The following is a 72,089-nucleotide window of genomic DNA, read 5'->3' as shown; positions in this document are numbered from 1 at the left end:
GATAGCCTGTTTCTAATAACTTACTTTTATTCTCACAACCTCTCTTCCAATATTTCTACCTGTTTACTTGTAATGCTACTGTGATTCGTTAATTTCCTTTGGATCAATAAAGTATACTTCCGTCCCTCCCAATCCTTCCAAGGTACTCCAACCCCAGGATAAAGACACATCCCAGCTGTCCTGAATGGCCAATCCCTTTGTGAAGACTAGACACCCTGGGATGGCATCCCAGATACGGGAAACATACTCCATACTCACCGGGATCTGTATTTTACAAGAAAGCTGCAGAGAGCTGGACTATGCACATTGTCCTTAGAGCCATAAAACTTCTCCTCAAAATCCTAATGAAATATAAACGCTGTTGTGCCTTCTTTGGAATTACATCAATGGGATGAGCCTAGAATATATCCACAGAGACGTTGACACCCAGGAACGTAAAATTTCTCGCACCTTCCATTTCCAATTCCTGAATGAGGACTGGTGTGTGTTCCCTTGATTTCCTCTTCCTGAAGTCCACAACCAATCTCTTGGTGTCACTGATGTTGAGTTCAAGGTTGTTGCTGCAACACCACTGCAGTAGAGAGCATGCTAACATGCTGCATCACTGCACAGTAAGGATCTGCACTGTGGCAGACACTAAGACTCCACAATGGGTGGATAAAACTACCCATTGCACCCCCGGCTTCAGTCACCCGCCGTCAAGGACGTATGTTCAGTAAGGTGCAGGGAAATGGCCAGTAACATCAGTGAAGGATCGCACCCACCTTACTCATGAACTGTTTGTCTTGCTTCCATCAGGGAAGAGGCTATGCATCACCATACCAGGACGACTAGACTGAAAAACAGTTACTACCGCCAATGTTATCAGGTTGATCAACACGTCCACCATTAACCCACCCACCACCACTACATCCACATCAGCCACTCCTCTCCAGAACCCCTCAGCACCCCTCCCATGCACTGCCACTTGACAGTTACTTGTACATTGTGCTTGAGAGGATGGGTATATATTGATATATTTTTTTTTGTTTGTTTTTATGCTTATTGTCTCTTTTTAATGCTGCATCAGAACTGGAGAAACGATGATTTCATCATCCTTTAAACTCTGGTACTGACAATTGACAACAAACAATTTCGAATGTTGAATGTGTCCAGTCTTTAACACTGGGCCTTAATTCTCACCCCAATGGCCAACTTCTAAACGGGAGGCATTGACTTTCTCCTTTCCCACTGCAGGAAAAAGCAGGAGCTTCACGGTTACACAAGGCCAGTCCAGTATATTTGTAGCTGAGGGTGAAACGGTCCTCATGGTCTGTAGCCATAATGCCAATCACTCCGGAGACACCGGGTTCTACAGCTGGTACAGGAACACAGCCAAAGTCTCCAACAGGACGACAGAGTATGCAGGGCGTGTCCTTGGGCCGGACCAGGAGGATTTCTTCAAAGCTTCTATTAAGCTGGTGGATGTGAGGGAGAGCGATTCCGGAATGTACTACTGCAAAGTACGGATAGACGGGATTGGCGAGGAAATCGGAGACGGAGTTCGGCTGACCGTGAGTCACACACGTGAGTGGTTCCCCAGACCGAGACAACACCGAGCTTTTCACCACCCACAATCACCCACCCTCCTCCATCAGCTTTCTATTCATAGAGCCCTGTCGGGTTTCCTGCCTTCACTTCCAGTGTCATCACCAACGGGAACGGCTGACCACTGCCGAATGTAGATGGGAGACTACAGATAACAAGAGTTACATTGGTGTGACTGGCCGGAGATCACACGCTTATCAACCCATGAACAATGATTGGCTCAATGTGCAGATTATAGAACAGTGGCAGTGTGTCACACACAGAATACTCCCCTCTGGGAATCGGTGGGGCAATGTGTCAGAAACTGTCCTCTTCCCCTTTGGGAATGGTGGGGCAGCGGGCCACACACAGTATACTCCCCTCTGGGACTCGGTGGGGCAGTGGGTCACACAGTGTCCCTTCACCCTTCAGGATAGGTGGGGCAATGGATGACACACTGTGATAGCAGAGCAGCAATGCCATGGGTGGGAAAAATAAGGAAGGTGCAGGATAGATGTATTCCAAAAAGAAAGAAATACTCGAAAGACAAAATAATATAACCATGGCTGACAAGGGAAGTCAAAGCTAATGTAAAAGTTAAAGAAAGGGCATGCAACAAAGCAAAAATTAGTGGAATACTGATGATTAGGAAGCTTCTAAAATCCAAAAGAAATCAACTAAAAGAGTCATTCAGAGGAAAAAGATAAAATGTGAAAGCAAGCTAGCAAACAATATCACAGTGGATAGTAAAAGCATTTTCAAGTATGTAAAAAATGAAAGAGTGGATATAGGACTGCTAGAAAATGAGGCCAGTGAAATAATAATGGGGGACAAGGAGATGGCAGGAATATATTGCTTCAGTCTTCACTGTGGAAGACACTAGTCATGTGCCAGATGTTGTAGTGTGTGAAGGAAGAGAAGTGGGTGCAGTTACTGTTACAAGAGAGAAGGTGCTCAAAAAGCTGAAAGACCTAAAGGTACACAAGTTACCCGGACCAGATAAACTGCACCCTAGTGTTCTGAAAGAGGTAGCGATAGAGATTGTGGAGGCATTAGAAATGATCTTTTAAAAGTGACTGGACTCTGGCATGGTGACAGAGGATTGGAAAATTGCAGACACCACTCCACTTTTTAAGAAATGAGGAAGGGAGCAGAAAGGAAATTATAGCAACATGTACAACAAGCTGGAGGAACTCAGCAGGTCAGGTAGCATCCATGGAAACAAGCAGTCAATTATAGACCAGTTAGCCTGACCTCAGTGGTAGGAAGATGTTGCAGTTAATTGTTAAGGGTGAGGTGAAGGTGACACAACACGGGATAGCACAGAGTCAGCATGGTTTCCTTAAGGGAAAATGTCATTTGACAAACATTTTAGAATTCTTTGAGGAGATTAAAAGTAGGATAGATAAATGGGATGGAGTGGATGTTGTATGTTTGTACTTTCAAAAGGCCTTTGCCAAAGTTCCACACAAAGCTGCTTACCAAATTAAGATCCCATGGCATTATAGGAAAGTCACTGGTATGGTTCGAGCATTGCCTAATTGGTAGGAGGCAGTGAGTGGATATAAAAAGATTGTTTTCTGGTTTGGCTGCCAGTGTTCCACAGGGTTTAGTGTTGGGTCCACTTCTTTTTATGTTGTGTACCAATGATTTAGATAATGGAATAGATGGCTCTGTTGCCAAGTTTTCAGATGATACGAGGACTGGTGGAGCAGTACGTAGTGTTGAGGAAACAGGTGGGCTGCAGAGGGACTTAGACAGATTAGGAGAATTGTCAAGAAAGTGGCAAATGAAATATAATGTTGGTAAATGCATGGTAATGCAGTTTGGTGGAAGAAATAAATGTGCAGATTATTTTCTGAATGGGGAGAAAATCCAAAAATCTGAGATGCAAAGGGACTTGGGAGGCCTTTTGCATCTTAGAACCCCCTGAAGGTTAATTTGCAGGTAGAGTCGGTGGTGAGGAAGGCAAATGCAAGGTTGGCATTCATTTCAAGAAGTCTGGAATACAGCAGTGAAGGTATGATGCTAAGGCTTTATAAGGCACGGGTGCAGCCTCACCTTGAGTATTGTCTACAGTTTTGGGCCCCTCATTTGAGAAAAGATGTCTGGCATTGGAGAGAGTTCAGAGACAGTTCACAAGGATGATTCCAGGACTGAAAGGGTTATCATGCGAGGAATGTTTGATGGCTGTGGGTCTGTACTCACTGGGATTCAGAAAGATGAAGGGGAGATCGCATTGAAACTTTTCAAATGTTGAAAGGCTTAGACAGAGTAGATGTGGAAAGGATGTTTCCCATGGTGGGGAATCCAGGACAAGAGGGCACAGCCACAGGATAGAAAGGGGTCCATTTAAAACAGAGATGTGGAGAAATTTCTTTAGCCACAGGGTAGTGAACTTGTGGAATTTATTACCACAGGGAGCTGTGGAGACCAGGTCGTTGGGAGTATTTAAGGCAGAGCTTGATAGGTTCTTGACTGGAAACAGCATCAGAGGGTACAGGGAGAAGGCTGGTGAGTGGGCTTGAGGAGGGGGGGGGGAAAGATCAGCCATGACTGAATGATAGAGCAGACTCAATGGCCCAAATGGCCTAATTCTGCTCCTATGTCTGGTGGTCTGTTGTCCTATGGTCTGTCCTCTCCCCCTCTGGAGCTGGTTGGGGCAATGGGTCACACACTGTCCTCTCCCCCTCTAGGACTGGTTGGACCAGTGGGTCACACACTGTCCTCTCCCCCTCTAGAACTGGTTGAATCAGTGGGTCACACACTGTCCTGTCCTATTCTCAGTGGATTCTCCCTGTGACACTGTGGCCAACCCCCACCCCTGGGTGCTCTGGGTTCCACCCACATCCCAAAGACAACTGAGTTTGTTTAACTGATTGCTGAAAATTGTCCCTAGTGTTTTGGGAAGTGGTAGAGATTTGAAGGGAAGGTGGAGAGGATCGGTTATTGATAAAGTTAATGGGTTACTGCCCTGGAATTGAGAGGAGGGTGTGTGGCAGTGCCAGGAATGATTTCACCAGTGGGGTTAAACACTTTCAGGTCAGCTGCTATGTCATTGCGTGCTTCAACAGACTCGAAGGGCCAAATGGCCTATTTGTGCTCATGTGTTCTGTGTTGTTTTCTCCCCCACAGGCAAATCGAAACTTGTCATGATTCTCCTGGTGATCCTGTTAATGGCCTTTGGAATACAGGGGAGCATCCTGCTCGTCAGCATCCTGTTTCATAGAAAAATCTGCAGTGTAGAAAGTAAGGGGACTGAAACATTTATCTCTGTGGCCAGTTTAGGATCATAAGAGATAGAGAGAATAGGCCATTCAGCCCATCGCGTTTCCTCTGCCATTCCATATTGAAAGACTTTTCCCATTCAGAACCCCATTTTCCTGCCTTCCTCCATAACCTTTCACACCAAAACTAATCAAGAACATATCAACCTCTGCTTTAAATATACCCAATGACTTGGCCTCTACAGCCATCTGTGGCAATGAATTCCACAGATTCACCACCCTCTGGCTAAAGAAACTCCTCCACATCTCCTTCTAATCTGAGCTGCGACTCCTAGACTCTCTCAATATTGGAAATATCCTCTCCGTATACACTCTGTTTAGGCCTTTCAATATTTGATAAGTGTCAGTAAGATCCCTTCTCACCATTCTTCTAAACTCCAGCGAGTACAGGCCCAGAGCCAGCAATCGTTCCCCATACATTAACTCTTTCATTCACAGATCAGTTTTGTCATTCTCCTCTGGATCCTCTCCAATGCCAGCACATTATTTCTTAGATATTGAGCACAAAACAGCTCACAACACTGCCAATCTTGTTTGACCAATGCCTTATATCCTTAAAGGTGATGGAACCTACTCTGCCTGGAGGATGGTGAACCGTGGTGCTCTGTAGTGATCTGTTCTGGGACCACTGCTCTTTGTGATTTTTATAAATGATTTGGATGAAGAAGTGGGAGGGTGTGTTAGCAAGCTTGTAGATAACATGAAGGTTGTGGAGTTGTGAATAGTGTGGAATGGTGTCAAGGATTACAACAGGACATTGATCGGATGCAGAGCTGGGCTGAGATGGCACGTGGAATTCTATCCTGAAAAGTGGGAAGTGATTCACTTAGGAAGGCTTAATATGAAGGCAGAATACAGGGTGAATGGCAGATTTCCTAGCAATGTGGAGGAATAGAGCGATCTTGGAGCCCACATCCATGGATCCCTCAAAGTTGCCGTGCAGGTTGATTGAGCTGTGAAAAAGATGTATGGTGTGTTGGCCTTTATTAATTGGGAGATTGAGTTCAAGAACTGTGAAGTAATGTTGCAGCTCTATAAAACCCTGGTGAGGGATATTTTGTGTATTGTGCTGAGTCCTCTTCACATCGTTACTTACCACAGTGCTGCCGGGATTGGAGAGGATAGGCTGAGTGAGCCAGGGCTTTTCTCTTCAGAGCAAAGGAGGATTGAGGTGAATTGATAGAGGAGTACAAAATGATAAGGGGCAGAGATCAAGTGCTGAACTCACTAATGTGTGGGGCCATAACCTTAAGGTGATTGGAGAAAAGTACAGGGGAGATGTCAGAGGTAAGTTCTTTACACAGTGGGTGCATGGAATAAAGCGCCAGAAATATTGCAAGATGGAATTTGTGCAGGCAGGTGTCAGGTGTTGCACTTCTGTAGGACAAACCAGGGTAGAACTTACACAGTGGCATGAAGGTCTGCGACAGGAAAAGGGTATCTGGGAATACCAAACCATAATTCCTTCAAAGTGGATTCAGAGGAAGATAAGGTTGTAAAGAAACCCTTTGGAATATTTCATAAAAACAGCATTAAGTACAGGAGTTGGGATGTTGTGTTGAAGCTGCATGAGGCATTGGTGAGGCTAAATTTGCAGTTTTGGTCACCTGCCTACAGGAAAGATCAATAAGCTTGAAAGAGTGCAGAGAACTTTTTCAAGGATGTTGCTGGGACTTGAGGGCAGTTATAGTGATAGCTTAGGATTTTATTCTCTGGAGTGCAGGAGAATGAGGTATCTTACAGAGATACACAAAAATATGAGGGGTATAGGTAGGTTAAACACATGCAGGTCATTTCCCCTGAATAACACACATAAAATGCTGGAGGAGCACAGCAAGACGGGCAGCAACTACAGAGGGTAGCAATTACAGTCATGTGTGTAAACAAGACGGCAAATGTATCTGTTACTCTGGATTTCCAGCATCTGTGGAATCTCTTGTGAATCTCTTTTGCATTTCTTCCCCAGAGTCTAGGCAAGACTAGAAATGAGGGTCAATAGACAATAGACAATAGACAATAGGTACAGAAGTAGACCATTCGGCCCTTCGAGCCTGCACCACCATTTTGAGATCATGGCTGATCAATTCCTATCAATACCCGGTTCCTGCCTTGTCCCCATATCCTTTGATTCCCAGGAATTAACCTCGTGAATCTACGCTGCACTTCCTCTACAGCCAGGATGTCCTTCCTTAACCCTGGAGACCAAAACTGTACACAATACTCCAGGTGTGGTCTCACCAGGGCTCTGTACAAATGCAAGAGGATTTCTTTGCTCTTGTACTCAATTCCCTTTGTAATAAAGGCCAACATTCCATTAGCCTTCTTCACTGCCTGCTGCACTTGCTCATTCACCTTCAGGGACTGATGAACAAGAATGAACAATGAACAAGGTCATTGGTTTAGGGTGAAAAGTGAAATATTTAAGGAACTTCTTCACTCGGTGGATGATGTGAGTGTGCAAGGAGTTCCCAGTGGGTTCATTTGCAACATTTAAGAGAAATTTGCATCAGTACATGGATGGGAGGGGTATTGAGAGCTAAGGTCCAGGTGCGCGTCAATGGGACTTGGCAAAAAACGGGTCAGCACAAAGGACCTGTTTGTGTGCTGTCATATTCTATGTCAATGGGTCACCTGTGTAAGATGGGAAGGGACTGTAGGTGTTCTAAGAGCAACGTTTGGGCTGTAGGAGAGCCCTACTAGGGGCTCCCATGGACAGAGCTTGCACTAATATTAATTAATTAATTTTACAGCTGATTTAACTTCACCCCAATTGGATGAAGGACCCAGGACGGTAAGTTGTAAAGAAAAATAAAAACCTGCAGAAGCTGGAAGTCTGAAATAAAATCAGAGAATGCTGGGATATTCAGCAGGTCAGGCAGCACCTCCAGAGAATCAAGCAGAGTTAAGGTTCTGGAATAGTGGATTTTCAGTACAACTGGGCAACACTGAAAATATAGCTTAGATTGGATTGCTGTGAGGAGGGGATGGTAAAGGGAAAATTAAAGAGTGGAATGAGAGAGACTGGATGTCATAAGTGGAGATTGCTCGTGATGATGAAGGCTCATTTCGCTTAATAAAGGTTCAAGTGCTCATCTCTGTGCTTTTCGAATTTTGTGAAAGTACAGTTGATGTTTCGGGCTGAAACCCTTCAGCAGGACTGGAGAGAAAAAGCTGAGGAGTAGATTTAAAAGGTGGTGAGAGAAAGACAAGGTGGTAGGTGAAGCCTGAGGAGGGAAGGATGAAGTAAAGAGCTGGGACGTTGATTGGTGAAAGTCACAGAAGTCCATGGAAGAAACAAAAGGGGACAGGAGTACCAGAGAGAGGCAATAGGTGGACAAGGAGATAAGGTGAGAGAGGGAAATGGGAAAGTGAAAGGTGAGTGGATGGAGGATCATTACCAGAAGTTCGAAAAATCAATGTCCATGCCATCAGGTTGGAGGCTACCCAGACAGAATATAAGGTGTTGTTCCTCCAACCTGAGTGTGGCCTCATCGCGACTGTAGAGGAGGCCATGGATTGGCATATCGGAATGGGAATAGGACGTGGTATTAAAATGTGTGGCGCTGAGTGTTCCCGCTTTTTCTGATGGACAGAGTGTAGGAGCTTGGCTGAGGGGCTTAAACAGGAATGGGATTAAATGGGGGCTGTGAGTTAAATGGGAATGGGGGTAAATGGAGACTGGGGGTTAAATGGCAATGGGGTAAATGGAGACTGTGAGTTAAATGGGAATGGGGGTAAATGGGGACTATGAGTTAAATGGGAATGGAGGCAAATGGAGACTGGGGTTAAATGGTAATGGGGTAAAAAGGGGATTAGGGGATTAAACAGGAATGGGATTAAATGGGAACTGGGAGTTAAATGGGAATGGGGGTAAATGAAGACTGGGGGTTAAACAGGAATGGCTTCAGTTTGATCACTGGCATGAACTCGATGGGCCAAAGAACCTTCTCTCTGACCTCACGAGACAAGAGGGGAAGCTTTTCTCACTCAGTGAATGATTGGAACCTGGAATTAGATTCAGTCACAGCGAGCAGAACGGAGCTGGAAGAACATCTGAAGGTCAATGGGCTGAGAGTAGAGCAGTGGGATAAGCTGGATTGTTTTTGCAAGAGCCAGTACAGGCTAGATAGGCCAAATATCCTCCTCCTATAGCTTGCCACTACAGAGAAGTTGGTTCTTTCCTCCCAGCGGTCAGGCAGCACCACTTAACAGAATTAATTTGTCTCCCCTGTGTTTTCATTAGGAAGATGGGACTGTGAACCAACAGATCATGAAGAAGATTGGGGAAGAAGCAGATCCTCAACCGTGCTCTCAGCAGTCGGGTCAGGAATATGACGAGGAATCCAGTTTCTGTTCCACTAATTGAACCTTGAACCCCCGACGGCATCAGATTGTTCACAACTGCTCCGTGTCTTCGAAAGAAATTTGTCAATGGCCCGAGTTTGTGCCTCTGTGCTTACTTCAGCTTCCACCTCGGTTACTCTCCCCGAATTAACAGAGCCTCAGTTCAAACCAAACTGTCTAGTCAAGTGTGGGATTGCTGGTGTAATAAACCTAGAGGGGAATCACACTATTTATCGCCACCGCAGAGACACAAGAGGTTGCTGATTCTGGAATCCGGAGTAGCACACACAATGCTGGAGGAACTCCATGTGTCTGGCGTTATCTGTGGAGGGAAATGGAGAGTCAGCGTCTCTGGTTGAGACCCTTCCTCTGCACTGGAAACTAGAGGGGAGACAGCCAAATGTATAAAGATGGAGAAGTGCTGGCAGGTGAGGGGGGTGATAGGCAGATCGGGGGTGTAACGTGGAAGCAGGTTCACGGGTTTGGTGAGTCAGACACTGACTACAAAAAAGCATATAATCATTTATTTACAAACAGTAAAAGATTCGACCAAACATCTAAGTCCCCAAGTTACGCAAACTACAGAACTAAATATTCAACAAACAGAAACTTATTGCCTGACACTGAACACCGGTGCCATGGCACACAAGGCAGCCAATGGGAAAGAGCTGCTTCATACCTCAAATGGGCCATTCAATGTCCAGCACGATGAAGGCGGCTTTTGACTGACAAGTTAACTACTCCTCACATAACAGGTTGGGGCTGAGAGTGGGAATGGTGTCAGAGACTGAAACATAGCAGGGATCTAGTAACCACATCCCCTCTCCCTTCTACCTTTCAGATCAGATGAATGGTCTTGATCAGAAACATTAATAGTCCATTGTCACCATAGGTGAACCTCGATTCTAGAACCTACAACCTACTAGGACCTGGCACTGTCCTGTAGTCCTCTATGACTCATTGAACCTAAATCACCACGTTGTGCTCATCGGATGAGCTCTTCCAGTGTTTTGTATATTAAAGCTACTTTTCTACTTCCTTCTCTGCATGTCTGCCCTGTCCCAGGTTCTAAGATGTTACTGGTGAGACAACAGTTACTGGCGAGCAGCAAACAAGACTAACTTCCACCAATTCCAACAGGATCCTACCACTATACATATCCACCATCTTCAATGAGATCCCACCACCGAACGTATCTACATCTCCAATGGCATCCTACCAGTAAACATATCCACCATCTCTAACAAGATCCTATCAGTAAACATACCTGCCATCTCCCAACGGGATCCTACCAGTAAACATATCCGCCATCTTCAACAAGATCTGATCTGAACTGAACTGAAGATCCCAGCACTAAACATATCCACCATCTTCAACAGGATCCTATCTCTAAAAAGATTCATCATCTCCAAAGGGATCCTACCTCTAAACAGATTCGCCAACTCCAATGGGATCCGACCACTAAACATATCCTTAACTCCTCAGGAATCACTCCCTCTGCAGTTCCCTTCTCCATTCATCCTTCACCATTGATCTCGCTCCTGGCATTTATCTCTGTTAGCAGCTAAAATGCTACACTTGCCTATTCACCTCCGCCCTCACCTCTATTCAGGGCCCCAAACAGTCCTTCCAGGTGAGGCAAGATTTCCCCTGCAAATCTGTTGTGGTTGTCTATTGTGTCCAGTTCTTCTGAAGTGACCTCCTCTACAGTGGTGAGATATCGTTGTAAATTGGGGGGAGGGGGGGTCACTTTGTTGAGCACTTCTACTCCATCCGCCAAAAGCAGAACTTCCCAGTGGACTAAGATTTTAATTCCAATTCCCATTCCCATTCCAAGATATTGGTCCATGGCCTCCTCTTGTGTCAAGATGAAGTCACTCTCAGGGTAGAGTAGCAACACCATGTATTCCGTTTGGGTAGCCTCCAACCAGCTGGAATGAATATTGATTACTCCTTCCAATAAACACCCCCCCCCCCCCCACCTTCCCGCCTCTTGTATTCCCCACTCTGGCCTTTTACCTCTTCACACCTGCCTGTCACTTCCCCCTTGCTCCCCTCCTCTTGCCTTTCTCCTATGGGCCACCCTCCTCTCCTATCAGATTTCCTCTCTGCCAGCCCTTTATCGTTCCAAAGCACCTGCATTCCCCTATCACCTTCTAGCTAGCTTCACCCCTCCACCCCCCAACTTTTTACTCTGGCATCTTCCCTTTCTTTTCCAATCCTGAAGGAGGATCTCAGCCAAAACATCAACTTCATTTCCATAGGTGTCGCCTGATTTGCTGTGTTCCTCCAGCATTTTGTGTGTGGGGTGCTTTGGACTTCCAGCATCTGCAGACTTTTGCATGTAATCAAAATTATTCTATTAAATATACATTTTCTGGACTATGTTCACTGCCATCAGCAGCCTGAAATTTCCCTTTGGGAGCTGCATCTTTGAATCAGGTGTCATGAAATTTGTTAACAGCAGCAGTAGTTCAATGTAATACATGATAATATAGAAAGAAACAATAAATGAACAAATAACAGTAAATATATCTATGTGTGTGTGTGTGTGTGTGTTGAAAAGATTACAATAGTGCAAAAATGGAAATAATATTTGTTTTTTAAAAGTGAGGTAGTGTCCAAGGGTTCAATGCCCATTTAGGAATCAGATGGCAGAGGGAAGAAGCTGTTCCTGAATTGCTGAGTGCATCTCTTTAGGCTTCGGTACCTCCTTCCTGACAGTAACAATGAGATAGAGGGCATTCCCTGGGTGATGGGGGTCCTGAATAATGGACGTTGCCTTTCTGAGGCACCACGTCTTGAAGGTGTCTTGGCTACTATGGAAGCTTGTGCCCTGGATAGAGCTGACTAATTTTACAACTTTGTGGAGCTTATTTCGGTCCTGTGCAGTAGCCCCCCCCCACCTCCTCCCCCATACCTGACAGTGATGCAGCCTGCCAGGATGCTTTCCACCGTACATCCACAGGAGTTTTCGAGTACATCCACAGAAGTTTTTCAATCTCTTCAAACTCCTAATGAAATATAGCCACTGTCTTGCCTTCTTTATAGCTGCATCGGTATGTCGGGACCAGGTTAGTTCAGCAGAGATCTTGACACCCAGGAGCCTGAAATTGCTCACTCTCTCCACTTCTGATCACTTAACAAGGATTGATTGGTATATCAACACAAAGTACACTGCAGATGCTGCGGTCAAATCAACACGTACAGGCACGCTGGAGGAACTCGACGAAGCGGTCCCCCAATCTGCGTTGGGTCTCGCCAATGTAGAGGAGGCCACACCGGGAACACCGGATGCAATAGATGACCCCAACAGACTCACAAGTGAAGTGTTGCCTCACCTGGAAGAACTGTTTGGGGCCCTGAGTGGTGGTAAGAGAGGAGGTGTAGGGACAGGTGTAGCACTTACGCTTGCAGGGATAAGTACCAGGTGGGAGTTCGGTGGTGAGGGACGTGTGAGCCAGGCAGTTGCAGACGGAGTGATCCCTGCAAAAAACAGAGAGAGGTAGAGAGGGAAAGATGTGCTTAGTGGTGGGGTCCTGTTGAAGGTGACAGAGGATAATATGCTGGATCCGGGGGCAGGTGGGGTGGTAGGTGAGGACAAGGCATCATTGATTGGTATGCGTTCTTACTCTTCCTGAAGTCCACAATCAGCTCTTTGGTTTTACTGATGTTTGAGTGCCCGGTTGTTGCAATGATGCCACACAACTAGCCGCTATATCTCGCTCTTGTACAATGAACCATCTGTGACCTGGCATTTTTGTGGTACCCTGAAGGATTTAGCAAACTGGACTCTTGAGAAATCAGGTACAACTGCAGCAGCCATGGCTGGAGCAGACTTCGGGTTGGATTGAAGCCGCAGACCCCAGGTCCAATAGCAAAAAATGAACCAAATGTTTAGCCGATTTAAGAGCCGAACGGGATTAAAAAGATTAAGGTGCTGAGGCCGAGGGCAAAGGACAAAGAAGTGTTCAGCTCACTACTCTGTGAAGTTTACTTGCCTCAGCACTGAGCTGGCTCTCGGGCCGCGGACTCACTTTCAGGGACTCTGCAGTTCATGTTCTATCTGTTACTTGTTGACTTTTTTACTGTTTGCACAATTTGATCTTTTTTCGCACATTGGAAGTTTGAATGTCTTTGTTGTGTGGGGGTTTTTATCATGGATTCTATAGTGCTTTTTTTTTGTTTTGTGGCTGCCTGCAATAATCTGCATTTCGGGGTTGCATATGGTATATATACTGTGATGATAATAATAATGTACTTTGGACTGTTAAACCTTGAAAAGAGACAAAGTGAGATGTGATTTTCTTCCCTCTGGTCCAGCAGCGTCTGCACTCCCGTCAGTAGAGGACAGAGTTGCAGTGAAAGGGTGCCGGCCAGCAGGGGGCAGTGTTGCGCTATGCTCGGGAAAACCCAACACCACACAAAGGAGCTGAAGGACCTCACTGGGTCAGGTAGAACCTGTGGACGGAAATGGACAGTCAGCGTCTCAGGTGAAGACACTTCCTCTGCTCTGAAGTGCCCATTTGACCATCTGCATAAGAGGAAAGCTGCCCCCTGCATCACCCTTTGCGATGGACTTTGAGTTGAGTTGAGTTGAGTTGAGGCCACCGTCAGACAGAGTTGACCATGGATATTGCATCCTAGCTGTCTAGATAAGCAAGCCAGGGCAATACCATATAGAGAGCAAGCTGATGCCCGTGCAGTAAGCTCCCCCTCTCATAGTTTGGTACCAGAAACATCGCAGGAGTTGCCAGTCAGCATTGAACTCAGTTTGGTACCAAAAATCTGTCAGCTCGATGGAGGACTGTCTTAGGGACTCCAGCTCTAGATTTTTCCCTCTGGTTTTACTCCCAAAGCCTTCTCCATGAGTGGGTATACCTGCAAGGCAGCAGAGATTTGAGATCAGAGTTGTCCTTTTTCCTGGATGAGCTGCCAACCATGGCTGGCGAGCCCCATCTGCCCGAAGCAACAGGTTTACAGGCACCAATAACCTACCTTTGCCCCTTCTCCTGTCAGAAGAAATGGTGCAAATAATATAATATTATTATATATACATATTATTCTTATATGCATTAACAGTATATTTCGATACAATACTGCAGTACATGCAGTGAATTCTGCTTAATTGGACCATTTTGACCCAATTAAGCAGCTGCCCCAATTAGCTAAAGTTTCATGGAAATAGATAAAATGTGAAAAAAAGACAAACTACCATTTTACTGAGGGACTCAGGTTGGAGACCACCCAGGTGGAATATAAGGTGCTGCTCATCTTGAGGGTGGCCCACTCATGAAATGTGGAGGCCATCAACCGACATGTCAGACCGGAAATAGTCAAATGGAATTAAAATGTTTGTCCACCAGGAAGTTCCGCTTCTAGCAGATGGAGCGGAGGTGCTAGTGGAAGTGGTCCCCTAATTTACAATAAGTATTTAAATTAAATAAAAAGCAAATTAAAATATTACTAATATTACTACAGTGCCATAAAACTGTGAAACACACACAAAATGCTGGTGCAACTCAGCAGGTCAGGCAGCATCTATGGAAATACCTTACAACAGTTCCAGCACATCCTCTTTCTTAATGTCTATACACGCAAGCATTTCAGTCGCTGAAAGTCATCCCTACAAATGCCAAGGTCCTTTTCACTGGTGAATACTGGAGCAAAGTACTCATTAAGTTCCTCTGCTACCTCCTCCAACTCCATGCACATGTTTCCACTGTCGCACCTGATCAGTCCTATTCTCACACGGCTCATTCTCTTGCTCTTCACCTACCTGTAGAATGCCTTGGGGTTTTTCTTAATATGCTCATCAAGGCCTTCTCACGACCCCTTAGGCTCTCCTAATTTCATTCTTAAGCTCTTTCCTGGCACCCTTGTAATTTTCTAGAGTTCTAACAGTTCCCAGTTTCTCAAAGCTTTTCTTCTTAACTAGATTTTCTACATCCTTTGTATACTAAGGATCTTTTACATTACCATACTTTCCCTACCTCAATGGAACATACATATGCTGGATACCATGCAAGTGTTCCCTTACTTAACATTTCCACATTTCCCTGAGAACATCTGCTCCCAATTTATGTTCCCAAGTTCCTGCCTAATAGTATCATATTTCCCCCTACACCAATTAAATGTTTTTCCTAATTGTCTGCTCATATCCCTCTCCAGGGCTATGGTAAAGGCAGTGGAGTTGTGATCACTATCTCCAAAATGCTCTCCCAGTGAGACACCTGTCACCTGACCAGGTTCACTTCCCAATACCATATCAACCAGATCAAGTAGAGCCTCTCCTCTGGTTGGCTTATCGTATATATTGCGTCTGGAAACCTTCCTGATCACACCTAAGAAATTCCACCCCATCTAAACCCTTTGCTCTAAGGAGATGACAGTCAATATTAGGAAAGTTAAAATCAATCATCACAACAACCCTATTATTGTTGCACCGTTCCAGAATCTGTCTCCCTATCTTGTCCTCAATGTTTCTGTTACTATTGGGGAGGGGGGTCTATAAAAACACCCAGTAGAGTTATTGCCCCCTTCCTGTTTCTAACTTACACCCACGCTGACTCAGTAGACAATCCCTCCATGACTTCCTCCTTTTCTGAAGTCATTATACTATCCCTGATTAGGAATGCCATGCCCCCACACCTTTTGCCTCCCTCCCTGTCCTTTTTGAAACATCTAACCCCTGGCACAATCAGCAGCCATTCCTGCTCCTGAGTCACCTAAGCCTGTGCAATAGCCACAATGTCATAGTTCCATGTATTGATCCATGCTCTGAGTTCACCCACCTTGTTTATGATACTCTTTGCATTAAAATAGACACATCTCAAACCATCTGGCTGAGTGCATCTATGTTTTATCATCTGCCTGTCCTTTCTCACAAACTCCCTACCAGCTGCCTCTACTTGTGCGCCAACCACCCCATCCTCTGCCTCATCACTTTGCTTCCAATCCCCCTGCAAATCTAGTTTAAACCCTCCCCAGTAGCATTAGCAAACCTTCCTCCCAGAATATTGGTTCCCTCCAGTTCAGGTGTAACCTATCCCACTTGTACAGGTTGCTCCTTCTGTAGAAAAGATTCTAGTGATCCACGAAGTTGAAACCCTGCTCCCTGCACCATCCTCTCAGCCACTCATTCAGCTGCGCTATCTTTCTGTTCTGACCTTCACTAGCTCATGGCACTGGGGGTAATCTGGATATTACCACCTTGGAGGTCCTGCTCTTCAGCCTCCTTCCTAACTCCCTAAACTTACTGCGCAGGTCCTCTACCCCTGTCCTGCTCCTGGGAAGCAACGCACTATCCTGGCATCTCTTTTCCTGCCACAGAATCTCCTATCTGTCCCCATAACTATCGAATCCCCTATGACTATTGCTCTGCCTGACTTCACCCTACACATCTGAGGCTCAGAGCCGACTACAGTGTATCAGTCTGGCTGCTGCTGCCTTGCCCAGATAGGTCAACCCCCCCCCCCCAGCAGTATCCAAAGGGGTATAGCTGTTTCTGAGAGGAACAGCCACAGGGGGACCCTGCACTGACTTCTTCCTCCCTTAACCTCTCTCGGTGTTTGCCCGACTACTCCCTGAATCCTGCATTCTGGGTGTAACCACCTGCTCAAAAGTTGTATCTATCAAACGTTTTGCCTCCTAGATGATGAATAGCTATCATTAAAGAGGTAGTGATGAGCAAACTTGTGGGCCTGAAGATAGATAAATCCCCCGGTCCTGATGGAATGCATCCCAGGGTACAGAAAGAAATGGCAGAGGCGATAGTAGAGGCTTTTTCCACTTCGGAAGACGAACGAGCAGATTATTATTTAAATGGTAAAAAAAAATGCTGTATTCTGCTGTGCAGTGGGACGTGCATAACTCACAAAAGGTTGGTTTGCAGGTGCAACGGGAATTAACAGTTATGGACAAAAGGCAGGTAGGTGGAGATAAGTCTATGGCCAGATCGAGCCGTGATCTATTTGAATAGCGGAGCAGGCTCAACGGGCCAGATGGCCTACTCCTGCTCTGATTTCTTATGCTCTAAGTTCATCCAAATCAAACTCCAGCTCCTTAATACAGTTTTTCATGAGCCGAAGTTGGCTGTGCTTCCCACAGTTGCAGTCATCAGGGAGACTATCAGGCTCCGTGAATTCCCACATCCTACAGGAGGAGCTTTCCACAGCCATATCTGCCATCCTGCCTGGGCAGCCAAGACCTAATCTTCTAACCTGTGCCTTTGGCCTCAGCCTCTTCTCGTCGAAGCCTCAATATCCTGTGTTCCAGAGAATGAAGTCCTAACCCGCCTAACTTTTCCCAATAACTCAGGCCCTTGAGCCCTGGAGCGTCTATGTAAATCTAACCAGTGTAGGATTAGTGTAAAATTAAATTGACGCTAGCTTGTGCGGACTCAGGCGACAAAGGACTCTACTTTCATGTAGTAACCCTGTACCACTCTGTGATAAGAGCTAGGAGCTGGGGTCTTACATCAACCCTGTTACCATTCATCTAGATCATGATTAATCCTCTTCCCCCAGTGCCATTTTCCTGCACTGACCCCCTAACCCATCATTCTTTTCATATCCAGAAATCCAGTCATTCTCTGTGTTGTTTGAAGTCAGTGTCTGAGCTCTCCAAGGTAAAGCATTCCAAAGCTTCGCCACCCCGTCTGAAAATATTTCTGCTCACTTCAGTGCAAAACAATTTGTGACTGTTCGAGATTCCTCAGCCAGAGGAAACCTCCTCCGTGCGTCTGGTCGGTCAAGCCACAGTGATGAACGGTGTAAGTTTTCGTAAAATCTCTCCTTAGCCTTATAAATCTGGGGGGGATGTCTGCACGTGTATCACCGTGTGTGTGTGTGTGTGTGTGTGTGTGTGTGTGTGTGTGTGTGTGTGTGTGTGTGTGTGTGTGTGTGTGTGTGTGTGTGTGTGTGTGTGTGTGTGTGTGTGTGGGGAGGGCACTGGTAGTTTTACCAGCGTGAGTATGTGTGGATATCTTATATCAATGTGCACGTGCCCCGATGTGTTTGTGTGCGTGAGCGCGGGAACGTGTTTCTCAGTACGTGTGTGTGTGTGTGTGTGTGTGTGTGTGTGTGTGTGTGTGTGTGTGTGTGTGTGTGTGTGTGTGTGTGTGTGTGTGTGTGTGTGTGTGTGAGAGAGAGAGAGAGAGAGTGAGAGTGAGAGAGAGAGAGAGTGCGCGCGTGTCCGTGACTATCTCTGTCACCCGGTTCTCTGTGGCTCCACCTGCAAGGCTTTATTTCACGCGAGTGTCTCAGCAGACTCTATAACAAAGCGGCAGGTATTTTTGGCAGCGTGAGTATATCTATATTAATAGCACCACGTATCGTACGTGCGAAGCCTGTCTGTGAACATACTGTAATTATCTTCGGTGGGGGGAGAGGGGAGAGAGAGGGAGAATCATGTGCCTGTCTGTCAGCGCCCCGTCCACAAACACGCACCAAATTACTCCCATCAGGCTAGTCCTGAACCATCTACGAAAGAGTTTTGGACTAATTGTCCACGACAGAACCCAGAAAAATGAGCTCGAAGCAAGTTGCCCGCGCTGTTGGAGGGTATGGTGAGGGCACAGACAGGCAGGGAGACACTCAGCGGTTCAAATTTTCAGGCTCATTGTCCACCACGGAACCTGGCAACCTGAAATGGAAGCAAATCATCCTCGGAGTGAGAGAGTGAGGGAGAGAGGGGGAGAGGGGAGAGAGAGAGAGGGGTGCGGGAGGAGAGGGGCGATGGGGAGAGAGGAGGGGAGAGCAGAGGGAGTGGGAGTAGCCTCTACAAAATGTTGTAGAGTGGGAGAGGGTAAACAGGAGAGGGGGAGGAAGAGGGCAACGGAGGAGAGAGAGAGGGAGATGGAGGGGAAGGGGGAGAGGGAGGGGCTGAGGGGGAGAGGCAGAGGGAGGGGAGGGGAGAGGGAGATGGAGAAAGTGTACATCCTTGGCTTGTCTGGTCTGTCCTCATAACAGAACATAGAACAGTACAGCTCAGAAACTGGCCCTTTAGCCTATCGTGTTGTGCTGAAATATATAAGCTAATGACATGCACTCTCTCCACCTGCACACGGTACGTATCCCTCTGTTCTCTACAAATACATGTGCTTCTTAAGAGCCTGGTAAGTGCCACGATCGTACCTGACCCCATCAAAGCCACTGGCAGTGCTTTCCAGGCACCCGTCACTCTGTAAAACACTTTGCCCTGCTCATCTCATTTGAACTTACCCCTCTCCCTCATATTCAAGTGCATGCCCTCTAGTATTAGATATTTCTACAACTTGAAAAAGAACACCTACTGTCTACTCTATCTACTCCATCTCTCATAAGTTTATAAACTTCTCATAGTCTCCCCTGATGTTAGAATCATGGAATCAGCAAAGTTTAGCAAAGAAACAGGCCCATCACCCTATGTAGTCCTGGCCAAAACATGTAAGCTGCCTGCTTCCACTCACTTGCACCTGGACCATAGCCCTCCATTCCCTACCATCCTTGTACCTATCCAAACTTCTTTTAAGCATTGAAATCAAGCTCATATGGACCACTTGTGCTGACAGCTCATTCCATGTTTCCGTGATGCTCTGAGGGGAAACTTCTTCACTCATGTTTCCCATCAAGTTTTCATCCTCAATCTGTAACCTGTGTTTGTAGTCCCACCCAACCTCAGTGGAAAAACCCTGCTTCCATTTACCCTATCTATATCCCTTAAAATGTTGTCTATCTCTATCAAACCTTCTCTTAATCTTCTAAATTCCAAGGACTAACTTACTTAATTGTTCCTTATTACTCCTTATAAATTTTCTCTGTACTCCTTCAACTTTATTTACATCTTTCCCAATAGGCAGGTGACCAAAACTACACAGAATACTCGAAACTAGGCCTCTATAATGTCAACATGTACTCAATATGTTGATTTATGAAGGCCAATGTACAAAAAACTTTCTTAACAATCCTATCTACCTGTGACATGACTTTCAATGAATGATGGATCTGCATTCCAGTTCCCTTTGTGCTACCACACTACTCAGTGCCCTACTGATAGTTAGGATAGAGGCAGGAAAGTTGTTTCCATTGGTAGGTGAAACTAGAACTAGCCTCAATATTTGGGGGAGTAGATTTGAGACGGAGATGAGGAGGAACTGCTTTTCCTAGAGTGGTCAATCTGTGGAATTTTCTGCCCAATGAAGCAGTGGAGGCTACCTCAGTAAATGTATTTAAGATGTTTGGATAGATTTTTGCATAGTAGGGGAATTAAGGGTTATGGGGGAAAGGCAAGTGTGTGGAGATGAGTCCATGGCCAGATCAGCCATGATATTATTGAATGATGGAGTAGGCTCAACGGGCCAGATAACCTACTCCTGCTGCTATTTCTTATGTTCTTATTTCTTGCTGAGATCCATATAGACAACATCCACTGCCTTGCTTTCATCAACTTTCCTAGTAACTTCCTCACAAACTATATAAGATTTGTTTGACATCACCTACCACACATTAAGCCATACTGACTATCGTATCAGTCCATGTCTATCCAAATACTCATATAATTCCATTAGAATACCTTCCAATAAATTTTCAAACTACTGATGTCAGGGTATCTATGCAGTAATTTCCCAGTTTATTTTTAGAGCCTTTCTAGAGTAGCAGAACAACATTGGCTATCCTTCAGTCCTCTGATAACTCACCTGTTGAAAAGAATGACTTAAATATCTCTGCTAGGGCCCCAGCAATTTCTACATTTGCTCCCAGAGGATCTGGGGGAACACCTTGTCAGGTCCTGGGGATTTATCCACCCTGATTTCAAAGGTTTCAAAGATACATTTAATGTCAGAGAAATGTATACAATATACATCCTGAAATACCTTTTCTTCAAAACCATCCATGAAAAAAGAGGAGTGCCCCCAAAGAATGAATGATAGTTAAGTGTTAGAACCCTAAAGTTCCCCCAGCTCTCCACTCCCACAGGTAAGCAGCAGCAAAGCAACAATCCCCCCACAAGCAAAATAAAGCATCAGCACCCACCGCCAAGCATTCAAGCGTGCAGCAAAGACACAGATGTGCAGTACCCCAAAGACTACACATTCACCCAGTATTCAACAAACCACAAGCTCTCCCTCTCCCTAATAAGGGAGAAAGAAATATCTCCGTTTCACAGAGAGGGGAGGCATAACAGACAACTTGTTGATATACGATGTTAAAAGTCCATTGTTTCGCTTTTTCCAAGCTCAATGCACAAAGATCTCAGACCTCCGGGGCACACAGCCAGCAGCCAGCTCACTGCTTTTGATCTTCCATCTCCCATGACACACCAGATTCCTGCAGAGACACTGACCTTAACATATCAGTAGAATCCCTTAGGATTCTCTTTCACTTTGCCTGCCTGGGCAACTTCATGTCTTCTTTTATCCCTCCTGATTTCATCCTTTAGTATTCTCTTGCATGTTGTGTACTCCATGAGCACCTCATTTCTTCCTCACTGACTACAACTGCTTTGCACCTGCTTTTTCTCTTAATGCAGGCTCTAAATCGCTTGAAAACCAAGGTTCCCTAAATTTGTTTTCTTTACCATTTATCTTGATAGGTACATAGAAGTTTTGTAGTCCCAAAATTTCACTTTTGAAGGACTTCCATTTATCAAGTTCACTTTTGCCAGAAAACAACCTGTCCCCATGCATATTTGCCAATCATTTCTGATACCATCAAAATTGGACTTTCTCCAATTTAGAATCTCAACCTGTGGACCAGACCTATCTTTTTGCACATTTACTTTGAAACTTGTAGCATTGTGATTGGTAAGTGCAAAGTGTCCCCCTACACAAATATATCACACATTCTGTCTGTTACAATGAAGAATCGGGAGTGGTGACTGGAAGCGGGAGGCAGACCCATGTGCAGGACACAGGCATGGAGACTTGACATGGAGTCAGATTTGGACTAGACTTGGAACATGGAGCCTGGACCTGGAACACAGAGCCTGAAACTGGAACATGGAGCCTGCAACCATAACACAGAGATAACAACACCAAAGACAGATGATTCGTATCTTGCTCAGAGGAGCAGCATTCTTGGAGGAGAATTTTATAAGGCTTCTTCTTCATTTCTTATACTTTATTTATGTTCTACCCTTACTGATTCCTTCAAGGTAAGTAGGTTGCCACAGTCTTTTTATGAAGCTTCCATTTTGCATATTCTTTTTTTAAAAAAAATCCCACTGAATGCTCTTCATATAGACCAATCCCTTTCTTCAATGTTGATGCTAAGATCCTATCTAAAGTTTTGTCCTGTAGACTCAAAAATATTATACCTTCTATAGTATCTGATGATCAGACAGGATTTATTAAAAATCAATATTTCCATTTTAATATACAGCGACTGTTAAATGATATGCATTCTCCATCCAAGGAAATATCGGAATGTGTGATTTCTCTGGATGTGGAGAAGTCTTTTGATTGAGTTGAATGGAATTACCTATCTAAAACCTTAGAAAAATTTAATTTTGGGCCCAATTTTATTCCTTGGATTAAATTACTTTACTTATCTCCCTCTGCTCTGGTCCTTACTAATTTTCAAATTTCTAAACCAATTAAACTCCAACGTGAAACCAAACAAGGATGTCCATTGAGTCCTTTGCTTTTTGATTTGGTATTAGAACAATTAGCAATTGCCTTTCAAGAGTCTAAAGATACCACCAGTATCTTAAGGAAAAGTACTAATCATAAAGTCTCACTTTATGCTAATGACCTATTGCTTTTTATATCTAATGTTACAGCATCTTTACCCTCTATGTTTCTTTTACTGACTAATTTTAGTCAGTTTTCAGGATATAAATTGAATTTACATAAGAGTGAATTGTTTCCTTTAAATAATTTGATACCAACTGATATTAACCTTCCTTTTAAAATTGTAAGAATACAATTAACATAATTGGATATAACAATCACAAAGAATTATAAAGGTCTATTCAAAGAAAATTTTCTAACCTTAATGAATTATGTGAAAAAGACACTTTCTAATTGGTCGCCTCTCTCTTTATCATTGATTGGTTGAACTAATTCTATTAAAATGAATATTTTACCTAAACTTATATACATTTTTCAAGCCATACCTGTTTTTATTCCTGTCAATTTTTGATTCTTTAGTTTCAATTCTTTCTTCCCATATATGGAAGAACAGAAAATAAATAAAGCCCACCTTCAAAAAATTAAAAAAAGAATGGAGGCCTTGCTCTACCGAATTTTATGTTGTATTATTGGGCAATTAACATACAAAATCTTACGTTCTGGTTATATTATATTAATCGTGAGGATTGTCCAATATGGGTCTTTTTGAAAGCCAACTTTGTTATGAAATTTTCTATTATTTCTCTTCTTGGATCCTCTCTTCCTTTATCTTTAAATAAACTAACTGACAGTTTGGTGGTTAAACACACTTTGAGGATCTGGCTACAGTTTAGAAAGCATTTCGGTTTATCGAGAGTTTCCCTTTCTAGTCCTATTTTTTCTAATTTCTTTGATAAATGGTCTACAGCCGATCCGTTTTTAGAGAATGGGATAGATTAGGCATTAATAATTTCAGGATCTGTTTGTTGGAGGGAATCTTTCTTCCTTTGAGCAGCTCTCAGTGAAATATAAGCTATCAAATACCCACTTTTTTCAATATCTACAGATTAGAGATTTTTTAAAGATCTAAACTACATATATTTCCTATCAGCCTGGATAAGAACATAATAGATGTAATTTTTCATTTGAAACCTTTTGATAATGGCTCAATATCTTATATTTATGGTCTGTTGTTGGGATTGAGAAGGGCTCCTTTAGACAAAATTTAAAAAAGATTGGGAAAAGGATTTACAGATTTCATTATCTGATGAGACCTAGGGGGCTACTTTCAAAATGGTTAATTCTTCATCATTATGTGCTCGTCATTCCCTCCTACAATTTAAAATAGTACATAGGGTTCATGTGTCTAAAGACAAGCTCTCTCTTTTTTTTTGCAGATATATCTCCTTATTGTGATGGATGTAATAATGGAGAGGCTTCATTAATTCATATGTTTTGGTCATGTTCAAGCCTTGAAAAATATTGGAAAGATGTATTCCAAACTTTTTCTGTATTTTTTAAAGTTAATTTTAAACCCAATCCTTTGACTGCCTTACTTGGTATTGTTAAGGGAAGAGCTATAATTTTGGATCCTTCTCATTCGCGGGTACTGGCTTTTATTTCTCATGACTAGGAGGGTGATCTTGCTTAAATGGAAGGAGATTACCCCCCCCCATACATGCTCAATGGCTATGCGATGTTATGTCATGTTTAAACTTAGAGAAGATTTGTTGTTCAAATTCCATTTCCAACCAAGATTTTCAAACGCAATGGGAAACCTAATTATTTTAAAAATCTTTGAATTGTTATTGTTAATAAATTATAGATCTGGGTTATTATTATAAAACACTATATGGTAAAGTACTCCTTTTTTTCTCTTTTTTTTACCAACCAGCTTTGTCTTGGTAGTGGCTGTAGATTTTTTATAATATAATTAACCATATTATTATATTTCATAATTCAATTTATTTTATTTGATTGATCATGAATATGGGATACCATGATTGTATCGGTGTGATTTATATATAGTGCATTTTGTGCTATCTTATCCTTATGAATTCTGTATTTGTGTATATGAAATTTAATAAAAATATTGGAAAAGAAAGAAGCCAATCCTGCCCTTCCAAGACTCAATGGCTACAATATCATAATTCCAGGTGTTAATCCATGCCCCTGGCTTATCCACCTTTCTCGATTCTTGTTGCAATAAAATATATGCAGCTCAGGACATTGGTCACACCATGCTCAAACTGTTGATTCCAGACTTTGTCCTGATGTCTTAACAATTTCTGTCTCCACAACCCTTCCACTATCTGTTCTGCTACTCTGGTTCCCATCCCCCTACAACTCTAGTTTAAACACCACCATGCAGTATTAACAAACCTTCCCACTAGGATATTAGTCCCCTTCCAGTTCAGGTGCAGACTGTCTGTTCTGTACAGGTCTCACCTTCCATGGAAGATATCCAGACATCCTACGCTCTCCCTGCTACTCCAACTATTTAGCCACGTGTGAAACTGTATGATCTTTCTATTTCTGGCCAGATTAGCAATCACAATCCTCACCATTCGTCCTACCCATGTCATTGGTAGATGACATAGATCATGACCTCTGGCTGTCCACCCTTCAACTTGAGAATGCTGAGGATTCAACCCGAGTTGACTTGGGCCCTGACACCCAGCAGGCAACATACCATATGGAAATCTCTTTCTAGTTCACAGAACCTTTCTGTTTCCCCTGACTAACAAATCCCCTATCACTACAGCTCACCTCTTCACCACCCCCATTCCTTCCGTGTCAGAGTCAAACCCAGTACCAGAGACCTTGCCGGTATGATTTTCCTCTGCTAGGTCACCCACCTCCCTTTCCCCCCCCCCCCCGGCCACAGACCTGTTGATGAGGGGGTAGCCACAAGGGTTCTCTGCATTGGCTCTTTAACCTCCTCCTCCTTCCTCACTGACACTTTCCTGCACTGTAACTACTTACCGATATGTCGTATCGATCCATCCCCTCGGCCTTGATCCGGAAATCATGCGGTTCCAGTTGCAGCTCTTTAACGCGGATTGTTAGAAGCTGCTGCTGGATGCACTTCCCGCTGGTGTAGTCGTGAGTGTCTTCCTACATGCCTCTATCCAGCCTGACATCTCTACTGTTCTAACTGAACAATATAAAAAAGGATGAACAATAAACTGTGTAGCGGAGGCGGGGTGGGGGGCGCAACCTTCTCTGACTGAAGTCTCTCCTCGCCGAAGCCTCGAAGATCTAAAGCCTCAAAACCCCCACCCTGACTCAGTCCACTCCAACCTGCCTGTGCTGACCACCGTCCACGCTGCAGATTCGGACTGCAAGCTGTGTTAATTAAAAGAACCAGTTCATTTGCTGATCTCTGAGCTCTGTGGTGCGGTGAGTCCGATCCGCTTCTCACTGCGCTGAACATGGAGCTGGCGGTTTGCCTGCATCAGTTCTTCAAACCGCTACCGCAGCGGCTGTACGCCGAGCGTCTATTTTTACAAGAGTCCGAAGACCAGACGCTGTGAGACAGGAAGGGGCGGGAAAGGGACAAACATCTAGTGCAAAGTTAGTTGACATCTGCAAGGAAGCCGGATTTGTTGGCAGGGAGCAGTCATCTCGGACTCGTGTGGGATTTTGGATAATTCGCCAGATAAAGATCAAAGGTATAATTAGAATTAGAATAACTATCAGCTGTTCTGGCCGCGATCTAGGCTTCGAAATATTTAAATCTGGACTAGTTGAAATTTCTGCAATCCGTTTCCTTACGGATTGAAGACTGCAACGAATCGGGGAATCTCCTTTAACTGCGGAGAAAAATAGAAAGGACGGGGAAACCATGCAAACAGCATGAACTTTTACAAGCACCAACCCCCCCCCCCCCCAATACCAGAATGCTCTCCGTTGTACTCCTGTAGAAGTTTTCTAGTGTTTTAGGTGACAGACCAAGACTCCTCAAATTCCAAATGAAATACTGTATAGCCATTGTCTTGTCTTCTTTATAGCTGCATCAATACGTTGCGTCCAGGTTAGTTCCTCAGAGATATTGACACCCAGGGAACTGAAATTGCTCACTCTGATCCTTCCATGAGGATTGGTTTGTGTTTCGTTGTCTTACCCTTTTCGAAGTCCACAATCAGCTCTTTGATCTTGCTAATGTTGAGTGCAAGGTTGTTTCTACTGCACAACTCAACGGCTGGTATATTTCACTCCTGGTGCCCTTTCGTCACCATCTGAGATTCAGCCACCAATAGTTCTATCATCAGCTAATTGACAGATGGCATTTGCGCTATGCCTAGCCACACAGTCATGGGTGTAGAGAGAGTAGAGCAGTGGGCTAAGCACACACCCCTGTGTCTCGCGTCTGCCCTAGACCTATTGTGGCGATAGGCAAACTGCAGCGGGTCCAGGTACTTCCTGAGACAGGGGCTGATCCTAGTATTGACCGACTTCTCAAGGCATTTCATTATAAATGTGAGTGAAACTTGCCGATAGTGGTTAAGGCGGCTAAGGCTGCTCTTGGGCACTGGTATAATTGTTGCCCTTTTGAAGCTGGTGGAAACTTCCGTCCGTCACACTGAGAGAATGGAAATGTCTTTGAATGCACCCTCCAGTTGGTTGGCACAGGTCGTCACAGCCTTTCCAGGTACTCCATTGTGGCCTGCCGCTTTGCGATGGTTCACCCTCTTCACGGACAGCCTGACGGCGGCCTCGAGACGGAGGTCACAGGGTCACGGGTGCTGCAGGGATCATTAAAGGTGCTGAGATCATTAAAGGTGCTGAGATCGTCTGGTCGTCAAGCATCGCTGCCATTCATTAGGTTATGCTTTGTAGGAAGTAATGCCCTGCAAACCTTGCCAGAGTTGATGTGCATCCGACGTCACCTCCAACCTCGTTGTGGTGAACTACTTATACCAGAGTGGTTTGCTCCCAACAGACCCCTGCTGACTGCTCCTGTGGCTCCTCCCACAAACCCCTGTATAAAGGCGAATGAGGCCTGAGGCCGGCCCTCATTCTCCAGGATGTTGTGTTGTTCATTCTTCCAGTCAATAAAAGCCCATATCTCACTTCTTACGTCTCAGAGTGAGTTATTGATGGTGCATCACTCGTTCAAATAGCTTTTTTCGCTCTTGAAATTGCCCTCCGCATGTCAATACCTGGTTTTCTTATACAGACCTGGGTCGTCAGACTTAAATGTCACAGCTCCAGCCCTCAGCAGACTACGAACTTTCTGGTTCATTCACAGCTTTTGGTTTAGGTATTAGGTATGTACAGTAAGTTTTCGTAACACACACTGATTCACACGGGTTTTAATGAAGTCGGTGACAGCTGTGGCGTACTAACCCAGGCTCGAAGATGAATCCCTGAATACAGTCCAGTCCACCGATTCAAAGCAGTCCTGTAAGCGCTCGCGTGCCTCCCTTGCCCGTATCCTCTTGGTCCTCACTACTGGAGCTGCCTATACTCGGGGAGCAGAAGTACATCCAGGTGATCAGACTTTCCAAAGTGTGGACTTGTAGACACACTAGATCTTAGTGTAACAGTGGTCCAGTGTGTTATTTCCGCTGGTGTTACAGGTGATTTATTACATAGAACATAGAAATTCACAGCGCACTACAGGCCCTTCGGCCCACACTGTTGCGCCGACCATTTAACCTACTTTAGAGACTGCCTAGAATTTCCCTAGCGGATAGCCTTCTATTTTTGTAAGCTCCATGTACCCATCTAAGAGGCTCTTAAAAGACAAACACGAGGAAATCTGCAGATGCTGGAAATTCAAACAACACACACAAAATGCTGGTGGAACAAAGCAGGCCAGGCAGCATCTATAAGGAGACGTTTATACTGTCGACGGAAACTGTCGACGTTTCGGGTCGAGACCCTTCGTCAGGACTGACTGAAAGGAAAGATAGTAAGAGATTTGAAAGTAGTGGGGGGAGGGGGAAATGTGAAATGATAGGAGAAGACCGAAGGGGTGGGATGAAGCAAAGAGCTGGAAAGGTGATTGGCCAAAGTGATACCGAGCTGGAGAATGGAAAGGATCAGGGAAGGGAGGCCTCGGGAGAAAGGGGGGGAAGCACCAGAGGGAGATGGAGAACAGGCAGAGTGATGGGCAGAGAGAGAAAAAAAAAAGCAACTGAATATGTCAGGGATGGGGTAAGAAGGGGAGGAGGGGCATTAACAGAAGTTAGAGAAGTCAATGTTCATGCCATCAGGTTGGAGGCTATCCAGCCGGTATATAAGGTGTTATTCCTCCAACCTGAGTTTGGATTCATTTTGACAGTAGAGGAGGTCATGGATAGACATATCAGAATGGGAATGGGATGTGGAATTGAAATGTGTGGCCACTGGGAGATCCTGCTTTCTCTGGCGGACCAAGCGTAGGTGATCAGCGAAACCGTCTCCCAGTCTGCGTCGGGTCTCACCAACATATAAAAGGCCACACTGGGAGCACCGGACACAGTATACCACACCAACCGACTCACAGGTGAAGTGTCGCCTCACCTGGAAGGAATGTCTGGGGCCCTGAATGGTGGTAACGGGGGAAGTGTAAGGGCAGGTGTAGCACTTGTTCCTCTTAAAAGACCCGATTTTATCCTCTTCTACCACCACCGCTGGAAGTGTATTCCACGCACCCACCACTCTGTGTGAAAAACTTACCCCTGACCTCCCCTCAGTACCTATTTCCAAGCAACTTAAAACTATGTCCCCTTCCATTAGCAATTTCAGCCCTGGGAAAAAGCCTCTGGCTATCCACGTGATCAATGCCTCTCATCATCTTATACACATCCATCAGGTCACCTCTCATCCTCTGTCGCTCCAAGGAGAAAAGGCCGAGTTCACTCAAACTATTCTCATAAGGTATGCCCTCCAATCTAGGCAACATCTTTGTAAATATCATCTGCACTCTCTCTATAGTATCCACACCATTCCTGTAGTTAGGTGACCAGAACTGACCATAGTAATAGAAATTTGTTGATAATAATTATTTCATGACTTTTTCAACCTGGTTAAAATCCCCCAAAATGATTCATACCTGCATCAGGATGAACGATTTCGTGTCTATTGATTGCATCGCTCAGTTCTGCCAGAGCCTCTTTGACACTGGCCCGAAGTGGAATGTACACCGCTACCAGAATGATCGCTGAAATCTCCCACAACAGGTCAAATGGACGACACTTCACTGCGAGGTATTCCAGGTCTGGTGAACAGGAGAGGGAGAGCACTGCTGTGTGTTACAGCAGGAGGAACGGATCATGAAACATAACCTCCACCTCTGCTTCTGAGGGACTCCACAGACCTCTCTTGTATAGTGAACCCGGCTATTCGAATTGTTGCATCCAGAAAGGAAGGGGTTAACCAAGATTCCGTGAAACAAAGGACGCAAGCGGTCCTAATGTCCGCCTTATACAGTATTCCAGCTCTGAGATCTTCAATTTTATTTACCAGAGACTGTACGTTTGTTGCCTGACCTGTTGAGTTTTTAAAGCACTTCTGTTTTGATTTCAGATTTCCAACATCTACAATTTTTGCTCTCTTAATTGTTTTATCTATTTATCTTTTGATCAAAGTGTGTGAAATGCGCGATTGGTGTTTTGGTTGTTGTCCGGCATACCAACAATGACAGGAGACCTGTGTGGGGTTTTTAACGTGGAAAAGCCCTTGCGCTGGGACAGTTCCACGACTCTTGGCCTCGGACGTCCGGGGGCAGTGATACGAGTAGTCGACACAAACTGGGGTCTTCCCTGGTTACAGTGGATGGCTTCTCCTGTGTCTTGTCATGTCCTTCGCTCTCCACGAAAATCTCCATGACCATGATTCCTTCTCTGTCATCAACGGAGTGATCTGAGGCAGAGCGGTAGGGCTTTGGCTCATCCGGGCTTCAGCGGTAAGGGGTCGAGGCGAGTTAATTTACCTGTGAGGAATAGAAACAGCAAGTATGTCTGTGAGGCCGGTGTTCTGTACTGGGTGTCAGATGTGGGATGTCCGGGACTCCCAGCCTCCCGGACAGCCAATTCTGCATCAGATGCGTCGAGCTGCAGCTCCTTAGGGAACTGGAGACGCAGCTTGATGACCCTCGTCTGGCCAGGGAAATTGAGGAGGTGATAGAGAGGAGCTATAGGCAAGTAATCACACCGGGGCCTGGGGAGACAGATAAGTGGGTAACAGTCAGGAGAGGGAAGGGCAGGCGTCAGATACTAGAGAGTACCTCTGTGACTGTCCCCTGTAACAATAAGTACTACTGTTTGAGTACTGTTGGGGGGTTGGGCTACCTGGGGGAAGCAACAGCGGCTGTGCCTCTGGCACAGAGTCTGGCCCTGTGGCTCAGAATGGTAGGGAAAGGAAGAGGGTGGCAGTAGTGATAGGGGACTCTATAGTCAGGGGATCAGACAGGTGATTCTGTCTGTGGACGTAGGAAAGAAACGCGGATGGTAGTTTGCCTCCCCGGTGCCAGGGTCTGGGATGTTTCTGATAGCGTCCACGATATCCTGAAGTGCGAAGGTGAACAGGCAGAGGTCGTGGTACATATTGGTACCGACGACATGGCTAGGAAAATGGAAGAGGTCCTGAAACAAAATACAGGGAGTTAGGAAGGAAGTTGAGAAGCAGGACAGCAAAGGTAGTAATCTCGGAATTACTGCCTGTACCACAGAACAGTGAGTATAGGAATAGACGGAGGTGGAGGATAAATGTGTGGCTGAAGAATTTGATCAGGGGAGAAGGATTCAGATTTTTGGATCATTGGGACCACTTTTGGGGCAGGCGTGACCTGTGCAAAAAGGACGGGTTGCACTTGAATCCCAGGGGGACTAACATCCTGGCAGGGTGATTTGCTAAGACTATTGAGGAGAGTTTAAACTAGAACTGCTAGGGGATGGGAACCGAACTGAAGAGACTGAGGAAAGGGCGGTTGGCCCACATTTAGAAAAAGCTTAGAGAAAGTGCAAGATGGAGGATATGCAGGTGATAGAGAAGGGATACACTCAGACCGATTGTTTGAGATGTGTTGATTTTAATGCGAGAAGCATCATGAACAAAATGGATGAGCTTAGAGAATTTGGAGCTATGATGTTGTGGCCTTTACAGAGACTTGGATGGCTCAGGGGTAGGAACAGTTACTCAGAGTGCAAGGCTTTAAATGTTTCAGAAAGGACAGGGAGGGAGGCAAAAGCGGTGGGGGCATGACACTGTTGATCAGAGATAGTGTCACGGCTGCAGAAAAGGAGGATGCCATGGAGGGATTGTCTACGGAGTCTCTGTGGGTGGAAGCTAGGAACAGGAAGGGGTCAACAACTCTACTGGGTGTTTTTATACACCACCCAATAGCAACAGGGACATCGAGAAGCAGATCGGGAGACAGATTCAGGAAAGGTGTAACAATAGCAGGGTTGTCGTCATGGGAGATTTTAATTTCCCAAATATTGATTGTCATCTCCTAGAGCACTGGGTTTAGATGCGGTGGAATTTGTTAGGTGTGTTCAGGAAGGTTTCCTGACACAATATGCAGATAAGCCTACAAGAGGAGAGGCTGTACTTGATCTTGCATTGGGAAAATAACCTGGTCAGGTATCAAATCTCTCAGTCGGAGAGCATTTTGGAGACAGGGATCACAATTCTATCTCCTTTACTGTAGCATTGGAGAGGAATAGGAACAGACAAGTTAGGAAAGTGCTTAATTAGAGTAAGGAGAAATATGAAGCTATCAGGCAGGAATTTGAAAGTATAAATTGGGAACAAAAGTTGTCCGGGAAATGTACAGCAGTAATGTGGGAAATCTTCAGGGGATATTTGCATGGCATTCTGCATAGGTACGCTCCAATGAGACAGGGAAAGGATGGTAGGATACAGGAACCGTGGTGTACAAAGGCTCTTCAATATCTAGTCAAGAAGAAAGGAAGAGCTTACGAGAGGTTCAAAAAACTAGGTCATGATAGAGATCTAGAAGATTATAAGGCTAGCAGGAAGGAGTTTAAGAATGAAATTAGGAGAGCCAGAAAGGACCATGAGAAGGCCTTGGTGAGCAGGATTAAAGAAGACCCTAAGGCATTCTACAAGTATGTTAACAGCAAGAAGATAAGATGTGAGAGAATAGGACCAGTCAAGTGTGACTGTGGAAAAGTGTGTATGGAACCGGAGGAGATAGCTGAAGTATTTAATGAATACTTTGCTTCAGTATTCACTATGGAAAAGGATCTTAGCGATTGTAGGGATGACTTGCGGAGGACTGAAAAGCCTGAGCATATAGACATTAAGAAAGAAGATGTGCTGGAGCTTTTCGAAAGCATCAAGTTGGATAAGTCACCGGGACCAGAAGAGATGTACCCCAGAATACGGTGGGAGGCAAGGGAGGAGATTGCTGAGTCTCTGGTGATGATCTTTGCATCATCAATGGGGACGGGGAGAGGTTCTGGAGGATTGGAGAGTTGTGGATGTTGTTCTCTTATTCAGAAAAGGGAGCAGAGTTAGCCCAGGAAACCATAGACCAGTGAGTCCTACTACAAAGGTTAGTAGGTTGATGGAGAAGATCCTGAGAGGCAGGATTTATGAACATTTGGAGAGGCATAATATGATTATGAATAGTCAGCATGTCTTTGTCAAAGGCAAGTCATGCCCTACGAGCCTGATTGAAGTTTTTGAGGATGTGACTGTACACATTGATGAAGGTTAAGAGTAGTAGATGTAGTGTATATGGATTTCAGCAAGGCATTTGATAAGGTTCCCCATGCAAGGCTTATTGAGGACGTAAGGAGGCATGGGATCAAAGGGGACATTATGGATCCAGAATTGGCTTGCCCACAGAAGGCGAAGAATGGTTATAGATGTCTCATATTCTGCATGGAGGTTGATGACCAGTGGTGTGCCTCAGGGATCTTTTCTGGGACCCCTTCTCTTCGTGATTTTTATAAATGACCTGGATGAGGAAGTGGAGGGATAGTTAGTAAATTTGCTGATGGCACTAAGGTTGAGGGTGTTGTGGATAGTGTGGAGAGCTGTCGGAGGTTACAGCGGGACATTGATAGGATATAAAACTGGGCTGAGAAGTGGCAGATCAAGTTCAACCCAGATAAATGTGAGGTGGTTCATTTTGTTAGATCAAATATGATGACAGAATATTGTATTAATGGTAAGACTCATGGCAGTGTGGAGAATCAGAGGGATCTTGGGGTCCGAATCCATAGGACACTCAAAGCTGCTACGCAGGTTCACTCTGTGGTTAGGAAGGTATACAGTGCCTTGGCCTTCATCAACTGTGGGATTGAGTTTAAGAGCCGAGAGGTAATGTCACAGCCATATAGGACGCTGGTCAGACCCCACTTAGAGTACTGTGCTCAGTTCTGGTCATCTCACTACAGGAAAGATGTGGAAACTATAGAAAGGGTACAGAGCTGATTTACAAGGATGTTGCCTGGATTGGGGAGCATGCTTTACGAAAATAGGTTAAGTGAACTTGACCTTTTCACCTTGGAGCAGTGGAAGTTGAGTGGTGACCTGACAGAGGTGTATAAGATGATGAGAGGCATTGATCGTGTGGATAGTCAGAGGCTTTTTCCCCAGGGCTGAAATGGCTATTACGAGAGGGCACAGTTTTAAGGTGCTTGGAAGTAGGTACAGAGGGGATGTCAGGGGTAAGTTTTTACGTAGAGAGTAGAGAGTGCGAGGAATGGGCTGCCGCGACGATGGTGGAGTCAGAAACGATAGGGTCTTTTTAGAGACTCTTGGATAGGTACATGGAGCTTAGAAAAATAGAGGGCTATGGGTAATTCCAGGTAATTTCTAAAGTAAGTTCATGTTCGGCACAGCATTGTGGGACGAACGGCCTGTATTGTGCTGTAGGTTTTCTATGTTTCTATGTTTGTTATGTCCTTCGCTCTCCACGAACAGTCGCAGAACCACCTTCCTGACTGTTGGGTCTCGCTATTGATCTCATCTGCCCCGTCCGGCGGAGTTTCCTTCGCATACTGGGACAGGCACGTGCCTATCTCAGTCGGGTTTGAGGTCAGCCGGCACCTTTCACCCGGTTTAGCCCGCCTGTCCATACGGTGTACCAGAGTGTTGCCGCTGTCCAATGCAATCAAGTGCTTGGAGCCACGGTTGAGAACTGATCGACACGGCAACCCCCTTCAGCAGAGGTGCTACCCCTCCCCTGACATCCCGTTCACCAATTATTACAACTGGTTTGTTATGGGGATTGGAGCCAAATACAAATGACACATTCACTAAAGATAGGGCAGTTTCGTTATCTAATATCAACCACTTCACAAACAAGAGAAAATCTGCAGATGCTGGAAATCAAACTGCACACACAGCAGGCCAGACAGCATCGATTTTTTTAAAAATACAGTCGAAGTTTCGGGCCGAGACATTAACCACTTCAATTTGATCTGTTGAACCCTTGCCGCAACTATTGGCGCTGTTTCCTCGCAGCTCCTGTGACCACGGGATCGACTCCGACCTTTGGTACAGTTTGTTCGGGCGGAGTTTGCACATTCCGCCTGTTTCGCTGCGAGTCTCCAGACATGAGAAGAACGTGTAACCCAATCAACACCGGAGTAGTGTAGGCCTGGTTCCGCGTTGCGCGGTGAGGGGTTTGAACGTGTAACTCCGTGTTCGGAGTCAGTCAGTCCAGAAGGGCGATCTTACCAAGAAGAGGCCGTGGCTCATCGCTGAACGACCCTGATGGCAATGAAACGCTTACTGTCACCGTTCCCCCTGCAGAGCTTAGTCACGGTTCCCCCGCTTCTAATCTCTTTGTGACTCTCCTGGTGGTGTATCCAGCTCGTTCCAATCATTCGGAAATCAATTGGAAAAATCCAGTGGACAGTACTTAATCTCTCCGAATTTTCCAACAGGTGGCACGAGGAGGCTCGGCTGTAGGAAGGGAGAAGGAGGGAACACTGAAGTACCTCCTCTACTTTAGTGGAGAAACGATGGAGGTGGGCGCCATTCTGTGGCTCCTGACCGTCTCCTCCGGTAAGTAACTTTCTGTTCCTTTACGGCTACAGCTTGGGGGAGAAGGCAATGGGCAGCGCGGGAAAAGCGGGATGGTTCGTCCGCTTCATTTGCGTTAACAACCAACACACCTACGGATGCACTGTGGGCAGCCCGCGAGTGTCGCCACACATTCCGGCGCCAACATTAATGTCCACAAAGTCGACAGAACAACACCGAACACAACAAAACAAGCCCCTTCCCTCTCCCACGCGCACACACGGACAGTCCTCCAACTCCAAGAACAAAGTCCGGGCTTCTAGTCTCCAGGCTTTCGACATCGGCCCCCTGACCAGCCGAACGGGGGAAAGGGGGACCCTGAATTCCTGGTCGAACACTGAGCAAGCCGAATTCTCGCTTCTCCCTCCGTCCAGTCCATTCCTGATGAAGGGTCTCAGCCCGAAATATCGACTGTTTATTCCCCTCCTGAGCTCGTCCTGTTACTCTGGATTTCCCGCATGTGCAGAATCTCTTAAGCGTGGGAGTTGGAAAGTTTTGTTACAGATGTACCAGTGACCGTGAGGCCGCACTTGGAATATTGTGTACAATTTCAGCCTCAGTGATTATGGACCCCTAGCAAGGAAACAGGCGCTTCGGCCCGACTCGTCCGTGTTGATCGTGTTATCCAGCGAACTCGTCCCACAGCCCACAGCCGCCTAAACCTCTCCTGCTCATGTACTTATCTAGGAGGCTTCAAAATGTTTGTAATTTACTCGCCGCAACCGCCATTTCTAACAGCTCATTTCAACCACGCAACGCAATTTGTGTGAAGAAGTTGTCTAATATCCCTTTCAAAACTCTCCCCTCTAATCTTGAACCTATGCCCTCTTGTCGTTAACAACCCCCCTCCTCCGTGGAAAAAAATGGTGTTTTCAGAATATCTATACCCTTTATTGTGTTACATCAGGTCACCCACTCGATCTCCTACTTTCCAGAGAATAGGTCCTGGTCTATGAGAAAAACTCCATGTAACTCCGACCCCCAAATTCAGACGACATCCAGGTCAATCATATCTGCCCGCTTTCTGATTAGTAACATCTATAACAGTGCGGCCAACTCTGTGCAGAATATTCCAAGTGCAGCTTCACCAACGACTTGTACTATAGAAACATAATTTCGAGACTCCTGTCCTCAAAGCTCTGACTGAAGGTCAGCGTACTAAACATTGTCTTCACCGCCTGTATGCCGCTCTCAATGAGCTATGCGCGCGTACTCCTTTTCCAGGTCCGATTCGCACTTTCTCTGTAACTAACACTTTATTCCGCATTCTGCTATTGTTTCTCCTTTACACTAACTCATTGAATCGATGTGATGAAATGATCCGTATGGATGACAGACAAAATGTAGCTTTTCTCTGTATCTCAGTACATGTGACCATAATAAACCAGTTTACCCATTTTAAGTTTGCTCCCTGCTTTCAGGCATTGGTGCTGAGAAGTTTGTGGTCATTCAGGACAAGTCCAGCATTGTTGCCACAGAAGGGGAGACGGTGGATATTCCATGCAGACACAATGTCACAAATAGGGTATGGTCGTACCACTGGGTCAAGGGTGCCCGAAATGGAATAAAGGTGACCAGTGAAACAGCAGAGTACAGGGACCGCTTCTTGAGATCACCAGGGGGTGATCTCTCCAATAACAGCACAGACGTTTCTATGCGATTGAAGTACGTGCGGCCAAGTGATTCTGGAATGTACTTCTGCAAGTTGGAGACAATAGAATGGGAAATATATGGAGCAGGGACGAACCTCACAGTGAGAGGTAAGCCAGTGATCAAGTATCTCCTTGTCTACGCAAATCAGACCCACCACCCGAACAGCATTTGGTCAAGGCTGGAAAATGCTGGAGTCACTTAGCAGGTCAGTCAGCTACTGTGGGGAGAGAAGCAGTTAAATGTTCAGATCTGCAAGCAATCCTCAGAGCAGAGAAGGAGGGTAAACAGGAAGAAACAAGAATCTTGTATCTTCAACTTCAAACATTAACTTTGTTTCACTTCCCGCAGATGCTGCCTGACCTGCTGAGCGTTTCCAGCGTATCCAGTTTTTTTTTACCTCAGATTTCCAGCATCCCCTCTCCTCTGCCTTCACCCCATACCTTTTGATGCACTGGCTAATCGATCACTGCCTTAAATACATCCAAAGACTTGGCCTCCACAGCCGCTCGTGGAAACAAATTCCACAGATTTACCACCCTCTGACTAAAGTAATTTCTCCACATCTCTGTTTTAAAAGGACATCCTTCAATCCTGTAGTTGTGCCCTCTTGTCCTAGAATCCCCTACCATGGGAAATAACTTTGCCATATCTAATCTGTTCAGGCTTTTTAACATTCGGAATGTTTCTAATCCCCCCTCATTCTCCTGAACTCCAGGAAATACAGCCCAAGAGCTGCCAGACGTTCCTCACACAGTTACCCTTTCATTCCTGGAATCATTCTTCTGAATCTTCTCTGAACCCTTCCCAATGTCACTATATCCTTTCTAAAATAAGTAGCCCAAAACGACACACAATACTCCAAGTGTGGTCTCACGAGTGCCTTATAGAGCCTCAACATCACATCCCTGCTCTTATATTCTATACCTCTAGAACTGAATGCCAACATTGCATTCGCCTTCTTCACAACCGACTCGACCTGGAGGTAAACCTTTTGGGTATCTTGCACAAGGACTCACAAGTCCCTTTGCATCTCAGCATTTTGAATTCTCTCCCCATCTAAATAATAGCCTGCCTATTTATTTCTTCCACCAAAGTGCATCACCATACATTTTCCAACATTGTATTTCATTTGCCACTTCTTTGCCCATTCCTCGGAACTATCTAAGTCTCTGCAGGCTCTCTGTATTCTCAACACTACCTGCTCCTCCACCTATCTTTGTATCATCAGCAAATCTAGCTACAAATCCATTAATAATGTAGTCCAAATCATTGACGTACATCATGAAAATCAGCGGTCCCAACACCGACCCCTGTGGAACTCCACTGGTAGCCGGCAGCCACCCAGAATTGGATCCCTTTATTCCCACTCTCTGTTTTCTGTTGACCAGCCAATGCTCCATCCAGGCTAGTAACTTCCCTGTAATTCCATGAGTTCTTATCTTACTAAGCAGCCTCATGTGTGGCACCTTGTCAAAGGCCTATGAAAATTCAAGTACACCACATCTACTGCATCTCCTTTGTCTACCCTGCTTGTAATTTCCTCAAGAATTGCAGTAGGTTAGTCAGGCAGGATTTTCCTTTCAGTTAACCATGCTGGCTTTGGCCTGTCTTGCCATGTGTCTTCAGGTACTCCATAATCTCATCCCTAACAACTGATTTCAACAACTTCCCAAACACTGATGTCAGCCTAACAGGTCTATAGTTTCCTTTCTGCTGCCTCCCACCCTTCTTAAATAGCTGAATAACATTTGCAGTTTTCCAGTCATCTGGTACAATGCCAGAATCTATCAATTCTAAAAGATTATTAATGCCTCTGCAATCTCTCCATCTTCTTCCTTCAGAACCCAAGGGTGCATTCCATCAGGTCCAGGAGATTTATCCACCCTCAGACCATTAAGCTTCCTGAGCACCTTCTCAGTCGTAATTTTCACTGCACAAACTTCACTTCCCTGACACTCTTGAATGTCCGGTATACTGTAGATGTCTTCAGTTCCTTTGCCATCTCTACAATATCTCCAGAGTCATTTTGTATTGGTCCTATATCTACCGTTGACTCTCATTTACCCTTTATATTCTTAAAAAAGCTTTCAGTATTTTCTTTGATATTAGTCACCAGCTTCCTCTCATAATTCATCTTTTCCTTCTGAATGACCTTCTGAGTTTCCTTCTGCAAGATTTTAAAAGCTCCCCACTCCTCTATCTTCCCAGTAGCTCTGGCTTCCTTGTGCACCCTCTCTTTTGCTTTTACTTTGGCTGTGACTTCACTTGTCGGCCACGGTAGTGTCCTTCTTCCCCTTGAAAATCTCTTCTTATTTCACAGAAACTCCAGCCATTGCTGCTCTGCTGTCTTTCCCGCAAATGTCCCTTTCCAGTCAAGTTTGGCCTGTTCCTCTCTCATGTCATTGTAATTTCCTTTATTCCACTAAAATACCGAGAAATTGGATTTTACTTTTTCCCTCTCAGATTTCAATGTGAACTCGATCACATTGTGATCCCTGTTCCCTAAGGGCTCCTTAAACTTAAGCTCTCTTATCACCTCCGGATCATTGCACAACATCCAATACAGCACAGCCAAACCCCCAGTGAGCTCAACACAAAGTTGCTCTAAAAAGCCATCCCTTAGACATTCTACAAATTCTCTCTCTTGAAGTCCAGTACTGACCTGGTTTTCCTAATCCACTTTCACGTTAAAATTCCCAACAATTATCAAGACATTGCCCTTCTGACATGTCTTTTGTAACTCCTGCTGTAATTTGTAATCCACATCCTGATTGCTGTTTGGAGGCCTGTATACAACTGCCATTGGGGCACTTTTACCCTTGCCATTTCTTAACTCAACCCATAGAGACTCTGCACCTTGCAATCCTATTTCATCTCTTTCCAATGATTTAATATTATTTCTTATACACACAGCCACACCAACCCCTCTGACTAACCTATCTTTCCAATATACCGTATATCCTTGGACGTTCAGCTTCCAATGGCAGCCATCCTTTAGCCAAGTTTCAGAGATGGCTGCAATGTCATATTGCTAATCTTGAGATGAATTTCAAGATCGTCCATTTTATTCCTTATGCTGTGTGCATTCAAATACAACACAATCTACCTTGCGTGTTATTCTCTGCCTGCACCGCACTTTCTCTGTAACTGTAACACTTTATACCGCATTCTGCTATTGTTCCTCCTTCGCACTAACTCATTGGGTCAATGTGATGAAATGATCCATATGGATGACAGACAAAATGTAGTTTTTCTCTGTATCTCAGTACGTGTAACAATAATAAACCAATTTAGCCATTTTAAAGTTTGCTCACTGCTTTCAGGCATTGGTGCTGAGAAGTTTGTGGTCATTCAGGACAAGTCCAGCATTGTTGCCACAGAAGGGGAGATGGTGGATATTCCATGCAGACACAATGTCACAAACACAGTACGGTCATACCACTGGTTCAAGGGTGCCCGAAATGGAATAGAAGTGACCAATGAAACAGCAGAGTACAGGGACCGTTTCCTGATACCTCAAGGGGGTGATCCCTCCACTAACAGCACAGACGTTTCCCTGCGACTGAAGTATGTGCTGCCGAGTGATTCTGGGATGTACTTCTGCAAGTTGAAGATAATTGAATGGACAATGTATGGGTCGGGGACGTATCTCACAGTGAGAGGTAAGTTGGCCTTCAAGTATCTCCTTGTCAGTGCGAATCAGACCCAACACCCAAACAGAATTTCATCAAAGCTGGAAACTGCTGGAGTCACTCATTTTTGATTAATATCAGTTTTGATTCGGAGCAAGAAGGCTACGAGTGAACGGCTGATTTTGGGAGCGGAGGCAGTTTTTACTACTCAGGGTAAAAGAGAGGCAAGACTGCGCAGGCGCATGATGTCAGCCAGTAAAGCGCAAAAGGTTTATAAAGAGGACTGCCATATCAAGTGGGCAGCAGAGTGACAGGGCTTTGGCTCTACGGGCTTAGGTGGTAACGGGATGAGGCGAGGTGGGTTTACCTGTGTTGACTGCAGAAAGGAGGAAATATGTGTGTGAGGCCAGTTTTTTGTGCTTGGTGTCAGATGTGGGAGGTCCTGGCGTCTCCCGGAGAGCCATATCTGCACCAGGTGTGTCGAGCTGCAGCTCCTAAGGGACCGAGTTAAGGAACTGAAGATGCAGCTCAATGACCTTTGCCTGGTCAGGGAGCGCGAGGAGGTGATAGAGAGGAGTTATAGACAGGTGGTCACACTGGGGCCACGGGAGACGGAGAAGTGGGTCACAGTCAGGAGGGGGAAAGGGAGGAGTCAGGTACTAGAGAGTACCCCTGTGGCTGTACCCCTTGATAATAAGTACTCCTGTTTGAGTACTGTTGGGGGGACAGCCTACCTGGGGGAAGCGACAGTGGCCGTGCCTCTGGCACAGAGTCTGGCCCTGTGGCTCAGAAGGGTAGAGAAAGGAAGAGAAAGGCAGCAGTGATAGGGGGCTCTATAGTTAGGGGGTCAGACAGGCGATTCTGTCTGTAGACATAGTAAAGAAATGTGGATGGTTGTTTGCCTCCCAGGTGCCAGGGTTCAGGATGTTTCTGATCACGTCCACGATATCCTGAAGTGCGAAGGTGAACAGCCAGAGGTCGTGGTACATATTGGTACCAATGACATAGGTAGGAAAAGGGAGGAGGTCCTGGAAACAGACTACAGGGAGTTAGGAAGGAAGTTGAGAAGCAGGACAGCAAAGGTAGTAATCTCGGAATTACTGCCTGTACCACAGAACAGTGAGTATAGGAATAGACGGAGGTGGAGGATAAATGTGTGGCTGAAGAATTTGATCAGGGGAGAAGGATTCAGATTTTTGGATCATTGGGACCTCTTTTGGGGCAGACATGACCTGTGCAAAAAGGACGGGTTGCACTTGAATCCCGGGGGACCAACATCCTGGCAGGGTGATTTGCTAAGACTATTGAGGAGAGTTTAAACTAGAACTACTAGGGGATGGGAACCGAACTGAAGAGACAGAGGAAAGGGCGGTTGGCCCACATTTAGAAAAAGCTTAGAGAAAGTGCAAGATGGAGGATATGCAGGTGATAGAGAAGGGATACACTCAGACCGATTGTTTGAGATGTGTTGATTTTAATGCAAGAAGCATCATGAACAAAGTGGATGAGCTTAGAGAATTTGGAGCTATGATGTTGTGGCCATTACAGAGACTTGGATGGCTCAGGGGCAGGAACAGTTACTTAGAGTGCAAGGCTTTAAATGTTTCAGAAAGGACAGGGATGGAGGAAAAAGAGGTGCGGGCGTGACACTGTTGATCAGAGATAGTGTCACGGCTGCAGAAAAGGAGGATGCCATGGAGGGATTGTCTACGGAGTCTCTGTGGGTGGAAGCTAGGAACAGGAAGGGGTCAACAACTCTACTGGGTGTTTTTATACACCACCCAATAGCAACAGGGACATCGAGAAGCAGATCGGGAGACAGATTCAGGAAAGGTGTAACAATAGCAGGGTTGTCGTCATGGGAGATTTTAATTTCCCAAATATTGATTGGCATCTCCCTAGAGCAAGGGGTTTAGATGGGATGGAGTTTGTTAGGTGTGTTCAGGAAGGTTTCCTGACACAATATGTAGAAAAGCCTACAAGAGGAGAGGCTGTACTTGATATCTGGAAATGAACCTGGTCAGGTGTCAGATCTCTCAGTGGGAAAGCATTTTGGAGACAGGGATCACAATTCTATCTCCTTTACTGTAGCATTGGAGAGGAATAGGAATAGACAAGTTAGGAAAGTGTTTAATTAGAGTAAGGAGAAATATAAAGCTATCAGGCAGGAACTTGGAAGCATAAATAAGGAACAAAAGATCTCCGGGAAATGTATGACAGAAATGTGGCAAATGTTCAGGGGATATTTGCTTGGCGTTCTGCATAGGTACATTCCAATGAGACAGGGAAAGGATGGTAGGATACAGGAACCGTGGTGTACAAAGGCTGTTCAATATCTAGTCAAGAAGAAAGGAAGAGCTTACGAGAGGTTCAAAAAACTAGGTAATGATAGTGATATAGAAGATTATAAGGCTAGCAGAAAGGAGCTTAAGAATGAAATTAGGAGAGCCAGAAGGGGCCATGAGAAGGCCTTGGCGAGCAGGATTAAAGAAAACCCTAAGGCATTCTAGAAGTATGTGAAGAGCAAGAGGATAAGACGTGACAGAATAGGACCAATCAAGTGTGACAGTGGAAGAGTGTGTATGGAACTGGAGGAGATAGCTGAGGTACTTAATGAATACTTTACTTCAGTATTCACTATGGAAATGGAACTTAGTGATTGTAGGGATGACTTACGGTGGATTGAAAAGCTTGAGCATATAGACGTTAAGAAAGAAGATGTACTGGAGCTTTTGGAAAGCATCAAGTTGGATAAGTCACTGGGTCCAGACGACATGTACCCCAGGCTACGGTGGGAGGCAAGGGAGGAGATTGCTGAGCCGCTGGTGATGATCTTTGCATCATCAATGGGGATGGGGGAGGTTCTGGAGGAGTGGAGGGTGGGGGTTGTTGTTCTCTTATTCAGGAAAGGGAGTAGAAATAGCCCAGGAAATTATAGACCAGTGAGTTTTACTTTAATGGTTGATTAGTTGATGGAGAAGATCCTGAGGGGCAGGATTAATGAACATTTGAGAGGCATAATATGATTAGGAATAGTCAGCATGGCTTTGTCAAGGGCAGGTCATGCCTTATGAGCCTGATTGAATTTTCTGAGGATGTGACTGTACACATTGATGAAGGTTAAGAGCAGTAGATGTAGTGTATATGGATTTCAGCAAGGCATTTGATAAGGTACCCCATGCAAGGTTTATTGAGGACGTAAGGTGGCATGGGATCCAAGGGGACATTATGGATCCAGAATTGGCTTGCCCACAGAAGGTGAGGAATGTTTATAGATTGCTCATGTTCTGCATGGAGGTTGGTGACCAGTGGTGTGCCTCAGGGATCTTTTCTGTGACCACTTCTCATCGTGATTTTTATAAATGACCTGAATGAGGAAGTGGAGGGATAGTTAGTAAATTTGCTGATGGCACTAAGGTTGGGGGTGTTGTGGATAGTGTGGAGAGCTGTCAGTGATTACAGTGGGACATCGATAGGAAATAAAATTGGGCTGAGAAGTGGCAGATCAAGTTCAACCCAGATAAGTGTGAGGTTGTTCATTTTGGTAGCTGAAATATGATGGCAGAATATTGTATTAATGGTAAGACACTTGGCAGTGTGGAGAATCAGAGGGATCTTGGGGTCCGAGTCCATAGGACACTCAAAGCTGCTGCACAGGTTGACTCTGTGGTTAGGAAGGCATACGGTGCATTGACCTTCATCAACTGTGGAATTGAGCTTAAGAGCCGAGAGGTAATGTTACAGCTATATAGGACACTGGTCGGACCCCACTTGGAGTACTGTGCTCAGTTCTGGCCACCTCACTACAGGTAGGATGTGGAAACTATAGAAAGGGTACAGAGCTGATTTACCAGGATGTAGCCTGGATTGAGGAGTATGCCTTATATGAATAGGTTAAGTGAACTTGACCTTTTCACCTTGGAGCACCGGAGGAAGAGAGGTGACCTGATAGAGGTGTATAAGATAATGGGAGGATTTGATCATTTGGATAGTCAGAGGCTTTTTCCCAGGGCTGAAATGGTTGCCACAAGAGGACACAGGGCTAAGTTTTTTTACTCAGAGAGTGGTGAGTGCATGGAATGGGCTGCCGGTAATGATGGTGGAGATGAATACGATAGGATCTTTTGAGAGACTTTTGGATAGATACAAGGAGCTTAGAAAAATAGAGAGCTATGAGTAAGCCTAGTAATTTCTAAGGTCGGGACATGTTCGGCACAACATTGTGGGCCGAAGGGCCTGTAATGTGCTGTTGGTTTTTCTATGTTTCTAGGTCAGTCAGCCACTTCAGGGAGAGAAGCAGTTAAATGTTCAGGACTGTGACCGATCCTCAGAGCAGGGGAGGAGGATAAAGAAGAAGGAATAAAATCTTGCAAACAATCTTTGCCCAATTCTGAGGAAAGATCTTCCTCTTCCAGCATCAACTCTGTTTCACTTCCCACAGATGCTGCCTGACCTGCTGAGCATTTCCAGGGTTTAGCTCAGATTTCCATCATCAGCAGGCTTTTAATTTTCTTTGTTAGAATTTTACCAACAGGAGAATAACAAAAGAGATTCCACACAGAAGTTGCTGTCTCAGTAAAGTTGCCAAAAGGGACCACCCACCTGGGACATTTTCCTTTCTCCCCACTCCTGCTGGGCAGGGGAATACAAAAGCCTGAAAGCACGAACCACCAGGCACGAGAACAGCTTCTATCCCACTGTTATAGGACTATTAATTGGTTCCCTGGTATGATCAGATGGGCTCCTGACCTCACAATTTACCTTGTCATTTCACTCTCTACCTACACAGCCCTTTCTATTATCACTGTTACACTTTAATCTGCTATTGATTCGCCGAGTACGACCTCACTGTGCAATGTAATGATCTGATCTGAATGAACAGTATGCAAGACAAGTTTTTCACTGTACCTCAGATTAAGGGACAATAATAAACCAAAGAGGCTGCAGATGTTGGAACCTGGAGCAAAAGAAACGTAATGCTGGAGGAACTCGTAAGAATCTAGGGAGGAAGATTGAGAATTGACCCTTCAATAGGGGACACACAGCCCATTCTGTCTGTACTGAGTCCAGAAATCAGTTCAAGAGTTGGGAGTTGCATTGCAGCTTTATATAATTATTCAGTTTACATCTGGTGTAGTGAATTCAGTTCTGTTCACCTCATTATAGGAAGGATAGTGAGGTTTTGGAAAAGGAGCAGAAGAGGTTTATCAACAGTCTCTCTGGATTAGAGGGCCGGTGCTATAAGAAAAGTTTGGACAAATGTGGGTTGTTTTCTCTGGAGCAGCAGAAGCTGAATGGAGACCTGGTAGAGGTTTATAATTTATAAGAGACAGAGCAGACAGTTGATATCATTTTTACAGGGAAATGTGCCTAATACCAGAGGGAATGCATTTAAAGTGAGAAGGGGTATATTTGAAGGAGATGTGTGGGCAATTGTTTTACACAGAGAATGGCGGGTGACTGAAATGCACTGGTTGGGGTGAGGTAGAGGCAAATACAATAGGGCATTGAACAGGCTCTTAAACAGGCACATGGGTGTGCCCGAAATGAGGGATACGGACACCATGTTGGGAAGGGTTAGTCTAATTGGACATCTGATCACCAATTGGTTTGGCACATCATTGTTTACCAAAGGGCCCATTACTGTACAGTACTGTCTAATGTTTTTAAAATAGTAACTACTGAACCGTCCAGTCCATAGCCCAATTACACTCTTTGTTAAAACATTTCTGCTTTGTAAATATCTAAAACAGTGAGTTTTGGGTAAGCTATATTTACCTGACAATTGCTCAAATGATAAAAGGTTTCCTCCAACAAACAGATTCCAAAAATATTTAATACCCAACCTGTCCCATTCTTTAAAAACAAAATCAGTCATGGAGAGCTTAAAAAATTTAGAATAAATGGGACTAGAAAGGGTAAATCTCAGTAAACCAAAGTATTTTCTAAATTGTATCCAGATCCTCAGAGTATGTTTAACTATTAAATTATCAATTAGTTTACTTACAAATAAAGGAAGTGAGGATCCAAGAAGAGAAATAATAGAAAATTTATTAACAGTTAGCTTCTAAAGAGACCCATACCGGACAGTTTACACAATTAGAATAATATAGCCAAAACGTAAGATATCGTAGATTAACTGCCCAATAATAAAACCTAAAATTAGGTAAGACTAAATCTCCAGACTTTTTAGATCTTCATATAGGCCAATTTCATTACTCAATGTTGATACTAAAATCCTTTCTAAAGTTCTGGCTTGTACCATTGAAAATATTCTACCTTCTATGATTTCTGATGATCAGACTGGATTTATTAAAAACCAACATTCCCATTTTAATTTACACCATGTATTAAATGTTATTTACTCTCCCTCCCAGGAGATATCGGAATGTGTGATATCCTTAGATGCTGAGAAGGCCTTCAATTGGGTTGAATGGAGTTATTTATTTAAAACCTTAGAAAAATTTAATTTTGGACCAGATTTTATTCAATGAATTAAGTTACTTTATTTATCTCCTTCTGCTCGGGTTCTTACTAATTTTCTAATTTTCAAACCATTTAAACATCATCGCAGAACTAGACAAGGCTGTCCGTTGAGTCCTTTGCTCTTTGATCTAGCTTTAGAAACCCTTCCCATTGCTTTTCGACAATCTAATGATATCTGTGGTATTTTAAGGAGAGGTATTACTCACAAAATTTCACTTTACGTTGATGATCTATTGCTGTTTATCTCTAATGTTGAGACCTCGTTACCTTGTGTACTTACTTTACTCTCCCATTTTAGTCAGTTTTCAGGATATAAATTGAACCTACATAAGAGCGAATTATTTCCTTTAAATAATTTAGTATCAATTAATACTAATCTCCCTTTTAAAGTTGTAAGGAATCAATTTACTTATTTGGGTGTAACAGTCACTGAGAATTACAAACACCTGTTTAAAGAAAACTTTCTTACTTTACTGAATCATGTAAGAAGGATATCATTAAATTGGTCACCTCTTTCAATATCGTTGATTGGACGAATTAATTCTATAAAAATGAATATTTTACCTAAATTTATATATCTTTTTCAGGCTTTACCTGTTTTTCTTCCTAAATCCTTTTTTGACCCTCTTGATTCTATTTTATCCTCTTATATATGGAAAAATAAATGTCCTCGTTTAAATAAAGTTCATCTTCAAAAATCTAAAAAGTCATTTAAAAGTTTTTTAGATACTTACAAATCAGAGACTTTTTAAGATCTCAATTATGCACATTCCCTATAAGCTCAGATAAGAACTTACTGGATGTAATTTTTAGTTTGCCACCATTTCATAATAGTTCAATATCTAATATTTATGGTATGTTACTAAAGATGAGGAAGGTTCCTTTAGATGAAATTAAGAATTAATTTAGACATCAATATCTGAGGAAACTTGGAATGAAATTTTTAAACTGGTTAATACTTCATCGCTATGTGCTCATCATTCCCTCATACCATTTAAGGTGGTACGTAAAGCTCATATGACTATGGATAAGTTATCACATTTATATTTGGATATATCTCCCTACTGTGACAGATGTAATAATGGAGAAGCTTCATTAATTCATATGTTTTGGACTTGTCCAAATCTTGAAAAATATTGAAAGGAAGTTTATCAAACTTTTTCCTTACGTTTTAAAGTCAACTTTAAGCTTAACCCTCTGACGGCCCTATTCGATATTGTTGCAGGACAGGATATTAAGCTGAAGGCATCTGATTTACATATTTTGGCCTTTAGTTCTCTTATACCTAGGAGGAAGCTTTTGTTTAAATGGAAAGATGTTTTTCCTCCTGCTCATGCTCAATGGTTATGCGACATTATGTCATGTTTAGATTTAGAGAAGATTCGTCGTTCAATTTCTGAATCCCGTCAAGAATTTCAAACATTGTGGGGACCTTTCCTGAATTATTTTCAAAACTTTCTATTTGTTGTTTAAACTCAGATGTTGGCTATTATTAATTTTTATTATATGAGAAGGTATTTTACCTTCTTTTCTCCTTAATAAACAGCTTCAGACTTGGTAAGGGTTAGATTCTTTTGTTTGCAATAAATTAGTTTATTTCAATATAACTATTGATTAATTTATGTGAATACAGGGTAATGAGATTGTTATTATGAACAGATATAATGTAATTGGTAGTTTTTTCAAAATCTTTTTTGGCCTTTTATATACACTTTCTTGCACTCTGTATTCTTCTATGTAGAAACTAATAAAATATTGAAAAAGAAAACATTTCTGCTCACGATTTACCACCTCATTCTTTCAAAGTTTCTAGCCCCAATGCCAACTCCGACTGATAGCAGGATCAGAACCAGAAACAGGTTATAATATCACCGGCATAGTCGTGAAATTTGTTCACTTAAGCAGCAATACAATGCAATTCATGATAATATAGAAAAAATAATAAATGAGTGGATCAATTACAGTAGTTATAAATGTACATTAAATACTTAAATTAAAAATTGTGCAAGAACAGAAATAATTTTTAAAAAGTGAGGTAGTGTTCATGAGTTCAATATCCATTTAGGAATCGGATGGCAGAGGGGAGGAAGCTGTTCCTGAATCACTGAGTGTGTGCCTTCAAGCTCTGTACCTCCTTCCTGATGGTAACAGTGAGAAAAGGACATGATCTGGGAGGGAGCAGGGTCCTTAATGATTCATGTCATCTTTCTGAGGTTCTTGAAGATATCTTGGATATTATGGAGCTGACTAAATTTATAACTTTCTGTAGCTTCTTTCAATCCTGTTCAGTAGCAAACCACCCACCCCATTACACACAGTGATGCAGCCTGTCAGAATGCTTTCCTTGGTACATCTGTAGAATATTTTGAGTGTTTTAGGTGACAAAATAAATCTCCTCAAACTCCTAATGACATGTAGTTGCTGTCTTGCCATCTTTATAGCTGCACCAATATATTGGGGCCAGGTTAGATCCTCAGACACTGACACCCAGGATCTTGAAGTTGCTCACTCTCTCCACTTCTGATCACTCTATAAGGATTGGTTCATGTTCTCTTATCTTAACCTTTCTAAAGTCTGCCAGATTACCCACCATGTGAAATTCTATCCTCTCCTTGGCCCTTGAACTGGGTAGCTACTTTCAGAGGGGCCTCAAAGTGTTCAGCGCATATTCCTGGCTTAAGATCATCCATTTCTCTCCTTGAAAGATGCCGGCAGAACATTTGGGCAAGTTGTTGCTTCCATGGTGCTTACACAAGTTCACTCGAGCTTGTATGGATGATGTTCCCCATTCCCAATTGGAACCCATTTCATTTCCACTCCACATTTTCATATCAACATGTTTATCCTCAGCCTCCTCACTATCAGGGTCAGCTCAAACGCAAGCTAGAGGAACATCATCTTATATTCCCCATGGGTCATCTACAAGCTAACAGTGTGAACTTTGAATTCTTCAACTTCCCGGAAACTGCTCCCCCTCTGACCCTTTTCCACTCCTCCTGATCCCCACAGGAGTTTTCCCTACAAGCAGCCAATGCACAAAAAAGAAATGATGAGAACTGAGTTCCGAAACTCCAACATCTGCAGCACTTCGTCACATCTACCAATACCTACCCAGCCTCCATCGCCACCTCCACCTTCCTTCCATCTATCTCCTCCTCCTCACCTGGATCCAGCCCGCATTTGCTCCACCCCTTCCCCATTGTCTTTTTGTTTCTGGCCATTTCTCTCCAGTCTTTCAGTCCAGACGACTTGAAATTTCTCCCCCCACAGCTGTTGTCCAACCATCTGAGTTCCTCCAGCATCTGACGTGTTCTTCATTAGGATGGGAAAACTCCGGTTCCAAAATCACAGTGGTAGAAGGGGGAATCTGTCAACCTCTGCTTGAATATACTCAGCCTCCACAGCCCTCCGAAAGCTCTCCAGCCCCTGGGTATAGGCACTTCCCATCTGTCCCAAATAGCCAGATCCTTTGTTATGACTGGACTCCCAGACACAGGAAAGATGCAGCTCAGTGAGAGGCTGATATCTGAAATCTCTCACTGAATTCTCTGTTTCTGAGAATACTGAAGAGAGCTGGACATCTATACTCACAACTTTCCATAACACACAATGATGAACCATTTTAGGGTGAGAATGGAATTAGGTTTATATCGTTGGCAGATGTCATGAAATGTGTTGTTTTGCAGCAGCAGTACATTACAATACATAATAATAATATCTATAAATTACTATAAGAATTTATATATATATAAATTATAGTAATGTATAGATATTATTATGCATTATTATGTGTGTGTACACACGTACACACACACATTCTTACATATATATATAATTTTCTGCAGCTTTTTCCAGTCCTGTGCAGTGGCTCCTCTATGTCAGACATTAATGCAACCAGTTAAATGCTCTTAACACCACATCTGTAGAAATCTATAAGTGTCTTTGGTGACATACCAAATCTCCAAAAGCTAATGAACGATAGCCTCTGTGTGCCTTCTTTGTAATTGACTCAATATACTGAATATTGTGGATAGATCCACAGGGATGTTGACGCGAAAGAACCTAAAATTGCTCACCCTTTCCACTTCTGATGAGGACTGGGGTGTGTTCCCTTGACTTCCCCTTCCTGGTCTTATTCCTTGGTCTTATTGATATTGAATTCAAGGTTGTTGCTGCAACACCACTCAACCAACTAGTCTTTCTCACTCCTGTACACCTCATCACGGTCTAAGGTTTTGCCAACAATCATTGTGACATCAGCAAATTTATAAATGGCATTTGAGCTGTGCCTAGCCCCATAATTATCAGTGTAGAGAGTTTAGAGCAGTGGGCCAAGCATGCATCCTTGAGGTACACCAGTGTTGATAGTCAGCGAGGTGGCGATGTTATTTTCAACCCGCACAGACTCTGGTCTCCCAGTGAAGGTAGCAAGGATCCAGTTGCAGAGGGAAGTTCAGAAGCCCAGGTTACGGAACGTGTTTGGATGCACAGTAGAGAGCATCTGAACATGCTGGATCTCTGTGAGATACAGAAACTCACTGCAAAGGATAGGACGACTCTACAACAGGTAGTTAAAATAAGACCATAAGATATTGGTGCAGAATTAGGCCACTTGGCCCATCGAATCTGCTCCATCATTTGATCATGCTGATCCATTTTCGTCAAAGCCCCAGTCTCCTGGCTTCTCCCCATATCCCTTCATACAGTCAAGAATCTATCAACCTCTGCCTTAAATATACGTAAACACTTGGCTTCCACAGCAGCCTGTGGCAAAGAATTCCACAGACTCGCCACTCTCTGGCTAAAGAAATTCTTCCTCATCTCTGTTCTAAAAGGATGCCTCTCTATTCTGAGGCTGTGTCCTCTCATCTTAGACTCTCCCACCATAGGAAACATCCTCTCCACATTCACTCCATCGAGGCCTTTCACCATCGATAGGTTTCAATGAGGTCACCCTTTGTTCTTCAAAATTCCAGCGAATAAATGCCCAGAGCCATCAACTGCTCTTCATATGACAAGCCAATGAAGAGCTTGTCATCTGAGCTCTTCAAAATGCAGAACACGTCCCCAGCATCAGCCTGCCCACCAACAAGGACCAGACTGAAAAACAATTATTTCCCCAAATGTTCTCAGGTTGATCAACACGTCCACCAGTAACCCACCCACCACCACTACATCCACATCAGCCACTCCTCTCCAGAACCCCTCAGCACCCCTCCCATACACTGCCACTTTACATGTACTTGTACACTGTGTTTCATAGATTGGTCCTATATATGTATTTATTTTTATGCTTATTGTCTCTTTTTAATGCTGCATCAGAAATGGAGAAGCAATCATTTCATCCTCCTTTAAACTCTTGTACTGACGATTGACAACAAACAATCTCAAATTTTGAATGTGTCCGGTCTTTAACACTGGGCAATAATTCTCACCCCAATGGCCAACTTCTAAACGGGAGGCATTGACTTTCTCCTTTCCCACTGCAGGAAAAAGCAGGAGCTTCACGGTTACACAAGGCCAGTCCAGTATATTTGTAGCTGAGGGTGAAACAGTCCTCATGGTCTGCAGCCATAATGCCAATCACTCCGGAGACACCGGGCTCTACAGCTGGTACAGGAACACATCTGAAGTCTCCAACGGGATGGCAGAGTATGCAGGGCGTGTCCTTGGGCCTGACCAGGAGGATTCCTTCAAAGCTTCCATTAAGCTGGTGGATGTGAGGGAGAGCGATTCCGGAATGTACTACTGCAAAGTACGGATAGACGGGATTGGCGAGGCAATCGGAGAAGGAGTTCGGCTGACCGTGAGTCACACACGTGAGTGGTTCCCCAGACCGAGACAACACTGAGCTTATTAACACCCACCATCACCCACCCTCCTCCATCAGTTTTCTATTCATAGAGCCCTGTCGGGTTTCCTGCCTTCACTTCCAGTGTAATTACCGACTGACCACTGCTGAATGTTGAAACATAGAAACATAAAAAACCTAGTACACAATACAGACCCTTCAGCCCACAATACTGTACCGAACATGTACTTACTTTAGAAATTACCTAGGGTTACCCACAGCCCTCTATTTTTCTATGTTCCATGTACCTATCTAGGAGTCTCTTTAAATGACCCTATCGTCTCTGCCTCCACCACTGTTGCCAGAAGCCCATTCCACACACTCACCACCCTCTGCGTCATAATAAAAAAAAACTCACCCCTGACATCTCCTCTGTACCAAATCCCCAGCACCTTAAAACTATGCCCTCTCATGTAAGCCATTTCAGCCCTGGGGAAAAGCCTCTGACTATCCACGCGATCAATGCCTCTCATTATCTTGTACACCTCTATCAGGTCACCTCTCATCCTCCGTCGCTCCAAGGAGAAAAAGCTGAGTTCACGCAACCTATCCTCATAAGGCATGCTCCCCAATCCAGGCAACATCCTTGTAAATCCACTGTGCACCCTTTCTATATTTTCCACATCCTTCCTGTAGTGAGGCTACCAGAACTGAGCGCAGTACTCCAAGTGGGGTCTGACCAGGGTCCTATACAGCTGCAACATTACCTTTCAGCTCTTAAACTCAATCCTATGATAGATAAAGGCCAATGCACCATACGCCTTCTTAACCTCAGAGTCAACCTGTGCAGCAGCATTGAGTGTCCTATGGACTCGGACCCCAAGATCCCTCTGATCCTCCACACTGCCAAGAGCCTTGCCATTAATACTATATTCTGCAACCATGTTTGACCTACCAAAATGAACCACCTCACACTGGATTGAACTCCATCTGCCACTTCTCAGCCCAGTTTTGCATCTGCTGTAACCTCTGACAGCCCTCCACACTATCCACAACACCCCCAACCTTTGGGTCATCAGTAAATTTACTAACCCATCCTTCCACATCCTCATCCAGGTCATTTATAAAAATCACAATGAGTAGGGGTCCCAGAACAGATCCCTGAGGCACTCCACTGGTGCCAGACCTCCATGCAAAATGTGACTCACCTACAACCACTCTTTGCCTTCTGTGGGCAGAGCAGTTCTGGATCCACAAAGCAATGTCCCCTTGAATTCCATGCTTCCTTTCTTTCTCAATAAGCCTTGCATGGGGTACCTTATCAAATGCCGTGCTAAAATCCATACACACTACATGTACAGCTCTACCTTCATCAATGTGTACAGTCACATCCTCAAAAAATTTAATCGGGCTTGTACGGCATGACTTGCCTTTGACAAAGCCATGATGACTATTCCTAATCATATTATACCTCTCCAAATGTTCATAAATCCTGCCTCTCAGGATCATCTCCATCAGCTTACCAACCACTGAAATAAGACTCACTGGCCTATAATTTCCTGGACTATCCCTACACCCTTTTTTGAATAAGAGAACAACATGCACAACCCTCCAATCCTCCAGAACCTCTCCTGTCCTCACTGATAATGCAAAGATAATTGCCAGAGGCTCAGCAATCTCCTCCCTCACCTCCCACAGTAGCCCGGGGTACATCTCATCCGGTCCTGGTGACTTATCCAACTTGATGCTTTCCAAAAGCTTCAGCACATCCTCTTTCTTAATCCTCTTTCTTTATCAAGATTTTCAGTGCACTGCAAGTGATCCCTACAATAGCCAAGATCCTTTTCCATAGTGAATACTGAAGCATTAAGTATCATTAAGTACCTCCACTATTTCCTCCTGTTCCATACACACTTCTCCATTGTCACACTTGATTGGTGCTATTCTCTCACGTCTTATCCTCTTGCTCTTCACATGCTTGTAGAATGCCTTGGGATTTTCCTTAATCCTGAACACCGAGGCCTTCTCATGGCCCATTCTGGCTCTCCTAATTTCATTCTTAAGCTCTTTCCTTATCTTCTAGATTCATATTATGACCTTTTTTTTTTAATCTTTCGTATGCTCTTTTCTTCTTGACTAGATTTACAACAGCTTTTGTGCACCACGGATCTTGTACCCTACCATCCTTTCCATGTCTCATTGGAACGTACCTTCTCAGAACCCCATGCAAATATTCCCTTAACATTTGCCACATTTCTTCCATATGTTTACCTGAGAACATCTGTTTCCAATTTATGCTTCCAGGTTCCTGCCTGACAGCCTTGTATTTCTCTTTACTCCAAGTAAACACTTTCCTAACTTGTCTGTTCCTATCCCCCTCCAATGCTATGGTAAAGGAGATAGAATTGTGATCACTACTTCCAAAACGCTCTCCCACTGAGAGATCTGACACCTGACCAGCTTCATTTCCCAATACCAGATCAAGTACAGCCTCTCCTCTTGTAGGCTTATCCACATACTGTGTCAAGAAACCTTCCTGAACACATCTAACAAACTCCACCCCACCTAAGCCCCTCACTCTAGGGAGATGCCAATCAATATTTGGGAAATTAAAATCTCCCACCACAATAACCCTGTTATTATTGCACCTTTCCAGAATCTGTCTGCTCCTTGATGTCCCTTTTACTATCGGGTGGTCTATAAAAATTCTCAGTAGAGTTATTGACCCTTCCTGTTTCTAATTTCCACCCAGAAAGACACCATAGACAGTCCCTCCCTGATTTCCTCCTTTTCTGCAGCCGTGACACTATCTCCGATCAACAGTGCCATGCACCTACCTCTTTTGCCTCCCTCCCTGTCCTTTCTGAAACATTTAAAGCCTGGCACTCTAAGTAGCTGTTCCTGTCCCTGAGCCATCCAAGTCTCTGTAGGTGGGAGATTGAAGGTAACAAGAATTACATTGGAGATCACACACTTATCAACCCAAGAACAATGACTGGCTCAAAGTGCAGATTATAGAACAGTGGCAGTGGGTCACACACTGTCCTCTCCCCCTTGGGACCTGGTGGGGCAGTGGGTCACAAACTGTCCTCCTCCCTCTCTGTCCTATCCTATTCTCAGTGGATTCTCCCTGTGATGGTGTGGGCAACCCCCACCCTGGTTGCTCTGGTTTCCTCCCACATCGCAAAGACATGTGGGTTGGTGGTTTAATTGATTGCTGAAAATTGCCCCCAGTGTATTGGGAGGTGATAGAAACTTGGGGGATTTGAAAGGAAGGTGGGGAAGATCGATTATTGGTAAAATTAATGGTAAAATAAAGGGGATTAGTGTAGGACTGGGATAAATGTTAGTTGAAGATCAACGTTGGATGTGACTTTATCACCTGTAAGTCATCCTATACAATTATTGGAAGAGCAACTTCCCTGTGCTCCCTATCCTAGAATTGGGAAAGGCGGAGATGTGGCAAAGACAAGAATGATTTCACCAGAGGGGTTAAACACTTTCCGGTCAGCTGCCATGTCATTGTGTGCTTCACTAGACTCGAAGGGCCAAATGGCCTATTTGTGCTCATGTGTTCTGAGTTGTTTTTTCCCCCACAGGCAAACTGACACACATCGTGATTCACCTGGTGATCCTGTTAGTGGCCTTTGGGATACAGGGGAGCATCCTGCTCATCAGCATCCTGTTTCGTAGGAAAATCCTCAGAGCAGAAAATCAAGGCATTTGATTCTTTGCCTTCCAATCAGTTTAATATCATAGGACATAGTTGGAGCTGGCCATTCAGCCCATCAATCCTGCTCCACCATTCCGTATTGGGTGTTTTCTTTTCCCTCTTGACCCCGTTCTCCTGCCTTGCCCTGTAACCTTTGACACCAAAACTAATCAAGAACAAATCAGTTCTGCTTTAAGTATTCCCAAATGACTCGGACCCTCGAGAATACAGCTGGGCCACAGCAGCCAATGATGGAGTGGACTTTGGGCAGGATTGAAGCAGCAGACCCCGAGCTCAAGAGTGGAAAATGAACCAATGTTTAACCGATTTATACGCAAGTCAGACTTAAAAAGCTAAGGTGTCGAAGTCGAGGGCAAAAGACCAACTGATGCTCAGCTCACCACTCCGTGAGTTTCTCAGCACTGAGCTGGCTCTGTGGCCAAGGACTCACTTTGGGGACTCTGCAGTTCATGTTCTATCTGTTACTTGTTTACTTTTGTACTGTTTGCACAATTTGTTCTTTTTTTCACACATTGGAAGTTTGAATGTCTTTGTTGTGTGGAGTTTTTTTATTGTGTATTCTACTGTGCTTTTCTTGTTTGGGTCTGCCTGCAATAATCTGCATCTCGGGGTTGCATATGGTATATATACTGCGATATATATACCAAATGCAAAGTACTTTATATATGGTATATATAAAGTATTTTGGACTGTTGAACCTTTGAGAAGAGACAAAGTGAGATGTGATTTTCTTCGCTCTGGTCCAGCAGTGTCTGCACTCCCGTCAGTAGAGTTGCAGTGAAAGGGCGCCGGCCAGCAGGGGGCAGTGTTGCGCCACGCTCTTGAAAACCCAACACCACACAAAGGAGCTGAAGGACCTCACTGGGTCAGGTAGAACCTGTGGACGGAAATGGACAGTCAGCGTCTCAGGTGGAGACACTTCCTCTGCTCTGAAGTGCCCATTTGACCATCTGCATGAGAGGAAAGCTGCCCCTCTGCATCACCCTTTGGGATGGACTTCAACCTTTGTATTACCACTGCATCCTCCAAACGCTCCATTTAGAGCCCAGCTGAGGACACGTCACTGGGTGGATTATCCTTTAGCATTACTTCTGAAGACCTTGACGGGCCTCACTCTACCTGCCCCATTCATGACAAGGTGTATATGACTTTGAGATTCAACTTCCTGCAGGCATTTACAGAAAAATAAAGAAATACAATGGAATTTATGAAAATCGATACCTAAATGGGGTTAAATCGGGGGTTGCTGTGTGGTGTGGCTTGAAGAGCCTATTCTAGGTAATATCTCCATAAATGAGTAAATAAATAAATACTGATGACAAATTGTGCAAATGATATATATTATAATATTTATATACTGCACATGCATACTGTTTATATAGATATAATACTGTATTAAACAGTGGATTCACAAACATGAGAAAATCTTCAAATGCCGGAAATCCAAAGCAACACACACAAAATGCTGGAGGAGCTCAGCAGGTCAGGCAGCATCTACAGAAAAGTGTAAACAGTCTACATTTTGGCCCAGGCGCTTCTTCAACACTGAAGTTCCTCCAGTATTTTGTATGCATTACTTCATATACAGTGGATTCCATTTAATTGGAACACATGGGGACTAGTAGATTTTGACCCAATTAGGCTGCTGCTCCAATTAGTCAAAGTTTCTTGGAAATAGATAAAAATGTGTATTTTTAAAAAAGACAAGCTAAATAACAGATCAGGAATTTAAATGAAATATCGAATTAATTAGAACATTACCAATGCTACAGTATGATGAAACTGCGCAACATACACAAATTGCTGGAGGAACTCAACAGGTCTGGTAGCATCTATGGAAATGAATAAACAGTCAATGTTTTGCACCGAGACCCTTCCTCAGGACTGGAGATGAAGGGGTAAGACACCAGAATATAAAGATGAGTAGGGGTGGGGAAGGAAGATAGCTAGAAGGTGATAAGATAGTAGGGTGATAGAAGGGTTGGAAAGATAAAGGGCTGGAGGGAAAGGAATCTGATAGGAGAGGAGAGTGGACCACTGGAGATAGGGAAGGAGGAGGGGACGGGGGGGGGGGGGTTTTGATAGGCGGGTGAGAGATAAGAGGCCAGAACTGAAGATGAGGGGAGTAGAAGGGCAATTCTATTTTACCGGAAGGAGAAATCGATTTTCATGCCATCAGGTTTGATGGAATATAAAGCGTGGCTCCTCCACACCGAGACTGGCCATGGACCAACATGTCGGAACAGAAATGGGAATGGGAATTAAAATGTTTGGCCATTGGGCCATTGGAGCAGAGGTGCTCAATGAAGGATCCCCAGTTTACGGCAGGTCTCACCAATGTAGAGGAGGCTGCATCAGGAACACCAGACACAATAGACGACCCCAGCTGATTCACAGGTGAACTGTTGCCTCACCTGGAAGGACTTAATGGAGGTGAGGGAGCAGGTGAATGAGCAGATGTAGCACTTTGGCCGCTTGCGGGGATAAGAGCCAGGAGGGAGATTAGTAGGAGGGGGCGAATAGACGAGGGAATCATGGAGGGACAGAGGGGGAATTAAAGATATGCTTGTTGGTAGGATCTTGTTGGAGATGGCAGAAGTTGCAGAGGATAATGTGTTGCATACAAAGGCTCAAGGGTGGTAGGTAAGGACAAACGAAGCTCTATCACTGTTAAGGTGGCAGGAAGTTAGGGTGAGTGTGGATGTTTGGGAAATGGAAGAGACGTTGGTGAGGGCCACATCAATGGTGGAGGAAGGGATATGTGTTCATTGAAGGAGGAGGACATCTGTGAGGTCCTGGAAAGGAAAGTCACATCCTGGGAACAGATGCGGCAGAGACAAAAGAACTGAGAAAAGTGAATTTTTACAGGAGACAGGATTGGGAGAGGTATGGTCAAGATAAATGGGAATCGATAGGTTTTTCATGTTCCAACCTAAAAAATTACTAGGCTTACCCATCGTCTTCTATCTTACTAAGCTCCATGTACCTATCCAAGAGTCTCTTAAAAGACCCTATTGTATCCGCCTCCACCACCGTTGCCTGCAGCCCATTCCACGCACTCATCACTTTGAGTAAAAAACTTAACCCTGACATCTTCTCTGTACCTGCTCCCCAGCACCTTAAACCTGTGTCCTCTTGTGGCAACCATTTCAGTCCTGGGAAAAAGCCTCTGACTATCCACACGATCAATGCCTCTCATCATCTTATACACCTCTATCAGGTCACCTCTCATCCTCCATCGCTCCAAGGAGAAAAGGCCAAGTTCACTCAACCTACTCTCATAAGGCACGCTCCCCAATCCAGGCAACATCCTTGTAAATCTCCTCTGCACCCTTTCTATAGTTTCCACATCCTTCCTGTAGTGAGGCGACCAGAACTGAGCACAGTACTCCAAGTGGGGTTCGACCAGAGTCCTATATAACTACATCATTACCTCTCAACTCCTAAACTCAATCTCATGATTGATGAAGGCCAACGCACCATATGGCTTCTTAACCACAAAGTCAACCTGCGCAGCTGCTTTGAGCGTTCTATAGACTTGGACCCCAAGATCCCTCTGATGCTCCACACTGCCAAGAGTCTTACTATTAATACTATATTCTGCCATCATATTTGACCTACCAGAATTATCTATTTCACACTTATCTGGGTTGAACTCCATCTGCCACTTCTCAGCCCAGTTTTGCATCCTATCAATGTCCCGCTGTAACCTCTGACAGCCCTCCACACTATCCACAACACCTCCAACCTTTGTGTCATCAGCAAACTCACTAACTTCCTCATTCAGGTCATTTATAAAAATCACAAAGGATAAGGGTCCCAGAAAAGATCCCTGATGCACATCACTGGTCACCGACCTCCATGCAGAATATGACTCATCTACAACCACTCTTTGCCTTCTGTGGGCAAGCCAGTTCTGAATCCACAAAGCAATGTCTCCTTGGATCCCGTGCCTCCTTACTTTCTCAATAAGCCTTGCATGAGGTATCTTATCAGATGCCTTGCTGAAATCCATATACACTACAACTACTGCTCTTCCTTCATCAATGTGTTTAGTCACATCCTCAAAAAATTCAATCAGGCTCATAAGGCACAACCTGCCCTTAACAAAGCCATGATCAAAGTGATCTAAGTTAATTGGAAATATAAAACACAAAATAATTGATTAGTTAAGTATTCACCCCCTTAATACAATACAACAAATCATCACTGGTGCAGCCAGTTGGTTTTGGAAGTCACATAATTAGTTAAATGGAGATCTGATTTTGAAGACCTGTGCGCAGTCAAGGTGTTTCATCGATTGTAGTAAAAATACATCTGTATCTGGAAGGTCCAACTGCTGGTGAGTCAGTATCCTGGCAAAAACTACACCATGAAGACAAACGAACACTCCAAGCAACTCCGTGAAAAAAAAGGTTATTGAAAAGCTCAAGTCAGGAGATAGATACAAGAAAAATTCCCTGAATATCACTTGGAGTACAGTTAAGTCAATCATCAAGAAATGGAAGGAATATCGCATAGCTGTAAATCTACCTAGTCAGGCTGTTCTCAAAAACTGAATGACCATGCAAGATGGGGACTAGTGAGGGAGGCCACCAAGAGACCTATGACAACTCTGGAGGAGTTACAAGTTTCAGTGGCTGAGGTGGGAGGGACTACACATACAACAACTGTTGCCTGGGTGCTGCACCCGTCTCAGCTTTATGGGAGAGTGGCAAAGAGAAAGCCACTGTAGAAAAAAATCTCACATGAAATCTCAACTAGAGTTTGCCAGAAGGCATGTGGGAGACTCTGCAGTCAGCTGAAAGAAGATTCTAAGTCCTGATGAAACCAAAATTGAGATTTTGGCCATCAGACTGAACACTATGTTTGCCATAAGCCGAACAGCACACATCATCAAAAACTCACATCCGTACCGTGAAGCATGGTGGTGGCTGCATCATGCTGTGGGGATGCTTCACTGCAGCAGGTCCTGGAAGGCTTTTGGAGGTAGAGGGTAAAATGAATGCAGCAAAATACAGGGAAATCCTGGAGGAAAACCTGATGCAGTCTACAAGAGAACTGCAATGTGGGAGTAGATTTGTTTTCCAGCAAGGCAATGAGCCTAAGCATAAAGCCAAAGCTACTCATAAATGGTCTTAAAACAACCAAGTCAATGTCCTGGAGTGGCCAAGTCAGAATCGAGACTTCAATCCAACTGAGAATGTGTGGCTGGACTGGAAAAGGACTGTTCACTCACGATCCCATGCAATCTGTCAGAGCTTGAGTAGTTTTGTAAAGAAGAGTGGGGAAGAATTGTTGTGTTCAGATGTGCAAAGCCGATAGAGATCTACCCACACAGACTCAAGGCTGTAATTGCTGCTAAAGATGCATCTACTGAATACTGACTCAAAGGGGGTGAATACTTGTGCAATCAATTTCTTTGTGTTTTATATTTAAATTAAATCTATTGTGATTCAATGTTATACTGAGAATGGGATCCTTGAAAGTGAGTCTGTAGGTTGGAGAATCAGTTCAGAGTAGTGCTGATTGAAGTTATCTGCCAATTCAGGAGCCTGATGATTATAAATTAAAAACTGTTTCTGAACCTAGTTATGAGGAACCTGAGGCTCGTGTACATCCTGCCCAATGGTTGTAGTGAGGGGAGAGCTTGGCCCGGATGGTAGGGGTCTTTGATGACGGTTGCTGCTATTTTTGTGGCAGTGCTCCTTGTAGATGTGATGAGAGGTGGGGAGAGCTTTGCCTGTGATGGACTGGGCTGTATCTGCCACTTTTGGCATCAGTGTTTCCATACCAGGCCTTGATGTAACCTGTTAGAATATTCTCCAATGGGTTTCTATAGAAGCTTGACAAAGTTTTATGTGTTATGTCGAATCTACGCAAACTTCTAAGAGGGTAGAGGTACTGTTGTGCCCTCTTTGTGATGGCACTTATATGCTGTAGCAGTGTGCACTCCACCTCAGGCCACTGTCAGGCAGATACCAGAGGAACTAAGCACCGTGGTCAGTCATCACAGAACAGCCTTCCTGATGCCTTCCCCATCGTTGTGGGGGATTTCAACCAGGCCAGCTTGAAAAAGTCTCTGATCAACTACCACCAACGTAACACCTGTGGAACCAGAGGAGCCAACACACCTCCTACTGTTATACCACCATCAGGAATGCCTATCATGCCATCCCACATCCTTTAGAAACTCTGATCGCCTGGTGGACTTCTACTCTTGCTGTACTGGCCAGGAAAGCGTGGTCAAGGGAAGTGGAGGAGTGGTTACAGGGCCACTTTGAATTGGTGGACAGGGTAACATTCATGGATTCATCTTCAGATCTGAATGAATATGCCACAGTTGTCACCGACTTCATCAAGACCTGTGCGGATGAGTGTGTGCCTTTGAGAAGATACAGGGCATATCCCAGCCAAAAGCTGTGGATGAACCAGGAGCTTCACAGTCTGCTGAGGGCTAGGTCTGTGGCATTTCAGACCGGTAGTCCAAAAATATACAAGAAGTCCAGGTACTACCTACAGAAAGCTTTTTTAATAGCAAGAAAACAATTTCTATGGAAGTTAGAAACAGAATCAGCTGCATGGCAACTCTGGCAGGGATTGCAGACCATTACTGACAAGGCAAAACCTAAAATCATGAATGGCTGTGATGCTTCTCTCCCAGATGAGCTCAAAACCTTTAATGAATGCTTTGAAAGGGAGAATAAAACTACACCCATGTAAAATCCCCGCAGCTTTTAGTGACCCTGTCATCTCTGTCTCGATATCAGTACATCTTTCATGAGGGTGAACCGTCACAAGGCATCAGGCCCTGGTAGAACCTTGTGCCAGCTTGTGCCAACCAACTGGTAGGAGTTTTCAAGGACATCCTCAATCTTTCAGTGCTGCAGTGGGACATTCCCATCTGTTTCAAAAGGGCAACATCATACAAGTGGCCAAGAAGAGCAGGGTCTGCTGCCTCAATGATTATTGCCCTGTTGCACTCACAGTTACTGTGATGAAGTACTTTGAGAGGTTGGTCATGGCTAGAATCTACTCTGCCTGAGCAACCTGAACCCACTGCAATTTGCCTGTCATCACAATAGGTCTACAGCAGATGCAGTCTCACTGGCTCTCCACTCAGCCTTGGAACTCCTGGACTATAGCAGTACCTACATCAGGCTGCAGTTTATTGATTAAAGCTCAGCATTTAAAACCCTCGGTACAAATCAACTAGCTCCAAAACCTAACCCTCTGTACCTCCTTCTGCAACTGGATCCTTGATTTCTTCATTAGAAAAGCACAGTCAGTGCAGATCGGAAATAACATTTCCTCCTCACTGACAATCAACACACCTCAAGGGTGTGTGCTTAGCCCAATGCTCCACTCTCTCTACACTCATGATTTTGTGGCTAGACACAGGTCAAACACCACCTATAAATTTGCCAATAATACACCGACTGTTTGTCAGAATTTCAGATGGTGATGAGGAGCATACAGAAGTGAGATAGATCAGCTGGTTCAGTGGTGTTGTAACAACTTTTCACTCAACATCAGTAAGACCAAGGGATTGATTGTGGATTTCAGGAAGGGGAAGTCGAGGATATACACACCAGTCCTCACCAAGGGATCAGCAGGAGAAAGGATGAGTAATTTCAAGTCTCTGGGTGTCAACATCGCTGAACCTCTACTCTAAGCCCAATATATTGATGCAATTACAAAGAAAGCATGACAGGAGCTATATTTCATCAGGAGTTTGAAGAAACTCGGTATTTCACCAAAGACTCTAGCAAATTTCTGCATTCTGGCTGGTGGCATCAGCATTTCCTATGAAGCGGTCACTGCACAGGATCAGAAATAGCTGCAGAAGGTTGGGGGTGTTGTGGATAGTGTGGAGGGCTGTCAGAGGTTACAGCGGGACATTGATAGGATGCAAAACTGGGCTGAGAAGTGGCAGATGGAGTTCAACCCAGATAAGTGTGAGGTGGTTCATTTTGGTAGGTCAAATATGATGGCAGAATATAGTATTAATAGTAAGACTCTCGGCAGTGTGGAGGATCAGAGGGAAAGCAGCTGAGGAGGTTGACTCTGTGGTTAAGACGGTATATGGTATATTGGCCTTCATCAATGATGGAATTGAATTTAGGAGCCAAGAAGTAGTGGTGCAGCTCTATAGGACCCTGGTCAGACCCCACTTGGAGTACTGTGCTCAGTTCTGGTCATCTCACTACAGGAAGGACGTGGAAACCATAGAAAGGATGCAGAGGAGATTTACAAGGATGTTGCCTGGATTGGGGAGCATGCCTTATGAGAATAGGTTGAGTGAACTCGGCCTTTTCTCCTTGGAACGATGGAGGATGAGAGGTGACCTGGTAGAGGTGTATAACATGACGAGAGGCATTGATCTTTTGGATAGTCAGAGGCTTTTTCCCAGGGTTGAAATGGTTGCCACAGGAGGACACAGGTTTAAGGTGCTGGGGAGTAGGTACAGAGGAGATGTCAGGGGTAAGATTTTTACTCAGAGAGTGGTGAGTACGTTGAATGGGCTGCCAGCAACGGTGATACAATAGGGTCTTTTAAGAGGCTTTTAGATAGGTACATGGAGCTTAGTAAAATAGAGGGCTATGGGTAAGCCTAATAATATCTAAGGTAAGGGCATGTTCGGCACAACTTTGTGAGCCAAAGGGCCTGTATTGTGCTGTAGGTTTTCTATGTTTCTATGTTTCTAAGGCTACAAACTCAGCCAGCTCCATCAAGGGCACCAGCCTCCCCAGCATCAAGGACACCTTCAAAAGGCAATGCCACCAATGGATGATAGAAAAGGGGAGGGGTATGCAGGAGGGAAGAGTTAGGTTGATCTTGGAGTAGGTTAATGGGTTGGCACAACATTTGGGAGGTAGGACCTGCTCTTCACTATGCTGTGCAGTGTTGTAAGTGTTGGAAGAGAGAATTCATTTGAACGGGTTCCCACTGGTTGAAATGAATGTGATGATGGCACCTGCAAATGACGTTACCTCAGGCGACATCTTCCAGATAATCCACGAAACTGTTTCTTTCACCTCATAGAAACATAGAAAATAGGTGTAGGAGTAGGCCATCCATTACATCTTTTTATTTTAAATGTGTTTCCAGTATTGTTGAAGCCTAGGAACTACAGTTTTGAAGATCATTTGAGCAATCTGGCACCATTTATCACGGTATTACAGTATCTGTGAAGATTGCAGAGGCCTGAAAGCTTAGAGTCCATTATCATTATGGCGATTATCACGATTATGGCAAACCCATGATCAACTCCAGTCTTGCCAATTATATAGTCGAGGAATGGAGACCTTGAACCTTAAACCTTTTTGTAAACCTTGAACCTTTTGAGAACAGCTTCTTCCGCTCTGCCAACAGACTTCTGAATATATAGTGAGCTACCTCACTATTCTTTTTCTTTGTTTGCCCTCTTCTTGCACAATTTATTTAATTTAATTATATACGTACAAATCAATAACATTTCACAACAGACACAAGAGATACCAAACCTGACTCTAATTCTGATTCTGCTAATACTTGTCCGGGCCCCTCCCTTCCTCATCTCACCCACAACAGGAACCATCTCCTGGGCAACTGTCAACTTCAGGCTCAACAAGAGCAGTGTTAACCCCTGTGTCCCCAGCACAAAATGGACAGACTTTGGGAAGGTGGGGCTCTGTGACGTTGCAGGTCTCCAACCTGACTTTCAACCACAAGAACAGGGGTTATTCCTGCTTCTGCCATCAGGATCACATGTAATCTTTTACCATAGTGCTACCCTCCTGCACTAACCCCATTTTCCTCAAACCCTTTAATGTCCAAAATCCACCTGGAATATGGCTGTGCCTACCCTGTCTTCTTGGATCAATAATTCCGAAAATTCACCACTCTCTTCTCACCGGAGTCCTAAGGCTAATATTCCCAGGACGGCAATAGCTAATATGAGAGGGCATAACTTTCAGACAGACAGACATACTTTATTGATCCCAAGGGAAATTGGGTTCTGTTACTGTCGCACCAACCAAGAATAGTGTAGAAATATAGCAATATAAAACCATAAATAATTAAATAATAATAGGCAAATTATGCCAAGTGGAAATAAGTTCAGGACCTGTCTTTTGGCTCAGGGTGTCTGACACTCCGAGGGAGGAGTTGTAAAGTTTGATGGCCACAGGCAGGAATGACTTTAAGGTGATTGGATGGACGTATGGGGTGAGTGGGTGTCAGAGGCAGTTTTTTTAAAACATAGAGGACTAAGCACATAGAACATCCTTCCAGGGGTTGTGGTAGAGGCTGATGCACTAGGGACATTTATGAGATACTTAGAAAGGACACTTCGACAAAATCCCTCATTGGGAGACTACGGTAATTCAGAAGATTAAGATGCATGGGGTCCGTACTGAATTGGCTGCTTGGATTCAGAACTGACTTGCACATAGGGCAGTCTGGAACCAGAGCTTACAGTGTCAATATATGGGGCTGGCATGATAACAGGCCATTCAGCCCATCATGTTCATTTCGCCATTGGAGTTGAAGGGTCTCATTCAAGCTGGAGGTCTGTATTTAGCAGTGTTCCGCAGGAATCTATGCTGGGGCCTCTACTGTTTGTGCTGCACCTGGATGAAAATGTAGGTGGGTAGGTTAGTAAGTTTGCAGGTGATATGAAATTGCTGGAGTTGTGGATAATGTAGAAGACTGGCAAAGAATAATATGGACCAGTTGCAGATATGGGCAGGGAGATCACAGAAGCAGCTCAAGTTAGATAAATGTGAGGTGCTGCACCTTGGCAGGGCAAATGCAAGGAGGCAATATATTGTTAAGGGGCAGATCTTTAACAATGTTGCAGAGCAAAGAGATCTTGGGATCCAAGTTTCAAGTCGATAAGGTGGTTAAGAAGGCTTATGGAATGCTTGCTTTTATGAGTCGAGGCACTGAGTTCAAAAATCAGGAGGCTATGTTGCAACTTTATTGAACTCTGGTTAAGCCACATCTGGGGTATTGCATGCAGTTTTGGTCGCACCATCATAGGAAAGATGTTGAGGCTTTGGAGAGGGTGCTGAAGAGATTTGCCTGGACGCTGCCTGGTTTAGAGGGCATGGGCTATCACGAGAGGATGGATAAAGTTAGATTAATTTCCCTGGAGTGCTGGAGGCTGAGGGGAGATCTGACAGAGGTTTATAAGATTACGATAGAGTGGGCTGAAATGTCTAATATCAGAGGACATGATTGAAGGAGAGATGGGGTAGGCTCAAGGAGGGTGTGAGGGGTAAGTTTTTAACTCAGAGAGTGGTGGATGCCCGGACTGGTATGATGATAGAGGCAAATACATTGGAGGCTTTTAAGAGATGTTTGGATAGGCACATGGGTGTAAGGAAGATGGAGGAATATGGACGTGGTGTAGATAGAAGTAGAAGTAGTCTACATGGTGTAGATTTGTGTCTGGATGTTTTAGAATTGCTTTTAAGCTGGTTTGGCACAACATCCTGTGCTGTACCTTTCCATGTTCGATGCTCCTAAAGACAAATGGACAATAGGAAAGTTGAGGGATATACCAGAAGGAAGCATTAGATTGATCTTGGAATAGGTTAATGGGTCAACACAACACTGTGGGCCAAAGTGACTGTACTATGCCGTGCTGTGTGGTGTTTATATGTTGGAAGACGGGGTTTATACTAATGGGTGCCCACTGGTTAAAATGAATATGATGGGCTGAATGGCCTGTTCCCATGCCAGCCCCATATACTGAGGTTGTGATTTCTGGTGCCGTGCATACTCCCCTATTAAGCCTGGCCTTCTGCTGTTTGTCCCGTTGTAAGTGCAGGTGGTTCAGTGATAAAGCTGCTGAATCACAGCTCCCAGGACCTGGGTTCGGTCCTGATGTCCGGTGCTGTCCCTGGAGAATTTGCACATGAGTTTCCCCCTCCCACATCCCATAAACTTTCAGGCTAGTTCAAAGTCTAAAGCAAATTTACTATTAAAGTGTATTATTTACTATTACTATTACTTTAATTTACTATTAAAGTCAGCATATTCATTTCCTTGCAGGCATTCACAATAAACACAAAGAAACGTGATAGAATCAGTGAGAGAGAAGGGGGACAGAGAGAATTTACCAAAGGTCAGACAAATTTATGTTCATACCAACACCTGCCAGCTTGTAATCCTTCCCCACCCCCACCTTCCTATTCTGGGAGAACTGCCCCTCACCCTCAACAATTTTTCCTTCAGCTCCTCCCACTTCTTCCAGATTTGAGGGGTAGACATGGACCCCAGCCATACCTGCCTCTTCGTTGGCTACATAGAACAGTCCATGTCCCAGGTAACGCTCCCCAGCTCTTCCTCCACTACACCTGACGACTGCAATGGCACTGCTTCATGCACCCATGCTGAGCTCGTCAACTTTGTCTCTGGCTTGCACCCTGCCCTTAAATTCATGTGGTCCATTTCTGACACCTCTCTCCACCTTCTCGATCTCCCTGTCTCCATCTCAGGAGACAAACTGTCAAATGGCATTTTTATAAACCTACCAATTTGCACGGTTATCTTGACTAGATCTCTTCCCACGCAGTCTCCTGTAAAAATGCTATTCCCTTTCCTCAGTTCCTTCATCTACACCGCTTCTGTTCCCAGGATGTTGCTGCCCTCAGCCGCATCTCCTCCATTTCCCAAACAAACACACTCACCCCATCTTCCCACTGACTTAACAGTGATGGAGTTCCTCTTGTCCTTACCTACCAACCCATGAGCCTCCGCATCCTCCCCAACTTCTGCCAACTCCTGATGGATCCTACCACCAAACATATCTCTACCTCCCCTCTCTCTGCATCCTGCAGGGATCACTCCCTCCACAACTCACTTGACATTTCATCCCTCCCCACTAATAGACAATAACAATAGGTGCAGAAGTAGACCATTCGGCCCTTCAAACCTGCACCGCCATTCTGAGATCATGGCTGATCATCTACTAACAATACCCGGTTCCTGCCTTGTCCCCATATCCCTTGATTCCCCTGTCCATAAGATACCTATCTAGCTCCTTCTTGAAAGAATCCAGAGAATTGGCCTCCACTGCCTTCCGAGGCAGTGCATTCTACACCCCCACAACTCTCTGGGAGAAGAAGTTTTTCCTTAACTCTGTCCTAAATGACCTACTCCTTATTCTTAAACCATGCCCTCTGGTACTGGACTCTCCCAGCATCTGGAACATATTTCCTGCCTCTATCTTGTCCAATCCCTTAATAATCTTATATGTTGCAATCAGATCCCCTCTCAATCTCCTTAATTCCAGCGTGTACAAGCCCAGTCTCTCTAACCTCTCTGCGTAAGACAGTCCGGACATCCCAGGAATTAACCTTGTGAATCTACGCTGCACTTCCTTTACAGCCAGGATGTCTTTCCTTAACCCTGGAGTCCAAAACTGTACACAATACTCCAGGTGTGGTCTCACCAGGGCTCTGTACAAATGCAAAAGGATTTCCTTGTTCTTATGCTCAATTCCCTTTGTAATAAAGGTCAACATTCCATTAGCCTTCTTCACTGCCTGCTGCACTTGCTCATTCACCTTCAGTGACTGATGAACAAGGACTCCTAGATCTCTTTGTATTTCTCCCTTACCTAACTCTACACTGTTCAGATAATAACCTGCCTTCCTGTTCTCACTCCCAAAGTGGATAACCTCACACTTATTCACATTATACGTCATCTGCCAAGTATCTGCCCACTCACCCAGCCTATCCAAGTCACCCTGAATTCTCCTAACATCCTCATCACCTGTCACACTGCCATCCAGCTTAGTATCATCAGCAAACTTGCTGATGTTATTCTCAATGCCTTCATCTAAATCGTTGACGTAAATCGTAAACAGCTGTGGTCCCAATACCAAGCCCTGTGGCACCCCACTAGTCACCACCTGCCATTCCGAGAAACACCCATTCACCGCTACCCTTTGCTTTCTATCTGCCAACCAGTTTTCTATCCATGTCAATATCTTCCCCCCAATGCCATGAGCTCTGATTTTACCCACCAATCTCCTATCTGAGACCTTTTCAAATGCCTTCTGAAAATCGAGGTACACTACATCCACTGGATCTCCCTTGTCTAACTTCCTGGTTACATCCTCGAAAAACTCCAATAGATTAGTCAAGCATGATTTGCCCTTGGTAAATCCATGCTGGCTCAGCCCAATCCTATCACTGCTATCTAGATATGCCACTATTTCATCTTTAATAATGGACTCTAGCATCTCCCTCCCAGCACTTATTCCTGCAAGTGGTCAAAGTGCTACACCTGCCCATTCACCTCCATTCAGTGCCCCAAAGAGTCCTTACCCAAGCCACAAATAGGCTGAGCTTGTCTACTGTTTCTGGAGCTCCTAATGCTGCCTCCTCTAGATTGGTAAAAGCCGTGGTAAACTGGGGGACCACTTCATTGAAGACTGTCGCTCCACCCGCCAAAATCTTTCTTTCTTTATCAATCTTTTTATTGATTTAAAAAGGGCATATATACAAGCAAGAGGAGAATTATCTCAAATATATATATCAATAACAATACACACAGGTGAAATAAACATTATCAAAATCATGCATAGTATTAATCTGATATAGAATGTATAATAGGGGAAAAGATAATTAATTCTCCTCTCATCAATTCATAAAAAGAAAAAAAGACTTTTTGAATTTTTTATATGAAAAAAACCCTATTCGGTACAAATAAAGACGAAAAGGGAAAAAAAAGGACTGGGCAGTCCATCCTGAGAGTAAAACAAAAAAAAAAGACTTTCTGATCAAATCCAAAACTTTGAAAAAATAACTGGAAGAGAGTCAGTACAAAAGTCAATAAATCAAATCTTATGAAAATATTGAATAAAAGGTCGCCAGATTTCTTCAAATTTAAAGGATGTATCAAATGTCTGACTTCTTATTTTCTCTAAACTTAAACAGGACCTGATAGAGGAAAGCCAATAAAAGGTGGTAGGTGGATTAGGATCCTTCTGTTTAAATAAAATGGCTCT

General features: G+C 44.4%; 1 protein-coding gene across 1 annotated transcript; it reads left to right on the top strand.

Moving 5' to 3' along the window:
- Nucleotides 1-26,222: 26,222 nt before the first annotated feature.
- LOC140721368 (uncharacterized) lies at nt 26,223-57,681 on the top strand. Its single transcript, XM_073036214.1, has 8 exons — nt 26,223-26,320; nt 27,170-27,270; nt 27,424-27,572; nt 35,649-35,769; nt 37,209-37,547; nt 40,764-41,102; nt 53,048-53,377; nt 56,949-57,681. Exons 1-8 carry the CDS (start codon nt 26,223-26,225, stop codon nt 57,074-57,076), a joined length of 1,605 nt encoding a protein of 534 aa, XP_072892315.1. The 3' UTR covers nt 57,077-57,681.
- The last annotated feature ends 14,408 nt before the right edge of the window (nt 57,682-72,089 follow it).

The sequence above is a fragment of the Hemitrygon akajei genome, chromosome 2 (assembly GCF_048418815.1).
Source record: "Hemitrygon akajei chromosome 2, sHemAka1.3, whole genome shotgun sequence".
NCBI classification, from domain to species: Eukaryota; Metazoa; Chordata; class Chondrichthyes; order Myliobatiformes; family Dasyatidae; genus Hemitrygon; species Hemitrygon akajei.
Note: the sequence above shows the minus strand (reverse complement) of the source record. Positions and strands in the feature narration are given on the sequence as shown.

Coding starts and splice junctions, on each gene's coding strand:
- LOC140721368 (XM_073036214.1), top strand. CDS start 26,223: ATGGAGCTGGCGGTTTGCCTGCATCAGTTCTTCAAACCGCTACCGCAG. Junction 27,573..35,648: donor AGGTGCTGAGATCATTAAAG/GTGCTGAGATCG, acceptor ATTTTCCAACAG/GTGGCACGAGGAGGCTCGGC. Junction 35,770..37,208: donor GCTCCTGACCGTCTCCTCCG/GTAAGTAACTTT, acceptor CCCTGCTTTCAG/GCATTGGTGCTGAGAAGTTT.